The sequence below is a fragment of the Humulus lupulus genome, chromosome 6 (genome assembly GCF_963169125.1).
Source record: "Humulus lupulus chromosome 6, drHumLupu1.1, whole genome shotgun sequence".
NCBI classification, from domain to species: Eukaryota; Viridiplantae; Streptophyta; class Magnoliopsida; order Rosales; family Cannabaceae; genus Humulus; species Humulus lupulus.
In genome coordinates this window covers 166,870,077-166,942,165 of record NC_084798.1, presented here as the reverse complement: position 1 = coordinate 166,942,165, position 72,089 = coordinate 166,870,077, and the positions used below count along the sequence as shown (strand labels likewise).

The 72,089-nt window shown below is 43.4% G+C and overlaps 1 protein-coding gene across 1 annotated transcript; it reads right to left on the bottom strand.

The window, feature by feature from the left end:
• Window positions 1–32,681: 32,681 nt before the first annotated feature.
• On the bottom strand, window positions 32,682–33,537 carry LOC133785652 (uncharacterized). The gene is made up of 2 exons (XM_062224873.1): window positions 33,086–33,537; window positions 32,682–32,802 (listed from the first exon to the last, which is right to left on the bottom strand). Exons 1-2 carry the CDS (start codon window positions 33,535–33,537, stop codon window positions 32,682–32,684), a joined length of 573 nt encoding a protein of 190 aa, XP_062080857.1.
• Between the last annotated feature and the right edge of the window lie 38,552 nt (window positions 33,538–72,089).

Sequence of the window (72,089 nt, the reverse complement as noted above, 5' to 3'; positions counted from 1 at the left end):
TCATCTGTCTTTTTGTCCGGCTTTAGCTCATTCTGTTGTCTTTCCTTGCAGGCCTCTATGATTGCGGAACGCTCGTTCCGGGAGGTTGGTGCAGTTCTGGTTCAACTGGAGGAGAGCCAGCTGGCTCGCCAGGCCTTGGAGGCGGAGAAGCAGAAACTGACCCAACAAGCCTTGGAGGCTTCGGAGAAGATTGATCAGGCCCGGCGCAATTCTGAGGAAGAGGCGGACAAGAAATATCTTGCCAAATATCAAGAGTACCGGGCCAAGGCAGAGAATGAGTTTAGACAGCGGTCGGATGGGATGAAGGCCGAAAACTCCAAGCTCCGGGAAGAGCTGTCCCAAGCTAAGGTGGAGAAGGATACCCTGGAAGCTCGCTTGCAATCAAAAAATGAGCTCCTCCTTAAGCAGCAAGAGGAATATTCCACTCTTCAGAGTAAGCTGCACGAGGAGGAGCAACTCCATCAGAGGAGCAGGGATCTCGTGTCTATGCTGCAGTTGGGGCTCGCCGAGAAGGATAAAGAGATCGGGGCCTTACAATTCACTGCCAGGGGGCATGTGACCGAGAAGCAATCCGTGCTGAGCCAAAATAGGGAACAGCGCAAGGAGATTGATTCTCTTAAGGGGGAGCGTGATGCCTCCAAGGCCGAAATGGAAAAATTGAGGGCTCAACTAACTGTCGCGGAGGCACAGCTGGCAACCTCCGAGGCGGAGCGCTTGAAGGAGAAGGAGGATGCTGAGGTGATACTGAACAGGACGATTAATATATCGCATGTGGTCCTCATGCATCAACTCTGGAAAGTGAACCCGGAGGTATTAGGCTATCTGGGAGATGATGCCGAAGCCATGAGGGAGAAGCTACTCGTGTGGGATCAAGGCCCAGAGGCGTACGTCCAAACTTACAACATTGACGAACGTGCTGGAGCTCCTGAGGTGGGAGATCCCGGAGAGGCGGGGACCTCTGAACCTTCTCATGACAAAGTTCCGCCTTCCAATGAGCCGACTCCGCCAGCCTCAGTTGAAACCGATGCCCCCGAAGCTGCGGTCGTGGAAGCTGTAGTTACCCCCAATGCTTGAAGGGGTTTTATCTTTAATTATTTTTCATTTTGAGTTTTTCATTGCGGACATATTTGCCATAATTATAGCATTCTCCTTTCTTTTCTGCCGAGTTCTTTATTTATCTTTGCGCTTAGGGTAGACATTCATACGGTAGAAACTGTTGTAGGGGCGTATGAGGTTTTGGTTCCAACGGCCAAAACCTATGCACTTCCCACTTGAAGCTTTAACGGATGATGTCTTTTCCCACGTAGTTTCTAGGTTACGAAGGTTTCCTGGTTCCAACGGCCAGGCTCCTTTCACCGTATTTTAGCTTTCCTGAGGCAAATAGCCAATCCCGGGACTTGTAGTTATACTGTTCGCTGGGATTGCTAAGGTGAGCCGTTCCATGGTTTGGAACGGGAGTTCTTTTGGTGAGCGTCGCTAGACTTAAGGTTAGATCTTTGCGAAGCAAAACTGACTGTTGTTGCGAACCTCATGGTGGCTGACTTCAGGGACCTGGCATGGAGCCCTGCGAGGCAAGGCACATTGCTGTCGGGGAAATCGCCACGCCCACCAGGTGTGATCCCGGAGCAGGGGCTTTGCGAAGCAAGGCCGGCTGTGAGTGGGGGATCGACCATGTCTGCTTCTGGAGCTGAAACTTGCAATGGCCAAGGAGCTCGCCATGCATTATTTTGTGAGATCCGGAGTTGGAGCCTGCGAAGCAAGGCTTACAACGGTCGCGGATCTTGCCATCTTTCGCCTTGCGGGACCCGGGGCTGGAGCTTGCGAAGCAGAGCTTTACAGCGATCACGGATCTTGCCATTTTTCGCCTTGCGGGACCCGGAGCTGGAGCTTGCGAAGCAGAGCTTTACAGCGATCACGGATCTTGCCATTTTTCGCCTTGCGGGACCCAGAGCTGGAGCTTGCGAAACAAAGCTCTACAGCGCTCGCGGATCTTGCCATCTTTCGCCTTGCGGGACCCGGAGCTGGATCTTGCGAAGCAAAGCTCTACAGCGCTCGCGGATCTTGCCATCTTTCGCCTTGCGAGACCCGGAGCTGGAGCTTGCGAAGCAAAGCTCTACAGCGATCACGGAGTATTCTGCAAAGGACTTGTCAGGGAGTTGGGGGTGTTTTAGCGTAGCTCTATGAACGTGCCTCAGCCCCCAGTCCCGTCCATCGCTGGGCTACACAGGAGATAATTCTCATGATACATAATGGCAGGCATTTCCATGGCAATTTTCACATAAGCACATAATGCACATATGACACGTAATGCCAGCATGTTCATGGCAACAAATAAACCTAAGCTTAACAATTTAAACATTTCAAACAATTTAAAAATTTCAAACACAATGCTAGCACATAAGTGGTGTTCTGTGTACGTTTTGTTCAAGGGGCGTATGGCTATGCCTTAGCCATGTATACCCCCCAAGTGAGCGTGGGGTCCGGACGTCTCCGGACCGCGTGGTCACTTGTTAAAACGCAGCTTTGAACACAGGGATAAAAAGTGCAGTAAAAGCGGAGTGAATCTCTCCGTGTTTCATTAAATTAGCCTGCTAGGCGTGAGTTTTACAACAGGGAGGATTATTTCCACATTTTTCACTTTTGCTAACTTCACCAAGGACTTCCGACTGGATGGTCCGGGGCCTACTGGTAGTAACGGCGGAGGTGCTCCGCGTTCCAGGCGCGCGGGACTTTAGATCCGTCGAGTCTCTTTAAGTGATACGTCCCATGGCCCACTTTTTCTTGGACTTCGTAGGGGCCTTCCCAGTTGGGTCCGAGGACTCCTACTCCCGGATCCTGCGTAGCAGGAAATACTCTCCGTAGGACAAGATCCCCAACTTCGAATGTACGGCTCTTGACTCTCGTGTTAAAGTGTCGGGCTATCTTTCCCTGGTACATTTTTAGTTGGACCTGCGACTGCTCCCGGAGCTCTTCGATCATGTCCAAGGACTCCTGGAGGAGGGCATGGTTCCGGGTAGGATCATAGGTGTCTTGCCTGTGAGAGGGGATCATAGTTTCTACTGGGATGACGGCCTCGCAACCGAAGGTCATGGAATAAGGCGTGTGCCCCGTCGAAGTTCTCTCTGTTGTGCGATAGGCCCAAAGTACTCGCGGAAGTTCTTCCGGCCAGTGAGCCTTGCAGGCTTGGAGTTTTTTCTTCAACGTGGTCTTTAATATTTTGTTTACAGCTTCCACTTGCCCATTAGCCTGGGGTCTGGCGACTGCGGAAAAGCTTTTGATAATTCCATGCGAAGCACAGAAGTTCGTGAAGTGTTCACTGTGAAATTGTTTTCCGTTGTCGGACACAATTTTTCGTGGAAGCCCAAAACGACACACTATATTCCTGATGACAAAGTCCAGTGCTTTTTTAGATGTGACCGTGTTCATAGGTTCAGCTTCAGCCCATTTGGTGAAGTAGTCTACCGCGACTATGGCGTACTTCACTCCACCCTTTCCAGTTGGGAGGGAACCTACTAGGTCAATGCCCCAAACGGCGAACGGCCAGGGGCTGGTCATTAGGGTAATTTCTGTAGGCGGCGCTCGCGGAACCTTGGCGTACCTCTGGCACTGCTCACATTTCCTGACATAATCCACACAATCCTTCTTCATGGTGGGCCAGAAGTATCCTTGTCGAAGGATCTTTTTGGAGAGGCTCAGCCCGGAGGTATGATCGCCACAGAAGCCTCCGTGAATCTCATGGATGATGGTGCTGACTTCGGTTCCGGCAACACACCTAAGGAAGGGTATGGACAACCCCCTGCGGTAAAGCTTTCCATCCATAACCACGTATCGGGGAGCTTGATATTGGAGCTTCCTTGCGTCAGCTTTATCAGTGGGGAGCTCTCCGGTGGTGAGAAATCTGAGGATGGGTCCTATCCAGGAGTGGGAATGGTCGATGATGGCGTTTATCCTTCGTGTCTCAGTACTGGGGGCTTCTAAGTGCCCGATGGGGACTAAGCCATACTGTTCAATCTCCGGGTCCGTTGCCAGCTTGGCCAGCGTGTCCGCGAGTGAGTTCTGGTCCCGGGGGACCTGGCGGATTTGGTAGCCTTTGAAATGCTGCAGTAGGTCGCGGGAGAGAGACACGTAGGCAGCCATCCTTTCGCCTTTCGTCTGGTATTCCCCGGATATTTGGTTTACCACAAGTAGGGAGTCGCTGTATACTTCGATTTTTTGGGCTCCGACTTCTCTGGCCAGTCCTAACCCAGCTAACATGGCTTTGTGTTCTGCCTCGTTGTTGGATGCTGGGAACGCGAAACGGATGGCGCTCTGGAGCTGATGCCCTTGGGGAGATATTAGGATGACCCCCGCTCCAGCTCCTTTTTCATTTGAGGCTTCGTCTACATAGACCTTCCAGGTGGGAAGTTCCGGGACAGGATCTTCCGGGAGGTCATTCATTCCCGAGCATTCCACAATAAAGTCCGCGAGAGCTTGACCTTTTATGGAAACACGTGGTTGGTAGTGGACGTCGAACTGGCTCAGTTCCATGGCCCACTTAAGCAATCTGCCAGAAGACTCGGGCTTCTGCAGGACTTGTCGGAGAGGGTGGTTGGTGAGTACTTTGATGGTGTGCGCCTGGAAATATGGCCTCACCTTCCGTGAAGCAATCAGCAAGCAGAGGGAGAGTTTCTCGATCATTGAATATCTGGACTCGGCGTCCAATAACCTCTTGCTTACGTAATACACAGGGAGCTGGATACGGCCATCTTCCCGGACGAGAGCGGCACTCACTGCGTGCTCAGTCATAGCTAAGTATAAGAACAACGCCTCTCCTTCGATAGGTTTGGACAGAATGGGAGCTCGGGTTAAATGTTCTTTGAGGTGTTGGAAGGCTGCTTCGCATTCGGGGGTCCACTCGAACTTCTTGTTTCCTCGCAACACATTGAAGAAGGGGATACACTTGTCAGTGGCCTTGGATACGAAGCGGCTGAGAGCAGCTATCCTTCCGGTAACGCTCTGGACATCCTTATGTTTCCGGGGGGAAGGCATATCTATGAACGCCTTTATTTTCTCAGGGTTGGCTACCACTCCGCGGGAGCTGACAATGAAACCGAGGAACTTCCCAGACGAGACCCCGAAAGTACATTTCTTTGGATTTAGTTTCATCCCGTACTTTCGGATCACGGCGAAAGCTTCCTCAAGGTCGTCACTGTGGTCCCCGGAGGTCTTGGACTTTACCAACATGTCATCCACGTACACCTCCATGTTCCTCCCCAGTTGGTCCTTGAACATTCTGTTTACCAGACGCTGGTACGTCGCCCCAGCATTCTTCAAACCAAAAGGCATGACCACGTAACAGTAGACACCCTTGTCCGTGAGGAAGCTGGTGTGTTCCTGGTCCGCGACATGCATCTTGATCTGGTTGTATCCGGAGTATGCATCCATGAAGGATAAGAGTTCGTACCCGGAAGTAGCGTCTACCATCTGATCGATTCGCGGAAGAGGGAAACAATCTTTCAGGCAGGCCTTGTTTAGGTCCGTGAAGTCAATGCACATTCTCCAGGACCCATCGGGTTTCGGGACCAGAACTGGGTTGGCCAACCACACGGGATAGTGCGACTCCTGGAGAAAGCCTATGGACATCAATTTGTCCACTTCAGCTTTGACGGCTTCGGCTCTCACTGGGTCCAGCGGCCTCCTCTTTTGGCGAATTGGAGTTGCAGATGGGTCTATGTTGAGTGCGTGGCACGCAACATTGGGATTAATCCCCGTCATATCAGCGTGGCACCATGCCAGGATATCCTGATTATCCTTCACAGTGGCCACGATCTTATCTCGAATGGCCGACGGCAGGTTTTTCCCCACCTGAATGACTTTGGTGGGTTCTCCCGGGTTGAGGATCACCTCTTTGACTTCCTCCATCGGCTCTATTGCTTTCTCGATTCCCACTCTTGGGTCGAGTTCGTCAAAGTATGCCTCCTGAGCACCCCTAGTTTCTGGTAATTCTTCCGCCAAAGGAATGGCAGCAAACGTCTCTTGGACCGTGTAGACGGATCGGACGGAGACGTTATAACAGCTCCGTGCACTTCTTTGGTCTCCTCGGAGGGTGCCAATACGCCCATCGTCGCATGGAAACTTCAAACATAAGTGGCGTATCGAGGTTATGGCCCCACAATCGATCAGGACCGGTCGGCCTAAGATGGCATTATACGCCGTGGGGCAGTCGACCACCACGAATGTGCTATGCTTGAAGGCACAAGCGTCGCTTTCTCCTCTGAGGGTGACTGGAAGTTGAATTTTGCCTAATGGCATGAGTGCGTCCCCATTGAACCCTTGAAGCTGGATGGGGCATGGGGCCAGGACTGTCTCGGTCAATCCGATCGCGTGGAAGGCCGCTTTGAAGAGGATGTTTACGGAGCTTCCGTTATCGACCAAGATCCGCGAGACCTTCTTATTGGCAATCTGGGCTTCCACCACGAGGGGATCGTTGTGGGGGAAGTGCACATGTCGAGCATCGTCCTCCGTGAAGGTGATGGGAAGATCCATCATTCGGGGACGTTGAGCAGGTGATTGAACCAAGGCGCACATCTCCTCGGCGTGTTCTAACTCCCTCAAGTACCTCTTCTGGGAGTTGCGGGTGCTTCCGGCAAGGTGCGGTCCTCCGGAAATGGTGGCTACGTGTCCGTCAACGGGTGGCGGAGCAAGGCCGGGCGGATATCGGTTGCCCGGTCCTGGAGCCAACAAGGCAATGGGCGCCGGAGCGGGTGGAGCAGGAAGCGCCGGGTACTGAGACCCGGGAGCTTGGGGGTGACCGGCTCCAGGAGCGCTAGCGGTCCCCCTCTGTCCCGGGGAATATGCAGCTCCGTGAACTACCCCCTGTCCGGGATAGATAATGGGTATCCTCACCCACTGACCGAGGTGTCCCGCTCTTGCCAGGGACTCGATCTCATCCTTCAGCTGAAGGCACTCGTTCGTGGTGTGCCCCACGTCTCCGTGGAACTCACACCTTTTATTGGAGTCTCGCGGACGTCTTCCTCCGTGAGACACTTTCGGGGGCTTCCTGTAGTTGACCATATTACAGGTCGCCCGATAGACATTCTCTCGCGAGTCTATCAAACTGGTATATTCCATGAACTTGGGCTCATAGTCCTTCCGGGGCTTCTTTGAATGGTCTCCCCGGTTGGAGTTTCTTCCGCTTCGTTTGCTCCGCGATTGGCTCAAATTTCGTTCTGGGGCTTCCGCTTGCGGCTGCGGCATGCCAGGAGCGATACTACATCCGGTTTGTACGGCTTCGTACCCAGAGAAATGGGTTTGACTCGGCATCTGAGCAGACGCGGAAGGCCCGTACACACTTGGAGTGAATTGGGCTCCTGGAAGCGTGAGGGCTGGTGCGGGAGCTTGCGAAGCAAAGCTCGGCGCAGTCACGGAAGGCGTTGGAGCTGGGGGAACTCCAAATGCCTGCTGGTAGGCATCCTCAAGGTTGATGATTCCCTGAGCCTTTGACATGAATTCGGACAGCGTTCCTGCCCGTCTCCTCTGCATTTCCCCCCATAGCAGGGAGCCGACAGTAAGGCCTGATTGGAGGGCGATCAGCTTCATGTCATCGCTGACCTTGGTCTTTGCAGCAGCTTCCATCATTCTCTGAATGAAAGCTTTGAGGTTCTCTGTGGGTTGCTGCTTGATGTTGGTTAAGGAACCAACCTCCATGTCGTGGTCGCGGGCAGCAATAAACTGCCTCCTGAATGTGGACTGTAGCTCCTTCCAACTGTGGATTGATCCGGGAGCTAATCTTTTCCACCAGTCCTCCGCGGACCTGGTAAGGGTGAGTGAGAAGCACATGCATTTGGCGTCCTCACTGACATGCGCCACTTCCATCATTTTGTTGTATTTAGCTAGGTGGGTACGCGGGTCTGTCCTCCCATCATATAATTCTATGTGGGGCATTTTGAAGTTATCCGGGAGGGACGTTTCCGCGATCCTCCGAATACATGGTTCCGGGTCTTCCTCCTCAGAGTCTGACAGGGCCCCACTTTGCTTCCGGACCAGCTTGGTCAAGGCAGCAATCTGTTCCTCGAGCCTCTTCGTATCACTCTCCGGGAGGTCACGTCCCCGGAGCTTGTCATTAATATGATTTCGGAGGTCATCTCCGCGAGGCCGGGCCTTTTCTCCTTTGGCCTTTTCATACATGGCCTCCAACCTTCTTCTTAGGTCCACCGTGGTCCAGCTATCTTTGGAGTGCGAGTTCGCAGCCCGACCGTCCTGGTTGACGGAATCACTGGGGCGGTTGTTCCTTCCCCTAGGCCTGGGTGCCTTAGCACCGGGCCCTTTAGGCACGGAGTGCCCCCTTGGGGCTGAAGGACGTCTGGGCTTAGGAGCGCCAGAGACCTTCTGCGCGCGGGGGGGGGGGGCAGTCGGCCTTGTGATTCACGCCTTTAGGAGGTGTAGGGGCGTCAGCGCGCACAGGCTCTCCAACTTTTTCTTTGCCCTTGTTAGGGGCGGCTTTGGATGGTCCAGCAGCGGCTGGATCCGGCATAGCGGCATCAGCACCACCTAAAATAGAGGCGTCCTCGTCCGAGTCGCCTAGGTCTCCGAACTTGCTTTGGAGGCGCTCCATCATGCGCTGCATTTTTTCGGAGAGGCGCTCCTGCTCAGCAAGCTTGGCTTTGGTGACCTCCAGTTCTTCGGCTACTTGGACCAGTTCTGGGTCCTTCTCATAGTAGCAGCCGTCCTTGTAATAACCGTCTTGGACATACTCTTCTTCGTCTTCTAAGTATGTTGTATCTTCGGTACTGACCCGATCCTGGCGGGATGTCGGGTCTTCACCTTGGTAGTCCAAGGGTTCGCTTTGCACCACATCTTCCATCACGGTATCGGGGTTGACCGTAGCATTTTTGTCAACAGTGGATTTTCTCGTAGTCACCATCTCTTTAGCACGAAGTGAATACAAAAAACGTACACAGAAAAAGAGCTGACTAACAACTTCCTACAGCTCTCAATGAAAGCACCAAAATGTTTACCGAGTTTTTCGGAAACGAATACAAACAGAATAATAAAAAGATAAGAACTGTAGAAATGCTGAAATGTAACTAAACAAACAGTGTTTTTACGTGGTTCAGGCGTTAACAAGCCCTAGTCCACGAGTCGATGTTATTATACTTGGAAAAGGTTACAGTAAGATGGCTGGTGCACAAGAACTTCACACACTCACAGTGTTTCTCTCGGGTTCTCTTGAAGAAGATGAAGCTAGAGAGATTTTAGTAGAGTTTTTGCTATGTGATCTGTTGGTCGTCCCTCTTCTTGTAAAATGAAGGGGTCTTTATAGCTAGGGTTTCAGATTAGGGTTTTTCTCTACGTACATGGGTCTTAATTACACCAGCCATAAATAGGGATACAATTACTGTAGTAGTATGGCTACAAGACTCTATGTGGGTATATTTACGTGAAAGTATGGGGAACACACAAAGTCAGCCGTCTTTTCCAAGTTGTCAGCGGAACAGTAGGCGAAAAGGTACCCTTAGGCGTGCTGGGATGTGTGCGGCTTTGACCTGATGGGCGTGTCAGGCGGGATCCTGTGTCAGGCGGATATCATTCCAAATATGCCTCCTCCAGGACTCGACCGTTTGGCTTTGTTCCGTGCGAGGCACGGAACTGTTTCCGCGGAGACCACTCGAAGAGCTTCTCCTGGAAGGGGCTTCCCCGAAGGATACCCCTTCGGGAGTCCGGGAGAGTTGATGAGTTTCCGTGTTGTGTTTGCTTGGAAGAGTAATCCGGACACTAAACGGGAGAGGCGAAGCCTTTCTGTTCATCCGCGAGCTCTGGTCACCTACCGTGAAAGACATCGATAATTCTGCTTCCCCGAGGACATCAATCTAAACGCTATCTGGAAATCTGGATAACAGGTATGGGAGGATCGAAATTAAGATAATAAACTTAAATAGTTCACAGTAAAATAAAGTTATGGAATCTTTAGATTAATTACTGCTAGTACGATCCACTAGTATTATGAATACATGTGACCTAGATTCGGGTTACTAGTGAGTAGGACACTTTAGTGGAGGTACTTTGCATGTTGAGAGTATGTAGAACTGGACCAGATGTGATTTTTTATTACTTTTTTAAACACCATTTCATAGTATTAATCAAACACATCAAACGATGTTCATATACACGATGATCTTAATGCTGAGGTTACTATGAACTACTATATATCTCATATGATCATTTGATTCATGCGTTAAGGTTGGTCATAATGATCAGGCTAAGAACAATTATTTTGGGGACTCAATGATGTATATGGTTGGGGACGTAGTTTAACAGATATGGAATCTATACCTTCTTATAGATTGAATAATGGTTCCTTACTGGGTTGACTTTTGGAACTGAAAAGGTTATGAGCGCTCACGTCACAAACTTGTTGTGACATAACCTTCACTAGTAAAGCCAATGGTACTCTAGGAACAAGATATAGCTAAAAGGGGAAAACGATAATTTTATTCTCTTTAATTATGAGCCATTAATAGAGGATTAACGTTGTATGTAATGATTATATCAATGGACACTTTATTCTTAATAAAGTACTTAGTAAATATATGTTTATAATTATCAAGAGTAATCGTGAGATTAATAAATATGATTATTTAATCAAAGAGCTTTGATTAATAATGCAATATTTATTGGAGCTTGATATTATAGGTCCATAGGTCCTCAGAGTGGCTCTATCAACACCATATCAAGGTAAGAGTTGATACAAGGGTATAATTGTAATTTGGGAATTTGAGAATAATTTTATTCTTCGCGTCAAGTATGCAATTATATGATAATTGAGGTTGAATAATTAATTTAGAATTAATTATTAATTTCGAAAATATATTTATTAATTTAAAATTTTAAATTTCATGTATATAAATAAATAAATAAATTTTTAAAATTAATTATTTTATTTGAGTGGGAGAAAATAAAATTGGTTAGTCAAAAATAGTTTTTGATTTATTGAATTTTAAAAGATGATGATAATGATGATCATCAATTTGAATTTTGAATTTAGAATTTAGAATTTAAATTTTGAAATATGGTTATCATTTTTTCCTTAAAAAGATTAACACCTTATTTTGTAAGAGATTTATTTTTATTAAATAATTAAATGAAAGAAAAAATGCAAAATCCCTAAAAATGGAATAGCAATGCACGCCTGACACAGTCCAAGGACTATGCCATGCGTGTGCCACTATACAGATATTGTATCTGTGTAATTTTGTTTTATTTATTGAATTATTTAACAATTTGAAAATTGTTTTTTCAAATATGGTAAGTTAGACATTTACCTAAAATCTAATCCTATCATCATTATTATATTACTATTATAATTAGGAATAATAAGGTAATATAAATCTCTGTATATATGGTATAGAAGAAGAAGAGAAAAACACACAAAACAAAAATCATTCAGAGTATTTTGTCAAACAAAAAGTTTTTCTTTCTTCTTCTTTTATTCTAGTCATTCTCATACCATAATCCAATTTCTCATGTGTTGAGAAATACTTGTGATTCCTAAAATACAAACTCATGTTCTCTATGTGCCCACACACATCTTGAGGTGTAGAAAACACTCCGGAAGATCGTGGTTTGAGTACTTAAAGGTTTGGATAGGAAGATCGATAAAAATACGAAAAGACTCAAAGACTCAAAGACACTTGATAGGCTTCAAGAGGTAAAAGTTTATGTTCTTGATTTTTTGTGTTTATATGTTGTATATAAATATATTTTATATTTATATACACATTTGTTGCATGATTAATAGTATTGTATGATAATGTATCTGGATTGTTTTCTTTGTCATATAAATTGTTTATATGATTAATGAATTTCTTATTGTTGTTGTTCTGTTGTTTAATTCAACAACAATGGGCCCACCGCGCATGAGTTTCCGCTGCATGCTCTGATTGGTTTTCCAACAATTAGTATCAGAGCCAGGTTATTAATCTATACATATTATTAATTGTTGTCTGGGATTATATTCATTTTTATATCATATGTGATATATGTTTAAATGGATGGATGTTTGTTTTCATGATGATAGATTCTTAAGGGTTGTTTATTATGGCGCTTTTGGGTTTATGAACTGTTCTTGAATTTACACATGAAATGTGTAAGCCAATTTGGGGAATAGGATTTTTGTAATTTTTTCTATCAAAATTCTGGGTATAAAATTCTGTTGAAAGCCTCGAGCCCGAGGTGCTGCCCAGCCAGCCGCATGCGTGCTGCCAGCCAATACGCCCATGCACCCAGGCCACTGCGCCCCTACGCCTAGGCACCAGCACCCTTGTGAACCTAGGTAGCCGCACCCCTGCCCCGAGCCTCCTGTGCTCACCCGAGCCCCACCGCCGGACCACCTTTTCCTACTGCCACTTGGTACAACACTTAGGGTGTTGTTACCATAAATATATTTTTAATTATTCATTTAATTAAAAATCAGAAATTGAATTAAAATAGTTTTAATTTGGAAATTTCTATTGAAATAATGGTGATTATTTACATTAATTAAAAATGTTTTGATTGTTATCTTCCATAATTAAAATTGTTTTAATTAAGATATCCAAAATTAAAATTATCTTGAATTTTAATTTATTAAATTTAAATTGTTCAATTTTATTTTTTTTGACTAATTAGCACCCTCTTTGGCTGTATACTTTACCCCCCAAGTGGTTGGCGAGATTTATCTCGTCGGTCACTTTGATCATTTTGCTCATGCACTTTGATCATTCTTATTAGTGATAGGTACACGAGAGTTAGATATGCGCTCACATAAATGAGTGTGTCATGCCAATAAGAAACATATTCATTGAAAATAAGTAGAGTACATATGTATATATGGCGACCTTGTTCTTACTACATATTAGGGGGTCTAGGTTAGCCCTCTAATTCATAGCTATTACACTTAAACTTGCATGTTTAGACAACACAATAATAGTCTTACCTCAAACATGGAGGTCTTACTGATAATATTTGTGTAGGTACTCTACGTTCCACACTCTTGGTACCATGGTATCATCCAAACGTGTCAGCTTGTAGGTGTTAGGGGGCACCACCTGGGCAACTTGGTAGGTCCTTTCCCAGTTCGCTCCTAGTACACCCGCACCCAGGTTGTAGGTGTTTGGCAGAAGTTTCCTTAACACGAGGTCTCCGACCCTGAACGTCCTCTCGCGCATAGTATCTTGTGGCCCGCTGTTGGTACGTTTCAACCTCAATTATGCCTTTTCTCTTCCCGCCTCCAATAGGTTCAAATTTTTAGCCAATGATGCGTGGTTAGCCTGGTCATCGTATGATTGTATACGGAAGGAGTTGACTTTCATTTCTATTGGAAGAACAACCTTGCACCCATAGGCTTAGGCGAAAGGCGTTTCTCCAGTGGTGGAACGGGGCATGGTCCTGTAGGCCTAAAGCACATTGGGAAATTCTTCGACCCAAGCTCCTTTCAACTTCTCCAATTTTGTTTTCAGGTTCCTTTATAGGATCTTGTTGATGGCCTCCACTTTTCCGTTGGCGTCCAGGTGCACTACAATGGAGAAACTCTTCTTGATCCCCATTTCTCTACAATATTCATCGAATAACTATGACACTCAGAATCCCGTGATCCGTAAGGGGAAAGACCGGGTAAAGTTGTGCAATCCCACACTGCCTGGGGGAGGTCAAGTGTGATGATTCTAAGACTATGTAGGTATGGGACTACAGAGTTGAAGAGGGCTTAAATGGATTGATGGGTACTACCTATGTCAACAAGATGCATCTTCTTTTCGGTAGCCCATCACTTGAGAACTCCAAAGTTAAGCGTGCTTGACCTAGAGTAATCTCAAGATGAGTGACCTCATGGGAAGTTTTCCCAAGAAGCGTGCGAGTGAGGACAAAAGCATGCTAGAAAGACTCGTGTTGGTTTGTAGGGTCAGTCGTCATTCCAGGAAGCAGTCATAGTGACGTGGGGCGTTACAACTTAGTATCGAAGCGAGCCAAGGTTAATGGTTTCTAGAGATTGACCGAACATGTATGCTCGCTGTCAATGACAAGCTCGACTCAGGGTTGGTTGGTAATAATTGACTTACATGCTTGAATATGTGTTTACATGCCCTGTTTTCCTGCTTATTTCATATAGAGCATGATGAATGAGTTAACATATGCATGATGCCATGGCATGGCCCATTGAATGTTATATGCTATTTGTGTATTGTGTGAATTGTTGTTAAGGTTGGCTGATGTAAATTGGGAGGTGGTTTTGGATGTTGTTATCATGCCTGATGAGCGGCGTCGTTGATTGCAGACATATTGTTGAGATGCCTCGGCAATCATCTAAACTTCATGGCAGTCGGGCCGAGGATGACAATCAGGGTCAGGACCCTCCACCTGCCCCACAGAATTGGCAACAGATGTTTGCTGAAATGGAAGCGAGATTGCAGCGAACAGAGGAAGAACTTCGACAGTTGAGGCAGCAGGCCCCTCCTCAGGCCATTGGGTTGCCAATTCAGCAAGTTGTGGCGCCAGTGCCGGTTCAACCTGTTATGGAGAACAGGTGGGAACCTTTATATGAAAGGTTTAGGAAGCAGCATCCTCCAACCTTTGAGGGTGGACCAGACCCATTGCGGGCAGAACAATGGATGAATATGATTTTCTCTATCCTGGATTTTATGAGGATTGAGGGGAACGAGAGGATAGCTTGTGCCAGCTACATGTTCAGAGAAGATGCCCACATTTGGTGGGATGTAGCAGCCCAGAGGAGGAATGTGGCGGTTATGACTTGGGAAGAGTTTAGAAACATCTTCAATGAGAAATACTACAGTTTAGCAGTCCGAGCTGCAAAGGTTGACGAGCCCATCAACCTGACTCAGAACCGGTTGACAGTTACTGAGTATGCTTTGAGATTTGATCGGTTAGCGAAGTTTGCACTAGATTTGGTGGCGACTGATGCGGCAAGAAGAGATAGAATTGTACAGGGATTGAATGTTATGATCACCCGTGATGTTAAGATTACCTTGGACCTAGAGACTACTACTTATGCTCAGGTAGTGGACAAGGCCCTTACAGCTGAGGGGGCCGAGGATCAGATTTGGAGAGAGAGCGCTGTTAGGCGCGATGCCAGGAGGACGGTGCCAACTTTTTACTGGATCTAGTCAGGGTAGTGGCCCTAGTGAACAGAAGAGAAAGGCCCCCGATTCTTTTGTTCCTCCTAGCTCGGATAGGAGGGCACTGAGTGCTTTTGGTGGCCGTCGGGACAAAGGTGACAACTGGAGGAGTTTTCCAGGGTGTCCTCAGTGCAGACGACGACACCAGGTAAGTGCAGGGTCAAGGCCTGTTTTATCTGTGGGAGTGCCAATTATCTGAAGGAGGACTGCCCACAAGCTGAAAAAGAGGAGCCAAAGCAGGGAGACAGCCTTGCTCCTACCATAGTATTCACTTTGACTCAGACTAAGGCGGAGGCTAGCCCTTCTGTCGTGACAGGTCCGATTTCTAGTACTGGTTCATCTTTTATTGCGTTGATTGATCTGGGAGCTACCCATTCATTTGTGTCTGCTAGAGTGATAGATCAACTATGTAGACCTAGTGATTTGTATGCTAGGGGTTTTCAGACCTGTTGCCAATTGGGGAACTGGTAGTCTCTAGGAGATGGATTAGAGCATTGCCAGTAGAGATAGACGGTAGGGAATTGTTTGTGGATTTGATTGAGATAGCGATGGACGACTTCGATATGATTCTAGGAATGGATTTGTTATCAAATTATGGGGCGATGATTGATTGCAAGTGCAGGATGGTGACTTTCAAACTAGAAGGGGAGGTACCCTTTGTATTCGTGGGGACAGTCAGTGGACCGCGGGTACCTACGATTTCAGCACTGAAGGCTAGAGACCTGATGCTGGAGGATTGCATAGGATTCCTAGCGAACATTGTGGATACATCTAGGGTTGTGTCGGTTGGACCGGGTGAGACTAGATTGGAATGTGAGTTTCCAGACTTATTTGCAGTAGACCTGCCGGGGTTGCCGCTGCAGTGGGAGATTGAGTTTGTTATAGAGTTGGTGCCAGGGGTGGAGCCAGTGTTTAGGACACCTTACAGAATGGATCCAACAAAGCTGAAGGAGTTAAAGATTCAGTTGCAGGAGTTACTGGATTTGGGGTTCATCAGATCGAGTTTCTCGCCATGGGGTTCTCCAGTGTTGTTTGTCAAGAAGAAGGATGGATCTCTTAGGATGTGTATTGACTACAGGGAGCTGAACAAGTTGACCATTAAGAACAAGTATCCACTGCCTAGGATCGACGATTTATTTGACCAGCTACAAGGAAGAACAGTGTTCTCCAAGATTGATCTTCGTTCAGATTACCATCAGTTAAGGATTAAAGAAGAGGACATACCAAAGACCGATTTCCTGACAAGGTATGGACACTACGAATTCCTGGTTATGTCCTTTGGATTAACCAATGCTTCAGCGGCTTTTATGGATATGATGAATAGGGTTTTCAAGGACTATCTGGATAATTTTGTGATAGTGTTTATCGACGACATTCTAGTGTACTCTCAGTCAGAGATAGAGCATGAGCAGCACCTACGTTTGGTATTACAGCGGCTAAGGGAGCGTAGGTTATATGCTAACTTCAGCAAGTGCGAGTTCTGGTTACTGCAAGCTACATTTCTGGGCCATATCGTCAGTAACGAGGGGATTCTGGTTGACCCAAGTAAGATTGAGGCAGTGAGAGATTGGCCTAGACCGAGCAATACTCCTGAAGTGAGGAGTTTTCTGTGATTGGCAGGATATTATTGGCGGTTTGTTGAGGGGTTCTTCAGGATAGCTACGCCATTGACAGAATTGACAAAGAAGAAGACTACGTATGTTTGGACGGACAGATGTGAGAATAGTTTCAAGGAGTTGAAGCGGCGACTGATCACCACACCAGTGTTAAGTTTGCCGACAGATAATGAGAAGTTTGTGGCTTATTGTGATGCTTCCAGACAGGGTTTAGGGTGTGTGTTGATGCAAGCTAGAAAGGTGATAGCCTACGCATCAAGACAGTTAAAGGAGTATGAGCAGAGATATCCCACGCATGATTTGGAGTTGGCAGCGGTGGTGTTTGCACTTAAGATTTGGAGATATTATCTACATGGTGAGGAGTACGAGATATACACCGACCATAAGAGTTTGAAGTACTTCTTTACTCAGAAGGATCTGAATATGCGCCAGAGACGGTGGCTAGAGTTGGTAAATGATTATGATTGTGATATCCTATACTATCCTGGGAAGGCTAATGTAGTGGCTGATGCATTGAGTCGGAAGGGCTTAGGACATTTGTTCAGTTCGAAGCAGATATCTGATAAGTTAGATGAGGAAATGACTAGAGCGGGTATAGAGTTGGTGGTTGGCCGGTTAGCCAACATCACTCTTCAGTCCTCACTCCTTGAGAGGATCAAGGAGGCGCAGAGGAAGATTTCCCAGTTGAGAGGGCACAGAGATAATGTTTTAGTTGGAGCGGCTAAGGACTTTTCTATTTCAGAGATGGGGTTACTAAAGTACAAGGGTCGGATCTGTGTTCTGATGGATTCTAATATCCGGCAGGAGATCTTGGATGAATCGCATACCACTCCCTACTCTTTACATCCAGGTTCGATGAAGATGTACCAAGATTTGAGACCTAATTTTGCTAATGCGGCTTAGGGCCTTGATTAGCATGCTTGGAGGGCAATAATTGATTTATTATTATAATATGTGAATTTGTATGAGTATGTGATTAGAGATGTATGTTGAGGTGTGGACGCTCAATATTCCCTGGCCCATAAAAGGTCCAAGACGTGCGCAAAGGTCCCTTAAAGGCCTAAATGCATGTTTTAGCCATGAGACGCTCAGGCCACCGCCTTCTCCCAATGGCCACGCATGCCTAGGACCACGCCCCGCGAGATGACCTTGCGTGCCTAGGTGCGTGACGCACAGGGGAGGCCTCGTGTTCCCAAGTGCATGTCTCGTAGGAAAGCCTCGCATGCTTAGGGTCGAACCCCGCGAGATGGCCTCACGTGCCCAAGCTCATGCCCCGCATGTGCGTGTCCCATGGCCCCGCGCCCCTGTGCGCATCCGCCTCGCGCGCACCAGCATCAGGTGCATCCCAAGGCCCCGTGCCCCAGCAGGCCCTCGGCCTCGCGCAGCTACGCCCGAAGCACCAAGTGGCCTCGCGCCCTAGCAGGCCCTCGGCCTCGCGCAGCCACGTCCGAAGCACCAGGTGGCCTCGCGAATGAGGCCACGCGTCAAAGGAGCCTCGCCACCAAGGGGCCCGCGAGGAAGGCATCTCACCTCGCACCCATCTGTCAAGGCCCCATGCCTATCACTTATGCATGCAGGTGACCTCGGGGTGCTTCAGGCATCTCGTGTCAAGGACCCGAAAGCCTCGCCTCACACCACCACCTTTACGCGCGCCAAGTGTCCCGTGCCCTATACCTTGGGACCCCAATGCTTAGGGGCCCGGGTATGAGTTGGATGGAACGTACTTGTATGATCTCATACTGGGTACGGCCCTTGAGACCTTGTACGTCGAAATACGGACACCCGTACTAGTGGGGGAGTGGGAATGCTGGGATAGGAGTTATGGCCCGTACGTCTACGGCTAGGAGTCAGAGTCGACACCACTACGTCTGCCACCACTCCTCTAACATGGGTACGGACAAGTAGGGAGACATCTTCCTGACGCCTGCCCCTATGCGGGATGCACGACCACAACCTCTGGAACCCCAATCCTGACGAAGTACTTATGTACCACTTGGTCTCCTGGACCACCATGTACCAAGGGCCATTAGAGCCTACTATAAAATGAACTCTAACTCCACCTGAAAGGGGGTTGAAAAATTTACTGTAGCAAGTGCTTGAGAATGAATGAAAGATTGATTTCTCCATTGTTGTTATGTCATTGTTCTTGAGTTATCACTTAAATTTCTACAGCTTTTTCATTGACTATCTTTACTTGATAATTTTTTCCAACTTAACTTAGTTGACGAGTTCTCACCGTCAACATTAGGTAAATTAAATATGCATGTGGGCCCCATTTTGTTGCCAGGGGCATATTTGTAATTTTACCCGCTGAGGGCATAAATGTAATATTTGTATATATTGTGACTGATATCACATGTGAGTGGTGATATAATTGTGTTGCACGATCCGAGACAGTCCTAGGGAGCAGTTTAGCTAGGTAGTCACCGGTGGGAATAATTAGTGGTTAGTGGCACTTTGGTAACTCGGGTAACTAATGGTAACTCTTGAGGATAGTTGTTATAAGTAGGAGTGTGGCATTCTTGCAAGAGGTTAAGGAAAAGCATAGGCTACCCTTGAGGATTAGTTAGAATCTAAGTTAGAAGGGAGGGCAATTGGGTCATTTGGCTTGGGTGGTAGATATGCTTTGGCTAAGGAAAATCTTGGAACATTTTCTCATTTTGGCTTATGCAAGGGTTATATTTGGGGAGCTCTAGAGAGAACTAGAAACCAGGAAGAAAGGACCACTAATTTTTGTGGGATCAAGTGGGGAATCAAGATAAGAAAGATAGAGGTTGTTCTGCATATTTGAGGTAAGAATTCTAAGTAGTTATTTTGTAGAATTCAGCCAAGAATGTTATGGTTTGAGAGTTGAATTGTGTGTTGTCTTGTGGATTATTGGAGTGAAGTTCAAATTAGGATTAGTGTAATTGGGCTTGGAATTGGATTGGGAAAGTAGCTCAAGGTCGAATTTCCTCTTGAGGTAAGAGTTTCATGCATTTCTGAGGTTTATGTTCTGTTATGGTTTAAGTTTTCTGGTTAGTGGTTTAAGTTGTATAAAGTTTTAAACCATTTTGTGATTCTGAGTTTGGAGGAGTGTTTGAGTTTGTTTTTGATGTTCATAAGTTGTTATACTGTCTATATGTAGTTCTAGGTCGAATTGGGGACTTGGGAGTACTTGGGTATTGGTTTGGAAGAGTTTTGGCTCGGGAAAAATGTTGGGAAAAACCCAGATTTCTGGGTTCAAGTATGAGCGTTGCAGCCCTTTTCTTCCGTGCTGCAGTGCTAGGTTGAATCAGGAGGAGGGCACCATTCTGGGCGCCGCAGCCCTATAGGGTTGTGCCGCGGCGCTAGGCCAATTTTTGGGAAGGGGAAATTGTGTTTTTAGGGTTTTGGCTCAGGGGGCTCGGGGGACGCTTCCGCTACCTTGTGTGGGGAAACAAGAGGTCCCGGGAGCACGGGATTTGTTCCAGGAGAAGATTATGAATTGGTTAGTAATGAAAGTGCTATGTATGTGTTGTGACTAGGTTTTCAGCGAGGCTCGGGTTAGAGGACTTTGCTCAGGATTTCGATGCTCAAGAAGCTCGGGACACAGGTAAGAAAACTGTTGTACCCGTAAAGCAGGGCGAGGCCCCATAGTTGTGTTGCAGGGCATGGCCCTATGTGATTGTGTGCAAGGCGTAGCCCCATCAATTATGTTAATACGTGTTTAAGTATTTTTTTTAATTATGCTTTGTGTGCATATATGTGAATGAATGGGAAGAGCCGGGAATGGTGAAGGCCGAGAACGGCAAGGGCCGGGAACGGTGAAGGCCGAGAATGGCAAGGGCCGGGAACGGTGAAGGCCGAGAACGACAAGGGGCCAGGAGCAGCGTTTAGCACGCGGAGTGCGAGTTGCCAGGGTGAGACCCTAAAGGATACCTGGGTTATCCTCACGGTGTAGACCACGTACCCAGGGCCTGGTAAAGCATCTGGGACGGCATGGTCGTATGTGTTTAGCCTGTTGGTGGTTTGATTACGTGTTAAGTGAAAGTTATGCATATGTTATTTGTTTATGTGAGTTTTCTTGCTGAGCTTCGGCTCACGGGTCCTCTATGGTGCAAGTAAGGGCAAGGGAAAAGTCGACCAACCATGAGTACGGAGAGCATGAAGCAACGCGTACATGTTTGGCCTGCCTGTCTACCACGGCCAGGGGTATTTTTGGGAGATGTTTTATACTCAACCTTATTTTGTCGTGTAGTCGACTTTAATCATGATTTTGAGTTGTAAATATTTATAAACAGTATTTTGGGGATCCTGAATGTTAAACACTTTACAATTTTTCAATGAAAGACCACATTTTCAAATTATGTGATTTTAATACATTTTAGTTACACTTTTGAACTAAATTCTTGATTAACATGTTAAATGCACATTTAAAACTCACTTAGTAACGGCTCTAAGGTAGTAAGGTGTTACAATAACCCTCCTTCAAATTGGGTCCCATTGTCAGAGATTATCTTGTAGGGTGCTCCATACCTGCAGACGATAAATTTTTTGACAAAGGTGGTGATTTGCTTAGCCGTTATGTTGACTAGAGGCTCTGCTTCCACCCATTTAGTAAAGTAATTGACTGCTACAACTATGTACTTCGCTCCTCCCCTTCCTGTTGGTAACGCACCAACCAAGTCAATCCCCCACACGGCAATGGGCCATGGACTGGTCATGCTCACCAGCTCATTTGGTGACTGTCTGGGGTAATTCGCATGTTGTTGGCACTTGTCACATCTTCTCGCAAAATCGCTCGCATCCTTTTCCATGGTAGGCAAATAATACCCCTGTTGTATGGCCTTTTTTTTCGTGGATTTCCCCCCAGCATGATTTCCACACTCTCCTTCATGTATCTATTGCAGAACCTTCAAAGCCTCCCCCTTGTCTATACACCGTAGGAGTGAGATGGAGAAGCCTCTTTTATACAAAACTCCATCTACTAGAGTGTATTGGGAGGCTTTGTAAATTAGCTTTCGAGCATCTTTTTTGTCCAAAGGCAATGTTCCGCCACTTAAGTACCTCGAGATGGATGTGAACCATGATTCCATGGGAGTATTGAGCATGTGAACCTCCTCTTTTGATATGCTTGGCCTGGAGAGGTATTCGATAGGCGTGTCTTCATCTCTTGTAGAGGCAAGTTTTGCGAAAGCATTGGCATTCATGTTTTGCTCTTTTGGGATCTATTCTATGGTGTATTTTTCGAACTGATCCAAATACCCTTTTACTTTTGCCAGGTATGCAGCCATTTTTTGACCTCTAGCTTGATATTCGCCCTTCACCTAAAATTCTACTAACTATGAATCACTAAAGACATGCAAATGTGTTACCATCAGCTCCCTGACTAATCGCAAGCTAGGCAGGAGTGCTTCATATTATGCTTCGTTGTTGGAAGCTTCAAATCCGAATCTTAATGCACAATACATCTTATGTCCCTCAGGTCCCGTCATTACTGTGCCATCGCTGGCTCCTCCTTCGTTGGACGCCCCATCAACATGGAGGCTCCATTCCTCAGGCTGCTTTTCCCCTGCACGTTAGTTCATTCTCTTCTATTTCTCCCTCCTCTTGGGCTCGGTAGACAAACTCGGTCTATAAGTACATGCCCGTTGACCGAGGTCCTTGGGGTATAAATGATGTCAAACTGACTTAACTCAATTGACCATTTTAGCAACTTTTCTAAAGTCTCTGGTTTGTGCAAGACTTGACACAAAGGGGTGTTAGTGAGCACTTCCATAGCATGAGCGTGAAAATAGGGCCTCAGCTTTCCTGAAGCCACTGTCAAGGGATATGCTAACTTTTCAATTTATGGGTACCGGGTTTCTGCTCTACCAACCGCTTGCTGACATAGTATACGGGCTGCTGATGCTCCTTTTATCCTTTGACCAGGGCGGCACTTATAGCATGCTCTGACACTGCTAAGCACATGTACAGTCTTTCCCCTTTTTCTGGCTTAGCCAAAAGGGGTGGTTTTCCAAGGTGTTCCTTTAGCTTAGCGAAGGCTTCCTGACAATCTTCATCCCAAGCGAACTTTTTTTTCCCTTTTAGGTTGTTGATGAAATGGAGGCACTTGTCAGTGGATATGGAGATGAACCTATTGAGAGTTGCTACTCTCCCTATTAAGCATTGCACATCCTTCTTGTTTCGTGGTGGGCTCATTTCCAATAATGCCTTGATTTTTTCAAGATTGCACCATAAAACCAAGGAACTTCCCTGACGAAACTCCAAAGGTGCACTTGAGCGGGTTTAGCTTCATTATAAATTTTTGGAGGGTGTCAAACATCTCACCAAGGTTGCTTGTGAGCTCTGCTGCCCTCCTTGTCTTTACCAACATGTCATCTACATATACTTCCATATTCTTCCTATCTGATTTGCAAACATTCTATTTACCAACCTTTGATAAGTAGCACCGTTTCTTTAACCCAAAAGGCATCACTTTGTAGTAATAAAGCCCCTTGTCTATTATAAATGAAGTGTGTTCCTCATCGGTTGGGTTCATGGGTATTTGATTGTACCCAGAATATGCATCCATGAAGCAGAGTAGCTCGTTCCCAGCCGTGGCGTTTACTAACTGATCTATCCTAGGAAGCGAGAAGCTGTCCTTAGGGCAGGCTTTATTGAGGTTAGTAAAATCCACGCAAGTCCTCCACTTTCCACTGGGCTTCAAGACTAAAGCTGGGTACAATGCTTCTCAGATAAACCCATTTGCCTTCAACTTGTCAACTTCTTCTTTCGGGGCCGCATATCTTTCTGGATCTAGTGCCCTCCTTTTTTGCCTCATAGATCTTGCTTTCTGGTCGATGTTCAAGTGATGGCACATGATTGATGGGTCTATCCCCACCATGTCCTCGTGACTCTAGCCAGATACATCGAGGTTAACTTTTAGAAATTCTACCATCTTTACCTGCACGATATCCGGAAGGTTTCTCCCTACCTTCAAATTCCTCAACGGCTCATTCATAACTTTGACCTCTTCCAACTCCTCTACTAGCTTGGCCCTATGTTCCTCCACGACCCGCAAGTCCAATTCATGTGGGTTTGTGCTTCCATGTATTACCATTGCCATAAGAACTGACGGTTTTATGGTTGTGCGGAGGGATGTGTTGTAACATTCCCTCGCTTCCTTCTGCTCCCCTTTCATGCTCGTTATCCCCCCAAGAGTCAGGAATTTTATGGCCAAGTGATATACTGAGGTTATCGCCTTTAATTCTCATAGGGAGGGTCTTCCTAATGCCGCATTGAAAGCTGAGGCACAGTCTACCACGACAAATATTTCCATTATGGTGGTTTGTCTGGGTTGTTCTCCCATGATGAGGGCTAACTCAATTGCACCTATGGGCTGTATCGAATCTCCTATAAATCCATACAGGGAGGTATTGCAGGGTTTTAGGTGCCTCATGTTTAGTCCCATCCTCTCTAAAGATGGGCGATACAGGATGTCTGCGGAGCTTCCATTATCCACCAGGACCCGATGCACCATCATGTTAACAAGTTGTACAGTCAACACTAAGGGATCATTGTGAGGGAAATGCACACCCCATGCGTCTTTTCCGTGAAGGTTATCGAGTCATTCTCCCCTTTAAAACTCTTTGGGGGTGTTGCTCCAAACTTAAGATGCATGGAGGTGGACTTTGCTTGGCTTCCCTATCATACTTGTCTCGCCCCTTCCTTGATTCGTCTCCAAACCCTGGCCCTCCGAAGATGGTCCTAACTTCTCCTTGTACCTCTGGGGCTACATCTCATGCCCGTGGTAAGGGTACTCCTTCTTTAGGTCTTTGGTTTTCTTTGCAAACGTATCTACCCAAGTGTCCCCTGCATATAAGCTCTTTGATTTCTATCTTCAAATGAGTGCATTCTACAGTGGTGTGGCCAATGTCTTTATGATACTGACAATATTTACTGGGGTCTCTTTTTGATCGGTCTTTTTTCATTGGCTGGGGCCTCCTGAAAAGGACCTAATTTTTATTTGTGACGAAGATATGCTCCCTAGTGTGTGTTAGGTCAGTGTAAAAGGTGTATGGGGCCTGTTTACGTTCATCAATGTGTTGGGGCTTCCGAGGTCGATCATCTCTTGACCCTTCGTAGACCCACTTTTTCTTTGCACTACTTAGGCCTTCCCAGATTGAGGATTTTGGAGGGGACCTGCTTTTTCCGGTCTTAAGGCTCTCGTGACCATCTTCGATACGAATATATTTTTGTGCCCATTCGTAGAAATCGTCTAAGTCAGTGACCTCTATCTTAAGCAAGTTATCCCACAGCTTACTACCCGGGCGTACTTCGGCCGTAATGGCCATTTTTAATTCTCCATGGGTCAAGCTTCCTACTTTGGCTACCTCCATATTGAACCTGTGGATATAGATCTTTAGACTCTCGTTTTCTCCTTGTTTCACACTAGCAAGGCTAGTGCCTGGCATAGTGTAATCAAGCACGGCGTGATGTTGTTGGAGAAATTCATCAGAAAATTGTTGCCAAGACCTGATGGACCCTTGCCAAAGTCTTTTGAACCATTTGTACGCAGGTCCCTTTAACGTGATAGCAAAGCAATGGCATTTAGCCCTGCTAGTAATTCCCCTTAATTTCATTAGTTTGTTGAACGCATCCAAATGGTATTTGGGATCCGTATTTCCTTCATAAGGGGTCATGTGAGGCTCTTTGAAGTTTGTTGGGAGCCGAACAACTTGGATTTCCCTAATGAAGGGTGATTCGTAATCGAACTCTTCGTCGATAGCTTGCCCTCCAGACGCGGTGATTATCTTGCTCCAGAGGCTCCGCATTTCGGTGTCTAGGTCTTGTCTCCTTTTATTCAAGGAGTCTCTCAAGTTGGATGGGTTAGCCTTTCCTTTCCTATTGTCTTCCTGGGGAGCCATAGGAGGTGTAGTCCTCTCGTTCATCCTTTTCTTATTGAGTTCTTCCCTTAAGTATGAGGGTGTTTCCCTTGAAATGACTTCAACTTCATTATAAGGGTTAGCGTTGTTCTTCTGCCCTGGCCTCTTGGGCTGCTTCGCATGTCCGTGACGTTCATATTGCTTTGTCTGAGGGGTATTACTAGTGGAGAGTCGAGTCCTCCCATCATCATCCACAGGGACTGTGGTTTCTCCACCCTCTTGGCCTTTCTCCTTTCATCTAGGAAGAGGCACGCTTGATTTTCCTTGTAGCAAGTCGTCCAACACCTCTTGCATATTTTCTGTAACGCCCTACTTCCTTAGAGCCGTTACTAAGTGAGTTTTAAGACAAAACAGTGTGCAATGAACTCGCTAACCGAGGTTTTTAAAGCAAAAGTGTGACTAATAAAAAGTTAGGGCTGTAATCTTTGAAAATGCGTTGTTTCAATAAAACTTCTAGTATTAAACATTTGGGATCCCAAAATAAGGTTTGAAAACTATTTACATCTAAAAATAAGTTTACAATTGATCAGTTATAAAAATCATAGATTATTACAGCCATTTTCGAATAAACCCCCCACCAAAGCAGTCGGGCAGGCCAAACATGTACGCGTCGCTTCACGCTCTCCGTACTCATGGTTGGTTGACTCAGTCTTTGCCCTTACCTGCAACACGGAGCACCCGTGAGCCGAAGCCCAGCAAGAAAACTCATGCAGTTCATAACATATGCAAAATATACAGTTAATCATATCAGATAGTCCACAGATAAACAAGTCAATCATTATTAGACTAAGCAAACACGGCCATGCCGCCCCAGAACCCTTACCACAGCCTGGGGTCTCGGTCCTCACCGTAAGGATCTCACATATATCCTCTGGGTCCTACCCTGACTATAAGCATCCCATGTGCTAAGTGTTACTTCCGGCCCCGCTGCCGTTCTCGGCCTTGCCGCCCTCGGCCATAGCCGTTCATTTCACTATAATCATATATAGCATAAATCAAACAACATTCAAACAAATATCAATTCATTTAAATCTGCACCCTAACATGTAATGCAATATAGGGCCGTGCCCGGCAATCATCTCATCATGCAATATAGGGTCGTGCCCCGCAATCACACTATGGGCCCACGCTCTATCCTACGGGTGTTATAGTTTTCTCACCTGCCGATTCAATAGCTGTCCGATGCACCAAGGCCACATGCACGGTCCTCTAGCACGAGCCTCCTCGAAATCCTAGTCACAACACACATATAACACTTTTAATACTAACCAACCCAAAACCACTTCCTGGGACCAATCCCGCACTCTCGGGACCTCTATTTCCCTAAAACAATACATTGGAGCCATCCCCCGAGTCCCCGGGCAAAAGCCCTAAAAACCAGAATTTTTGCCTGCCAAAATGGCCTAGGGCCGCAGCAATCCCCACAAGGGCCGCGGCGCCCAGCAGCTTGCCCTCCTCCTGATGCAACCTCGCGCCGCGGCACCCAAGAACAGGGCCGCGGCGCTCATACGCGAACCCAGATTTTCTGGGTTTTCTCTTGCGTTTTCCCCGAGCTAAAACCTCTTCAAATCATACCAAACCAATACCCAAACCCCAAGATCAATTCAAAACCCCACATAGACCATCTAACAACTCATAAACATCATTAAAGAAACCCAAACACACAATCAAATCCCCAAAATCCACATCTTTGATTTTCAACTTCAGAAAATATAAAACCCAAAACTCAAACTTAAACCATGATTAAATTCCTCAAACCATAACAGAAACAAGCCTTAAATTACATAGAATCCTTACCTTGAATGAAGAATCCAACCCTAAGCTTCCTTGATTCATCTCCTAAGTCTCCAATTTCAGCTCCTTCACTCCTCTTCTTCTTCTTCTCATTGCCCTAACTTTCCTCCTTCTAGTTTCTTTTCCTTCTCTTCAAATTTCATCAAAACCAAAAATGAACAAGCCCAAACCGTGTACCCCTACAACACAGCTCAAATTTTTCTAAACACCTTGCCAAATGACCATTTTACCCTTCCCTACCTATCCTTTCATAACTAAGCCCCAAGGGCTCACTTGTCATTTCCTATCCATTACAATTCTACCATTTCTCCATCTAAACTTGTTACTCACAACAGTAACTAACGGTTACCCAGGTTACTCAATCACCAATAACCATTACCCGCTAAACCTCAACTTAACCATAAAATTCCCAAGGTACCCCTAGGCTCCTCGCGAGCCGGGTATAAAATCTCGTTGTGACTTTTAAGTTAATTTGCTCTCTTGGACCGTCTCGGCACGTGCATCACAATAATAACACCACACTCACGTGGTACAATTCACATAATACAATTATCACATATATGCCCTCAGCGGGCTAAAATTACAATTATGCCCTTCTAACACGATCCGGGCCTACATGCATACTAATATACATAGTCATGCATCTCAGATAAACAAATAGTCATATAACATGCTTTAAATCATAATCATGCATTTAACTCATCAAAGTCACACATAAATCCCATCATGTCCTCCTGGCACGCTAATCAAGGCCCTTAAGCCTTATTAGCTATTTTGGGTCGTTACATTTTCTAAGGTGGCTTCTAACCTTTGGTTCTTTCGGTGTAACTCGCGTATCTCCTCTTCGTAAAATCGAGACCTAGAGCTCAAGCTTATGGAATGTACTCAGGGACTCTTGCCTGGTCGATGCGTCGATGGACCCAAATCTTGCTAGTTGGAATTCGACACTTGCAGTGGCCTTGGGGGCGGAAACTCTCTGGCCTCTTTTGTAGATTTAGCCGATGGTCTTGGATGGTTTTCATCAGGCTGGAAAGCTAGGGACGAAGCCTCCCTTTCATCTCCAGGAACCATGGGCTCCTTTGGTGTATCCACATTTTCGGGTGGCGAAGGATTCTTCATGGAGGCCTTCAGCTGATCTCTGTCGAGGTGGACCTCCACCTCTCGTGGTTCTCTTAGTCGCTTAGAGCGTCTTGGCATCTTTCTCTGCCGGAATCAACGGAAGAACAGTGGCTTGGCACTTATTCTTCCCACAAACAGCGCCAAACTGTTGACGTTAATTACTCATCAACTAAGTTAGATCAAGAACTTTGTGAGTTGTAAAAGAAGTAGATTTAAATCAAATGAACTTCAAGCAAACTTTCTTATGATTTCAAGAACACGAAATATAATTGCTAAAATTTTAGAATGAAAAATAGAGAGAATGTAGAGTGTCTATTTCCATTAATAATGAGTGGTTACAAAATTCTTCCAAACAACTCCCCCATTTCTCAGATGAAGGGAGGTCATATTTATAGTAGAGCACTAATGACTCTTAGTACATTGTGGTCCCTGGGGACACGACCCTGCATATGTAGTTTACAGGTGGTAGTGGTGCCAAGAGCGTGGTGGTCTCTTCTAGTACACGCCGAGAGTCTGTTGGAGCACCTCAACTTCAGTACCTGGATGTACCTCCACCACTGGTTTAGTACGAGTGTCAGATATTGGTTGATGAGGACCACATTAGGTACCTTACTCGTACGACCACTACTATTCTGACATGGGTACCTAGTTCGTACCATGTGTTCTCCAAGCTTGCACGTACCTAACCAAACGTATTATGTACTTATGCCTTGTCCTTCTTTGTCTTCCTTGGGTCATTTTGGCCTTGTTTCCCACACCTCCTAACAATTGACAAGGCTGAGGTATGGCTCCCTTTGTGGGAGTTTGTTGTGAAAAAATTACTGTGCTCAAGCATGATTGGTCAAACGAAGGATGCCCCACCAATGGCATGAGGCTCAAGTAATGAGTCGCAACCTCATCAACACAGTCGGTATCACTAAATGAGGAAATACAAGTGCAAGGAATTTCGGCATGAGACGCTTGGACGTAAGGCGTATGGGCGCAAGGACGTCCAATGAAGCGGTGGTCTCGCAAGGCCCATGGACGAAGGGCACTCGATCATGAGGCGTTTGCATCTTCAACTAAGTTGGAGCTTCATGGGGCGCAAGGGTGCGTGGCACCTGGGCGCGAGGTGCTTCTGGTATTCAACGAGGCAGTGGCTTCGCAAGGCGCAAGGGTGCGCGGCACCTGGGCGCAAGACCTTCTGGTGTTCAGCAAGGCGGTGGCTTCGCGAGGCGCAAGGGTGCACGGCACCTAGGCGCGAGAATTTCTGGTGTTCAACGAGGCGGTGGCTTTGTGAGGCGCAAGGGTGCGTGACACCTAGGCGCGAGACCTTCTGGTGTTCAGCGAGGCAGTGGCTTCACGATGCGCGACACCTGGGCGAGGCGCAAGGGTGCACGACACCTGGGTGTGAGACCTTCGGGTGTTCAGCGAGGCAGAGGCCTCGTGACGCACGTGGACGCCCGACACATGGGTGCAAGGCGGGGTCCTCGCAAGGCTCAGGGGCACGAGATACACAAGGGTGTCGTGAGCCTTCGAATCTTCAGCAAGGCAGAGACTTGCGGGGCACTTGGGAGTGTTGGCAAGAATGTGGTCTCGTGAAGCCTATAGGCCTGAGCCCTATAGAATGACTAAGAGACCCTTAGCCATGTATTTCAACCTGGGATCAGAGAATTTTTTTTCTTGGTGGATTTTTGGCATCCACATTTATCATTTTTCAATTTTTTTTTTTAAATTACATTAATGTAGTTCAATTCTATATATTATGTTGTGATGGGGTAACTAGTTCCCAAGTCATTTTTTGTGTTGCCATGATATGTGTAGCTGGTTATCCAAATGTATATTGTAGTAGTTTAGCTAGGGTAACTAGTTACCACAATCATTTTTTTGTGTTGCAATGCTCTGTGTAACTGGTTATCCAAATGTATAATTTTGATGTTTAGCTGATGGTAACTTGTTACGAAAACTTTATAATTTGTTGTGTAGCTAATGGTAACTGGTTACCCTTTGTTTTTCAAATATGTTATTTTGTAAGCGGTAACAGGTTACTTCATAGTTTGTCTTATAAGCATTTTTTTTTAATGCAGCATATTGATGTCATGATGTATTATTTGAGGAGAAAGGTAAAGTTATGCAAAGGTTTGGAGAGGAGAGTCTCTACTGCTGATAGTTGTTTTGGCCAACATATTCTGTTCATGTTTGAGGAGTTTATAAAATCAGGTAGTGGTACATTTAACATTGATGAAAGTTGTGTTCCTTTGAAGATTATGAGGGGTGAGTCATTGTTTTGCAGCACTCACTGGAATCTACTTGATCATGTTTTTATTCTTGTTAATGTGAAGAATCTTGCTCACTGGCTTTTGCTGCATTTTGACATAAAGATGAGGTTGCTCATTATTTATGATTCTATGTCGGGGGCGAGGCATGAAAATTTGAGTTTACCTATAATTGAAGCATTTTCTGTAATGATTCCTCTTCTATTGGAAATGATTGGTTTTTATGATCGTCCTGATATAAATATTGATCTTAGTCCTTATGATGTCTCTGAGAATAATGCTTTGCAATTGACTATTGCTAGAGGCATTCCTCAACAAGTTGATTTGTGAGCTTTTTTTTAAAGTTTGTTTATCTTGTTTGTTTCTGGTTTTCTTTTTATGCTCTTAGTTTTTTTTTGTGTTTGCAATATTGCAGCGATTGTGGGGTTTTTACAACTTATTTTGCTGAGCAATTAATTCTTGGAAGGAAAACGAGATGCGAAAAGAACTTGATGCTCAGTTGCTTCACCAAGACATTGCTATTAGCTTGTATTTTCCTGGGAGAAAAGACAAGAAGATGGATATTTGACTAACGATGAGTTTAGTGAAAAACTTTTGGATAGGAGGCGGAAGAGGAGGAAGACTGCTGTATAGGTTTACTTAAGAGTGCTGCATAGCTTATTTAGGAAGCTTTGGGAAAGGATATTAGACTTTTTTTATTTTCTCTATACTCTAAATTAGATAAGCTTTTGGAAAGGATATTTGACTTTTGGAAATTATGACCAATAGTTAGTTGGATACTTGTATATGTTAAATTGCTACTATTGTAAGACCTTGGTTACTTAAGACTATTTTATATATCTTTTTTGTGTTCTTTATCTGTATACATTTACTTAGTTTTCAGGGATATTTTAATGGTAACCAGGTACTTTGTATGGTCTTCATCTTATATACAAAAGGGTATCTGGTTACCTTTGGTGCTTGATGTTTTTGCTATTTTATTGTGGCAATTGTTAGAGCAAAGTACCTAGTTTCTTGTTTTTTTTTTTGTATTTCACGTTTAATAATTATATATTATAATATTCCACTTTTTAAAGCAACTGAGATATTTTAATGGTAACCAGGTACTTAGTTTGGTCTTCATCTTATATACAAGGGGTAACTGGTTATCTTTGGTACTTGATGTTTTTGCTATTCTTTTTTTTTTTTTGTGGCAATTGTTAGAGCAAAGTACCTATACTCTTGTTTATTTTTTTATGTATTTCACACTTAATAATTATATATATTATATATTCCACTTTTTAAAGCAACTGGGATATATTAACTGTGACCAGGTACCCAGCTAGGTCCTCATGTTATATACAAAGTGGTAAGTGGTTACCTTTGGTAACCAATTACCCAGAATGTTGTGTTTAATTTTTAAAAAGCATGTTTTTCGGGTGTTGGTGGCATAAATATATAACAAGCAACAAAAAAACCAACAATTTATTCTAAAAGGAATTTTATATGTTTGTGTAATCATTCAATGTATTTGAATTTGTAATAGACTTAATATAGTACTCAATAACAAGTTATGAATATGAAAGTCATTCCTTTAATGAATAAAGCTACGATAGGGTTGTTTTGCTGTAAAATATCAAGCTATGTCTTTTGCTTTTTCTGCTTGTTTGCCTTGTCAATTGGAGAATTCTTGCAAGTCTTCCTATTATGTCCTGTTTCGCCACATTTCTCACAGGTGATTACTACTTTTGGTTCCCCTCTTAATCTTATTCTTTTCTTTCTTGGTTTTCGTGCATGGATTGTTGCCTTTGGAGGGAGCACCACTATGTCCAAGTGTTGTGGGAGATTCCGTTCATCTTTATGGGGCAAAGGATGAACATTTTCTTAATACAATGTTTTCAGCGTTTCTGTTTTGTAAAACTTTGCACAGTAATCATACACTCCCAAGTTCCTCTTTGCAATTACAGCTACTGCATGCCCACAAGACATTTCATCTTTTTGAAACCTATTACATGTACATGTTCTATTGTGTATATTTACTGTGATATTAGTCATCTTTTCATCACGAACTTAATATTCTATTGGGTTGAAAGGCAAGACTTGAAATTATTTTTGTCATGAATTAGAATAAAATAATAAACATTTTATGTACAATTAACATTGAAAGTAACATGTTCTCTCTCTATGTAGCTTATTGTTTTTTTTTTGGCTGTTACGTAAGGTAACTGGTTACCATCCACGGACAAATTAAAGAATAGTAAGAACATGTTTAGTTGCATACCTCATACTTCATTTTCGAAACAATGTCATGTCTCAACTCATTTTCTGTTGCTGTAGAGACTTTTGTGAATGTTCCATTTGCATTATTTGAGTTGTTCCAAACCCACTTTTGAACCAAACTTCTAAGGCATTCAACCAATATATCAATAGGGAGATTTCTTGCAAGTTTTAGTACAGCGTTGAGCGATTCTGCGATGTTAGATGTCATCATGATGTATCTTTTTGTTGGTGAGTATGATCTTTCCCAGGTTTCATACTTGGTTTTCTCTAAATAGGGTCTAATGCATCTGTCAAGTCTATCACGGCCTCTCATGTAGTTTTCACATTCTATTTTTGTGTATGCTTTTGTTACTACAATGAAATTCATTTGTAGCTCTTCTCCATGGCTGCCATACTTGCTTTTCAAATTATTGAGTAAGTGAAACATGCAAGCTCCATGGAAAGCATGTGGGTACACCATATGTATTGCATTTTCTATGCTCTTGTGTTTGTCAGAAACAATAGCCAATCCTATGAAGGTAACCAGTTACTTTAATAAGATACTAAAAGAAATGGCATGTATGTGTGTATTGGGTTTGGGTAACCAATTCCTTTTTCTATGTAAACAAGAATATATAATTGAAGCTATCAGACCTTCGGGTTCTCCATATGTGTCTCACAGTTTGGAGAAGAACCAAAGCCACAAGTTATCATTTTTAGAGTTGTCTATTCCAAAAGCCAAGACAAAAATGTTGTTGTTTGAATCTAACATTGATGTTGAAAATAGGGTACCACCATGTGCATTTTTCAAGAAAGTTCCATCAACAACAATTATAGGCCTCAAGTATCTCCAGCCCTTGAATGGGTTAGAGAAAGCTATGTATAGGTATTTGAATCTATCTTCCTTGTCTATGAGTAGGTGTGTTATCGTTCCTGGATTTGCTTGCTTCAACATGTAAATGTTGGGGTTTTATGCCCTAATTAAAACCCAAATTCTTTGTAATCTCATTTTATTATCAATAAAAGAATAGAAATCATTTTTTGACTTGGTCAATCACTTTGCTCACATGTTTTATTTTCATGATTATTTGTTTAATATAAACTTCTATTAAATCCCGAGCATATAGCTAATCTTATTTATAGTGACGTAATCACAGTGGAATATAAATATGATTATATGTTCAAAATAAGTTAGTCCTAAGATTAGTCAGTGCACTGGATTTACACTGACTTGCCAATCTACGATTTGATCTACTTACACATTATAGTATTATGTTCTTTCCAGAACATTAGCAAAGTAGATAAGATCGGATGTATTTTTTACATCGGGCAGGACCGATATTGACAATTGATAAGATAAGTAAACATACCGTTATTATCAATTCTAGTCATATCATATAGTTGACCATAGGTCAATTCAATCTCAATTCTGAGTGGTTAGTATTCTAAGTGATTGTATTATTTGAGTTCTTTGACTTTTTCGTTACTAGCTTACCCTACGGACTAGCCCATACTTACATCTTGGGAACTCGGTAGTATAATTGAGTGGGAGTGTTAATCATAGATATGAACATCTATACCTTCTGATGAAGAAGTGAAACGATGGTTTCCTTTTAGTTTGGTTCAAGGTGTTAAATGATAGAGATCTCATTTCAGTAATTAAATTAGTTTACTGAAATATCAATTACAAGGAACTATGTGTTTTAAGGATAAAATACAATGAGGGGTAAAACGGTATTTTAGTCCTATCTCATTGTAGACCGTCTATAGAGGATTGAGTGAAAATTATGGTTGAAACAATGGATAATTAATAGCGTATCTATATTTGTAATAGAGCGTTCTATGAATTCAAGAGTGCAATTCCAAGTCTATAGTGGAGTCACCAGGAATTAATAAGTTAGTAAATTTATTTGTTAGATTTATGATAACTTATTGGAGCTTGATTTCATAGGCCCATGGTCCCCATTGTACCTTGGATAAAATCATCTAGATAGTCTCATTTAATTGATTTAATCATCAATTAGAATTATCAAAGTTGACCAGGTCAATTTTGGATAGTTTCACAGAGTTGTGTAATTTTGAGAAGAAAAGAGAAATTATGGCAGATTTATTAATTAAGATAAATTGGTTTCTAAATTAATGAATAAGTTTAAATCAAGGTTCAAATTATAAATAATTAATTTGATAAAGGATTTAATTAATTAAATCAATATAAAATAATACCGGCCTTGATTTTAATTCCAATGGGCTTTTAATCAAATGAGAAATTTCACGGGCCTATAGCCCATGATAATTTCGACCTAGGGCTTCAAAATGGCTATTATTTTATTTATTTTTTAATTAAATTAAATGACCTAATTGAGTCTATAAAAGGAGTGCTTAGAGAGAAGTAAAAAAAAAAAAAGTTTGATAAGTCTCAAGTCAGATTTTCTGATAGTTTTAGATTCTCTCTAAACACAAGTCCTTTTCTAAGCCTCTTTGTTATTTTCTCTTCTTCTCTCTATATCTATCTCATGTGTTGAGAATTGCCCACACTAGTCTAGGTGGTTCTAAGGATACATTGGAAGATTGTGAAGAAAATAGAAGATCGGTTCAGTTTCTTGATAATACTCTGCGACAGAGAGGATACAAGAGTTAGAGAAACTGAAGGAAGGACTCTTAATTCGGTTGCGTATACTGTAAGTATTATACTATTTGTTTCTCTTTGAATTCAATTTTAGAAACATGTTTTAGGCTATCTTGTATTAATTTGTTTAATATTAGATATACATGAAAATAAATAAAGATCATGTATAAGCTTTTTCCAACAGTAAAGATACATTGACAACTTTTGATATGAATCATCGGGGTTCCCTCTTACTAGACGCAAATCTTTCTCTCTTGATCTCCATGCTTTTATGTATCCCATGGTTACTCCAAAGTCATCATTCATGATGTCATTTGGAGTATAATTTCTTTTGATTGACTTGTACCTATTATTTATTAATTCACCTATTACGATGCTTTTTGCTTGTCTATGGTCCTCCATAATAATTTCAACAGAGCAAGTGTGATTTGGAATGCATTTTCGTACCATGAATAAATCTTGATTTATGTACTTAGATGCTCTCACAAACCAGTTGCATGTGTCATCTGCACAGGTAACCAGGAACTCTCTTGGTTCTGATCATTTTGTTTTGAACTGGAAGTTATGTAGCATGGCATAGTAGCTAAGAGCTGATTTGATTGTGTTCTTGTCCTTGTAAATTTGTCCTTGCTCTATTGTGTTGACTTTGTAATCAGATATTAATATTTGGATTTCCTCCAACTTCTTTCTTCTTTTTGTATTGTCTTCAATTATGAAATCAGCAACTTCTTCAGCAAGGTGAGGTATGTATGCCACATTGGTGCCCTTAATTGTTGTGCTTGACATTCCTTCTTCAAATAATATTTGTTCATTGATGGAAGCTTTGTTTGCTTGCATTAATAATGTCCCCACCTCCATTTCTTTTGTTGTAGCTTTATGATTTGATAGGAGAAGAAGGTTATTTTCATTGCTTGATTCTTGAACTATACTGACACACAATGGTAAGTCTATTATTTTTTAAGCAACTTTTTTCTTTATTTCCATGTAGAACAACACTGAATTGTGTGTTTCAACCTTCATTGGTGGTGTTCCTTTGGATACTTGATAGTAAACCTCAGTAGTTGCTCTTGTTTCCTTTATCTCCGCTTTTATCAAATTCACCAAGTTGTCAAGAGAACAATTTGGTGGAATCAATATCCCAGTCATTGTGTACCCTTCATACTCATTTTTTTCGTTCCACTTGCCTCCAAATTGAACCAAAGAAGTAGTATTGTCCATACCTACTAAATTTGGCAAATTTTTAAGGGGTTGGTTGGTTGTAACTGGGGAAGGTAACTGGTTACCTTAGTCTGTAATCACATACCCTACTAAAACACTTAATTGAAAATATTAATTGTTTTTCAAGGTAACTGATTAGCTTGTTGTACTGAATGTTTTGGTAGTTAAAATTCACACCAATATCAAATGATTTTTTTATTGAAAAGTGTAACGACCCAAAATTACTAATAAGGCTTAAGGGCCTTGATTAGTGTGCCGGGAGGGCATAATTGGAGGTTAAGAGAATTAATGGTAAGGAAGCGTGAATATGGGTATTGAATAAGTGTGCGGGCCCTGTTTGGCTGGTAAGGGCATAATGATAATCTTGGCCCGTTAGGGCATAAATGTGAATGTGTGTGATAAATTGTTGAGACCACATTATAATGTGGATAGATGGGTAAATACATATGCGTGTATAGGTGTGTGCATTTGTAATTAGCGGCACGAGGCAATACTAGGGAGCAGGTAGCGGGGAGAGTCACAACGAGGGCTTAATAGTTAACTTCGGATAAGTCAGGGATATTATAGGTATCGGGTAGTTATTTAGACTGTCGGGTTACGGAAATAAATATATGGAGATATATTTGAGGTTAGGAAGTTTAGGCGGGAATATTGGGGAATTTTACCGTTTTGCCCTCGGGGATGGTTCCGGCACCCCGATCCTCGGGCTTGACCTAAATGATAAGGTTAGACTTACTAAAAATAGAAAACAGTAGAACAACAAATGAACCGACCTTTCTTTCTCAGCTCTCTTCTCTCTCTCAAGGGAAACACAAGGGAAATAAACAGAGAAAATCAAGTGCGATTTTGAGGGGATTGAGCTAAGGATTTCTGGGAATTGAAGAGGGGATTTTGAGGTTTAACTCAAGGATTATCCAAGTAATTGAATCAGCACTAAGGTAAGTAGAAAATTCCTTTCTTTTGGTTAGAAAATTCTGAGTTCTGGCTGGGTGTTGAGACAATTGTAACTTTAATGTTTAAGGTTGAATTTGAGCTGAAAGCTTGGGAACTAGCTGGGGTTTGGCTTAGAGAAGCTGTTCAACGGAAGAGGTAAACTCTAACTCATGATGTAAAAGTTTAAATTTAGGTTTTGACTGGTTGGCTTTGGGTGTTTGTGTTCTTGGGTCTCAGAGATTGAAGATGGGATTTTTATGAGTTTTAGGGTGAGTTTTCTTTTGAATTATGTTGCTAAAGTTGTTCTGAAAGTGTTGGGAGTGATTGTTTTTGAATTAGGAAGCTTTGGGATGGTTTTGGGTAAGGTTTTAAGCTTAGAAATGGAGGAATTTCTGGGTTCAAAGGGAAGGGCCGCGACTCTGTTCTAGAGCGCTGCGGCCCTAGGATGAAGATGAGCCAAGGAGGCTCGACCAGGGGTCAGCGCCGCGGCGCCCAATGCAAGGGCCACGTCGCGTGTCTTTTTCCAGGGAGGCCCTTGGTTCTGTTTTGAGGGCTGGGCCGTGGCTAGGCTTCAAGGGTCGCTGCCCTTGGATGCATATGTGAACATTTGGGATTTTAAAGCATGGGAATCATACCTAAAGTGCTCGGGATCGATTTCACCACCGTGCTTGGTGGGATTTGTTTTCCCGGAAGCTAGTTTTGTACCCGAAAATCTAAATTTGAATATTAATGGAATCCATTACCATGGTTGTGACTAGGTGTTAAGCTAGGGCTCGGTAATGGATCGTGCTCGAGGTCGTCCTTTCTAATTAAAGCATTTGGCATTAAGGTAAGAAAATTGCACCTGTGTATGTGGATAGGATGGGACTAAGTGTTCCCTATATTTGAATATATTGTTATGTGATTGCGATACACCATGTGAATATGTTGGGACTAAGAGTTCCCTATAATGGTATGAATGTCATAAGGTGGTATTATGCCACGGGGACATGTGGTAACGGCCTAAGGGTGTCGAAATCCACACTTGCGCACATGGCGCGGCTCGGACACTGGTATCCGAGGACAGCTTATTATGCACTGAGCTCGATTTAAGCGGGCCGGAGTCAGTGGGTTAAACAGAGGGTGCAGCCTAAGTCGTTGGCCCTGATTATTATGTGATAAGAGTGTATTATGTGATTGATTGTATCTCGAATCTGAATGTACGTGCTGAATATATGTTGTAGATTATTGTCTATGACTTAATGAGCTGGATTATTGGTTATTGACCAGTGTGTTGTCTTGAATGGATTTTATGGCTTGAAGGAACCGAGTATTGCTTTGTGGTTATTTGATTATGCTCTATGGACTGTTTAGCTGTTAATACTATTATGCTATGATATAATGTTTTTATGCTGGGCTTCGGCTCACGGGTGCTACATGGTGCAGGTAAGGCAAGTTGGCCATGGGTTGGAGAGCTCTCGGGGTGAGATGTACATTGTCAGCTGCTCGGCCACCATGGTCGAGGATTTGTACAAGAACGGGAACCTAAAACGTATATTTTGCCATTAGAGTGTCTTGGTCATTTGTCTGTAATTAAGAGTTTTTTATTTACGTTATTTAAACCCTGATTTGGGATCCCATGTAACAAACATCCGTTTTAAGAAAGTTTAACCGTTTATAAATGAAAATTCTGTTTAACCTAATCTTTTGTGTCATTAGATACATAGTTCAAGCTAAATGACTTGATTAGCAAGTCTTGCTCTATTTCAAACACACGGTGTAACGGTCTTGGTTATCCAGGGCGTTACAACTTGATATCAGAGCGTCCTAGGTTTAAGGGTTCCTGGAGATAGGCTGGATATGTACACTTTCCGCCGAAGACAAGCTCGACTCAGGGTTCTTTGATTGAATATTTGAGACTATATGCTTAAGCTTTTGATTAAAAGATGAATGTATTATGCTGTATGACTATAGGGAGTATGAGAACTGATAGGGCCTGGCCCTTGACTATTGCATGTTGTGATGGAGGCGTGCTGATTAGCTTTGCTGTTGCATGTGAACGAATATTTGAATGATGGTTTGCATATTGACTGCTTATGGGTGACTGCCCAAGCTGAATTTATATGTTATGCTTGTCTATTGATTTGTAGGAAGCATGAGAAAGTGTGAATGAACATGGTAGCAATAAATTGGATAGCTAAATGCATAGAATTGTGAATTAATGCTTATTATGTTCTATGTGCATATGAAAATTGTGGTTATTTGGACCTGGATATGGTCTGGTTCAGAGTGTGAACATTAGGATTGAGGAGTTTAGTCAGCAGTGGCGGATGAACTCAGATTGTTTGCATCCAGGATGGTTAAGTAGACCTGGCATTGTAAGCAGGGAGGATTGCAGATGATAACTGGGGTTGGTAACCTTCATTTATCCTGAAAGTTGCAGAGTTGTTTGTTAGCATATGGGTAAATGGTGTTGGTTCGGTATAAGGATATAGACAGATAAAAGATATTAAATGGAAAGCCTAAAAGGCATTATCTTCTGGTTTGAAAAAGGAAAGTTTGGGTTGGCTTAAGAATTGTTTAGTGGAAAGGCAAAGCTGATTCCATTTTTGGTGATATAATGATGAGGGGTCATAACTAAGAAATTGTGCTAAGTACTTGTGGCAGAAGGATGCTGGAAAAAAAAAAGATATCTAGATCGAGGTATTGGCGTGATGGATGGGAAAGAATTTTAGTGGGAATTTGACAAAAGAGGTTATAAGGACATAGTCTGAGCTGCGGAGATTAATAGATCTATGAGCTTGACTTGAGATGTTAAGCCAATGATAACATGTGTTAATGAGTATTAGGAGTTGGATACTTCATTTTGGAAAAAAATTATACAAGTGGTGGTAGTTGGGAATGATGACCCATGTAAAGGTTAAATTTTGGAATGGTCTGGGGTGAAAAGGCCGCTCCAATGTATTGGATCTTCGATTGTATTTGAGCAGTAGAGAGAGTCATGTGACTTGAGATCTATGGAATGAGGTATCGAGCGTGAATGCTGTAAGGCAAAGGATGCAAAAGATAGTACTTCTATTGGTAGAATTCAGTAAGGAAAGATTCTCTATTATCGAGGTAGAGGGACCCCAGACAGTGCTATGGCACCCAGTTTGTGATAGGAAAGGGGTTCTGATTGCAAAGGTAGTTGTCTGAATGGTGGCCGAGAACCAGTGAGGTTATCTGGTATGCACCTAAGGTAGAGGATGTTACCTGAAAGGATGTCAGGGGAAGGCACGATTTTTACATGAGATAGTTCGATATGTTAGGATGGCTTTCCTCATGGTGAGGGAAAGGAAGACTGGGATGCCTTGTTACATCTGAAGCCCGAAGCTAGTTTCTTGAAATTGACTAGTGGGTTAGATAGTTCATGTTTTTGGTTACATAACGAGCTGGAAGAGTTCGGTGTTGAGTATTTTTCAAGAAAGGTTCAGATATAGGAAATATGCTGTAAGGGTACAACGTGAAAGGCTGAAGATGGTAGCATTTATTGGGAAGGAATTAGAAACTTCTGGCAGAGGATTTGGGATACAAGTAATCAAGAGATTTGTAGTGAGAACAATAGGGCTCGTTGTATGGAAGCTTCAACAAGAGTCAGAGTGGGAGAGTTAATCTGCTAAGAGATACCCATGGATTGTAGGGAATATCATTCGGAAACTATTAATTTGACTGAATGGAAATTAAGTTGATTAGTAGGGATTCAGATGGGTACAGAGAAGGAATGGGCACACTTCATGACTGGACTACGAATAGGTTTGATATTGGAAACATTATGGAAGATGGTAATACAGGAAGAATTACTGAAGCAACCGAAGAAGTTTGACCTTGAATCAGATAGAGCATTGTATAGCGGGAATGGTTGGCATCGTCGGTCAAGAATAAAAATTTAATGTTGGGTACAAGACGGGATGATGTCTCCTGGAATTGATCTATGATCTGGTTTTCACCAGTTGGGGATCAAGGAAAGAGACATTTTAGGAATTTTTACTTGTACCGAGTAGGATGTGAGGAGTTGGTAACAAAGGTTCCAAATTGGTTCAAGCTTCAACAACACAGGTAAGTTCTTCAAGTAGAGAATATAAGAACGGTGTTGACAAGTTCCTTTCAGGTTCATGAGCGGTATATGTTGGACTGCTCTTACACAGAAGTGTAAAGTGAACGACTATTATGCTGAAGACATTAGCGCCAAGGAAGCTGGGTCACAGGTAAGGTTCTATGAAGTGTCAGTTTGGGTTTTACTAGGGGTACTCAGAGTAGAGCTACAAGAAGAAGGGATAGGTATGAGCAGACTTGATTTGAAGCCACAAAGAAGCTAATGAAGAATGTCTGAAGAACAGGAAGCATAACAAAACTGGCAAGCGCGTCACATAAGTGTCTCCGTGGACAACTACACCTGAGATGGGAGGAACAACAAAACTTGAAGTTAGACTGAACGGATAGTGTCGAATCAGAGTTCAGAAGACAGGGTAAGAATTGATTAGTGCAGGAATACATATAATATGGTTATGTATAGAGGGATAGTGCAAAGGACCTAACCTATGATAAAGATATGAAACTGTGAGGGTGCATCACAGATTGGGCACACCCAGGCACAGACTGACGCAGGGATGGATTGAACCTCGCGAGAGGTAAAAGAATGGGAACGTGGTGGATATACATGGGACGTTAAGTTGACAATTTATGCATAGCGTAAGGTACCTGAGTGTCTGGTCATTAGTAAGAAAGATAATCTTGAGACTAAAATCTAATGGAATGCAATAGATGGATATAGTTGATGTTAGAAGTCATCGACTGTACGAAGAGGAGATTAAATTAGAGGCGGATCTCTTACCTGAAAGGTATGTGTCAGTTAAAAAGGAATGCCACAAATTACAATGGAATGGATAAGGTAATGATTGAGATTGATATGGTATCAGTGTGTGGTGATGAACACATATGTTTTCTTTGGATAATGGGTTCTAGAAGTGATGGATTTGTGGAAGCAGGGAAGAACCCTACGAGTATTATATAAGTTAAGGTACAAGGACCGAATGAATGGTCCAAGGAAAGTTTGGTGTGGAAATGGGAATTATAAGTGAGTATCGTTTCATCTCCTAGGATTTGTTGTACCGGGAGGTTATAGCTGATGGAAGAATCTGGGATACTTGGATATTGAAGGGTAAGATGATATGACAGTGGGTCATAGGAATGGACCACATTAGATAGTAAATAAGGTGATTGAACAGGAAAGAAGTTGTAACTCAGCTGAATAATTTAAGTAAATGTGGTTTGTGTGAACTGATTATGAAGTAGAGCATTGCTAATGTTAAATTGAGACTCTATAATTTTCTGAGTTTTGGAAAGGAACCAGAAAGCGAAGAAAATAGAGCGGGGATTTGGAAGTACTGGTTGACTGCAGATAAGATATCAATCTGAGGGCTTAACAGTTATGTTAAGGGGTTAGACATTGAATGTGCAACATTTGGGATATCAAGAAAAGTGTATTCTTTGATGAGACAGTCATGGTATTGGATGTTGGAATACAACTAAGGTGACATGGCATAGGATCTGGTAAGATAAAAGCAAGGAATACCATGCGAAGTAAAGAATTGAGAGTTAGTGGATACTGCGATTCAGTATTGCTTCAGAGAAAACCAAAGAGGATGTTGGAATTCTTAAGGCAGGGAAGTCTGCCTATTTGAGAACATATAGGAACCTGTAATTGTTAACTTTTGAGCACGAGGTTCCAGGATTGAACAAGGGTTTGACTGAGGGCTTATAAGCTGATCTCACTCTGGTAAGGGTGATGATTCATAAGTATTATTGGCATTGAGAATAGATTAATGAAGAGATCGTTGAGAATTAACAGACTCTGGAAGTACAGCGAGTCTGGTATGCGAGTAAAGGTTGAAGGAAGTATAGTTATTAGTTGAGATCATATGGAGTGATATGGTTACTCATGTTTGAGTATTACCGAAGCTTAAGAATAGAGACGCTGGTTCTTGGGAATTTTGGTCAGAGGTATGAGGTTTACTGTCTGACATGTTCAAGTAAATTTTGAGGATGAAATTATTATAAGGAGGGGATAGTTGTAACGACCCAAAATTACTAATAAGGCTTAAGGGCCTTGATTAGTGTGCCAGGAGGGCATAATTGGAGGTTAAGAGAATTAATGGTAAGGAAGCGTGAATATGGGTATTGAATAAGTGTGCGGGCCCTGTTTGGCTAGTAAGGGCATAATGATAATCTTGGCCCGTTAGGGCATAAATGTGAATGTGTGTGATAAATTGTTGAGACCACATTATTATGTGGATAGATGGGTAAATACATATGCGTGTACAGGTGTGTGCATTTGTAATTAGCGGCACGAGGCGATACTAGGGAGCAGGTAGCGGGGAGAGTCACAACGAGGGCTTAATAGTTAACTTCGGATAAGTCAGGGATATTATAGGTATCGGGTAGTTATTTAGACTGTCGGGTTACGGATATAAATATATGGAGATATATTTGAGGTTAGGAAGTTTAGGCGGGAATATTGGGGAATTTTACCGTTTTGCCCTCGGGGATGGTTCCGGCACCCCGATCCTCGGGCTTGACCTAAATGATAAGGTTAGACTTACTAAAAATAGAAAACAGTAGAACAACAAATGAACCGACCTTTCTTTCTCAGCTCTCTTCTCTCTCTCAAGGGAAACACAAGGGAAATAAACAGAGAAAATCAAGTGCGATTTTGAGGGGATTGAGCTAAGGATTTCTGGGAATTGAAGAGGGGATTTTGAGGTTTAACTCAAGGGTTATCCAAGTAATTGAATCAGCACTAAGGTAAGTAGTAAATTCCTTTCTTTTGGTTAGAAAATTCTGAGTTCTGGCTGGGTGTTGAGACAATTGTAACTTTAATGTTTAAGGTTGAATTTGAGCTGAAAGCTTGGGAACTAGCTGGGGTTTGGCTTAGAGAAGCTGTTCAACGGAAGAGGTAAACTCTAACTCATGATGTAAAAGTTTAAATTTAGGTTTTGACTGGTTGGCTTTGGGTGTTTGTGTTCTTGGGTCTCAGAGATTGAAGATGGGATTTTTATGAGTTTTAGGGTGAGTTTTCTTTTGAATTATGTTGCTAAAGTTGTTCTGAAAGTGTTGGGAGTGATTGCTTTTGAATTAGGAAGCTTTGGGATGGTTTTGGGTAAGGTTTTAAGCTTAGAAATGGAGGAATTTCTGGGTTCGAAGGGAAGGGCCGCGACTCTGTTCTAGAGCGCTGCGGCCCTAGGATGAAGATGAGCCAAGGAGGCTCGACCAGGGGTCAGCGCCGCGGCGCCCAATGCAAGGGCCGCGGCTAGGCTTCAAGGGCCATAGCCCTTGGATGCATATGTGAACATTTGGGGTTTTACAGCATGGGAATCATACCTAGGGCTCGGGAATGGATCGTGCTCGGGGGTCGTCCTTTCTAATTAAAGCATTAAGGTAAGAAAACAGCACCTGTGTATGTGGATAGGATGGGACTAAGTGTTCCCTATATTTGAATGTATTGTTATGTGATTGCGATACACCATGTGAATATGTCCCCCCCTAAGAGTTCCCTATAATGGTATGAATGTCATAAGGTGGTATTATGCCACGGGGACATGTGGTAACGACCTAAGGGTATCGAAATCCACACTTGCGCACATGGCGCGGCTCAGACACTGGTATCCGAGGACAGCTTATTATGCACTGAGCTCGGTTTAAGCGGGCCGGGGTCAGTGGGTTAAACAGAGGGTGCGGCCTAAGTCGTCGGCCCTGATTATTATGTGATAAGAGTGTATTATGTGATTGATTGTATCTCAAATTTGAATGTACGTGCTGAATATCTGTTGTAGATTATTGTCTATGACTTAATGAGTATCTGGAGCTGGATTATTGGTTATTGACCATTGTGTTGTCTTGAATGGATTTTATGGCTTGAAGGAACCAAGTATTGCTTTGTGGTTATTGGATTATGCTCTGTGGACTGTTTAGCTGTTAATACTGTTATGCTATGATATTATGTCTTCTTGCTGGGCTTCGACTCACGGGTGCTACATGGTGCAGGTAAGGCAAGTTGGCCATGGGTTGGAGAGCTCTGGGGGCGAGATGTACATTGTCAGCTGCTCGGCCACCACGGTCGAGAATTTGTACAGGAACGGGAACCTAAAAGGTATATTTTGCCATTAGAGTGGCTTGGTCATTTATCTGTAATTAAGAGTTTTGTATTTACGTTATTTAAACCCTGATTTGGGATCCCATGTAACAAACATCCGTTTTAAGAACGTTTAACCGTTTATAAATCAAAATTCTGTTTAACCTAATCTTTTGTCTCATTAGATACACAGTTCAAGCTAAATGACTTGATTAGCAAGTCTTGCACTATTTCAAACACACGGTGTAACGGTCTTGGTTATCCAGGCGTTACAAAAAGACAAGTTAGAATCTAAAATTTTCATAGTTCTTGTTTTTTTTTGTCTATTTTTTATCAACCAATGTACATATATCAGTAGGTTTAAATAATTTTTTTTTTAATTTTTTAGTTTATAAATTATTTGTGTTTTTTATATGGCACATCATGATCATCACTATTATCATTATATTCAAGATAATAGTTAAAAAGTAATTTTGAATTTTTATGTAAACAAAATAGATTTATGTAGAACATTTAGGAAATTAATAGTTTTGAAATAGAAGAAGATGACAATAGAATAGAATTGAATATATTAAGGTAGTTGGTTACCTTAATCTATAATCACGTACCATACCGAAACACTTAATTGAACATATTGATTGATTTTCAAGCTAACTGGTTACCTTGTTGTTACTGAATGTTTTGGCAGTTAAAATTCACACAAATATCAAATGATTTTTTTTATTGAAAAGACAAATTAGAATCTAAAAATTTTAGAGTTTTTGTTTTTTTTTCGTGTATTTTTGGTCAATCAATGTACATTTATCAGTAAGTTTAAGAAATTAATATTTTGAAATAGAAGAAAATGACAATAGAATAGAATTGAGAGAGGAGATGATTTTTGCATACCTTATTTCTTGATTGTATACCAGAGATGCAGGTTGCCAGAAATGCCAAAGATTGCAGCAGAACTGATAGGAAGATTTCTTGAATTTGAGTTGATTTCTACAGAAGACGATCGCCAATTTTCTTGCAAAAGTGATCAGATTTTCTTGAAGTGTTTTTGCTTGAGATGAGTTCGAAAATAACTATTGTTAATCAAATGATGAGGAGATCGCCGAAGATAGAAGTTTTCACCGGAGAAGGAAGGTATCGCTGGAGAAGGAAGCCGGAGATGTAAGAAGAAATTTGGAGAGAGTCACGGCAGAGCAAAGGCAATGTCATGGTAATGAGTTTGATTGATTTTGAGGAATGTTGTGTTGTTTATTACAATTCTACCTCTGCTTGAGCTGATCTGTCCTTGTTTAAATTTTAATTACCCTATGTTGTTAGTTTTCCCATAAATTAAGTTTTTGTTGATTAATTTTTTCCATACAGATTAGGAAAAGTTTAATTCTCATGTTTTTGCACAATAATAGCTAAAATGTCATTGTTTACCGAGTTTTTCGGAAACGAATAACTAACAGAATAATAAAAAGGTAAGAACTGTAGAAATACTGAAATGTAACTAAACAAACAGTGTTTTTACGTGGTTCAGGCGTTAACGAGCCCTAGTCCACAAGTCGATGTTATTATACTTGGAAAAGGTTACAATAAGATGGCTGGTGCATAAGAACTTCACTCACTCCCAATGTTTCTCTCGGGTTCTCTTGAAGAAGATGAAGCTAGAGAGATTTTTGTAGAGTTTTTGCTATGTGATTTCTCGGTCCCCCCCTCTTCTTGTAAAATGAAGAGGCTTTTATAGCTAGGGTTTTGGATTAGGGTTTTCCTTCACGTACATAAGTCTTAATTACACCAGCCATAGATAGGGGATACAATTACTGTAGTCGCATGGCTACAAGACTCTATGTGGGTATATTTACGTGAAAGTATGGGGAACACACAAAGTCAGCCGTCTTTTCCAAGTTGTCAGCGGAACAGTAGGCGAAAAGGTACCTTTAGGCGTGCTAGGATGTGTGCGGCTTTGTCCTGACGGGCGTGTCAGGCAGGAGCCTGTGTCAGACGGATATCATTCCAAATATGCCTTCTCCCGGACTCGACAGTTCGGTTTTGTTCTGTGCGAGGCACGGAACTGTTTCCGCGGAGACCACTTGAAGGGCCTCTCCTGGAAGGGGCCTCCCCGAGGGGTATCCTTCGGGAGTCCGGGAGAGTCAACGAGTTTCCGTGTTGCGCTTGCTTGGAAGAGTAATCCGGATATCAAACAGGGGAGGCGAAGCCTTTCTGTCCATCCGCGAGCTCTGGTCACCTACCGTAAAAGACATCGATAATTATGCTTCCCCGAAGTCATCAATCTAAACGCTATCCGGAAATCTGGATAACATTTACCCCCCAAGGTCGCGGAGCTTTGAGAGATCCGGGAGCTTGTACAATCAGTTTCTCAGACTAGGCGAGGGGGCACCTTCTGTGTTCCCGAAAAGGTTCCTTTTTCCCGCCTGAGTATTAGTATGAAAGAGAAAAGGAATTTCTTCTGTTTGAGACCAAGTACTCAAGTGCGGCAAGGATCACGTGTCATTCTGGGAATGGTTCTGCAACCAAGACGTGTGCGTGAGGCGACTGGTTGAGGATGCGTGCGTCAGTCGTCTGACCAATGATTTGACGGTTTTTAATGGTACTCAGGGCCTGAGGTGGTGTAATGATGGGAAATAAATACTTTATTCCCATCCGAGGAGTCATAAATAGGACCGTCGCTTCCTCTCCAGCCGTCGGATCTGATGCACACGGAATGGGAAGAACGGGACCGTCCATTTGAGGAATTCGAAACGGCCTCTTCCCTACTATAAAAACGAGGGAAAGGACCTTTCTTCCTCTTTACGCTTTCAGATTCTCCATCTTTAGGATTTTCAGATTTCCAAACTTCCGAACTCTCAGGCTTCCCAGCTTACGTTCCTCCGAACTTGCCATTTCTTTTGGTAAGTATCTGGAAACTTTTCTTTTTCATTTGGCAGTGGGTTTATTTCCCGAAGTTCCTGGTTTGAATCGCCGTTCGTCTTTGCAGCTTTTACTTCTCGCGATCGTGCTGTGCAGTGATCCAGTCACTCCTTCAACCTCCACCTACTCGAATATCAGTAAGTATTTCTACTTTGCTCTTTCCTCCCAAACCTTAGGTTGCTGGTAGTTGTTAGAGTAGAGGTTTCTGCCATTATTGCTTATGTGCATGTGTGAATAGGGCTTTGGTAGGCATGTGATTGATTGTGAGTCGATAAGTAACCTTTTCTGCGTGTTTTGGCGATTTGCGTTTGGAAAGTCGTCACTTGTTTTGCTGTTTTAGGGCCTAAGCATGAACGCCTTTAGGGTGTCTTTCTCTAGAAAAACACTTCTTTTGGTGGGCTTAGGCTCGGGGTCTGAGTCTGGTTCCTTGCTGTCCTTCGGGTGGCATGGTGCCAATCCCTCGGCAAGCTCGGTGGGAGCCTCTCCAAGCAGTTTTCGGGGAGGGTCTCCCCGACGCCTTTGATACCACTAGGGTATGACAAGGGTGCTGACTGCTTAGAGTGTTTTCTTCTTTCTTTTCTTTTGTCCAGTGACGAACATCTCGAAGGAACAACTCCTTGCTGCGGGGGAGGCTGAATCTGCCCAAGAGAAGGGCTCTCCTGTCGCTGGTGGAAAGGGGAAAGGAAAGGCGAAAGCGGTCGCGGCTAGCCCACCAACCTCCAATAGTTCCATCTGGGAGATGGACCAAAAACCGAACCTTTTCAGGAATTATGGCATGCTGGAGCTGTATTCCTCTGAGGCAGGCCTGAAGAACATCCCAGGTCTGATGTGGCACCGTCTGTCGGTGCTGGGCGAGTCAGCTAGCCAGAGCCACGAGGGCTTTGGTGCCTGGAGCTGGGCACACATAGTGTGCGGAGCGCACTTGCCCCTAAGGAGTTACTTCGCCAATTTCTGTGTGAAGGCGGGGATTGCCCCCTTCCAGTTAATTCCTCCCAGCTACAATCTCTTAGCGGGGTGGTTCATCTTTTGCAAGTCCCGGAGACTGGAAGCTCCTACCCCGGAGGAGGTGCTGTACTTTTATGGGTTGAAGTCTCAGCCTATGAGGGGTCACTCAGACAAGGTGGGGTTTTACAGGCTAGAAAGGCACCCGGATGTGATGTGCCCCACTTGTCATACCGCGAGGGTTCCAGACCTCCGGGAATACTGGTTCCTGACGACTGGCTTCCCGCTGAAGAGGGTGCCAGCCCTATCTTTGGACTTCAAAATCCCTGGTAAGTGCTCCTTCTTTTCCTTTTCAACTTTGTTTCTTTGCGTTAGATTTGCCTTTTGGGAGGATCTCTAACGCTTGTATTTGATTTTTGCAGAAGTCGTTCCGCGGACACCTCGCTGCGCGGAGATGATAAGGAGGTCCAAGTTCTACGAAGGGCTCTCTGAGGAAGAGTTGAGAGTGGAGGGACTTGTGACCTCCGAATCGTTGAGGGAGTATGGGTTACTCGCCTCCTTCCAAAATATCGAGCCAGTAAGTGGTAGGGGGCAGACTCAGGTGTCGGCTGACATCCGGGAGCAGATTGCCCTGGAGCTGTCTAAGGTGATCACCCAAGCCGCTCGGGACGAAAATACTCTATCTCCTAGTTGGGCGGAGAGGTTCCCCGACCCCCAGCCGGAGGGAGAGGAGATCGAGGCTCGCCACGCCGCGGCTTACCCTAACGAAGGGGCTCCGGGGGCCAGTTCCTCCGGGAGAGGTAAGACTAGTTTTCGATTGATCCACACCCCCAGCCTGTCTGAGGTTTCCCAGACCTCTCAGATGGGGTTTGATCCCCGTTTCCTTAGGCTAGATCCGCGTAGGATACCTTTCGACAGGTACTGTGATAGGGTAGATGAGCTCCTCTGGTGTCTGAGTGATGGTAGTCTGCCAGAAGGTGTCATCATGGTTGACCCTTCTTCTCTCAGCATGTTCTTCCCGGACTTCAAGGAGTACGGGAGCTTCCTGGAGCAGGAAGCGATGTTTTGTTTTGCTCGGGGAAGGCCATCCACGTTTCTCGTGCATGGTCGTCCCTTTCAAACTTTTCTTTTTCTTGTTTCTTGTTCCCTGCTGGCGGGCTTGCTTGTACTTTTATGTTGCTGATTGTCTTGTCTTCCGCTTATCTTCTTTTTCATTTCTTGTTGGTTCGTTAACCTTGCTTTGTACGTTTCTTGCAGAGAATCCCGAAGCCAAGATGTTGGGGAGGGTTACTTTGCTTATTAAGAAGGCTGCCACCAGTCAAGACCCGCCCACGGGGAAAGGACGGAAGACCAAGGCTGGTAGGGGAGGTAAGGCTGCCTCCCCCAAGAAGACAAGTGGCGAGGCGCAAGCGTCTCCGAGGGTAGAGAAGTCCCCTGCTGATGGGCCTTCCGAGACTATGATGGTCTCGAGTAGTAGTAGCGACGGGGAAGGGCTTGTGTTCCCTGTGAGGACAACTGGGGTGAGCAAGCGTCCCGGAGAAGATGCTGAGGGTGCTAAGAACAAGCGCCTTAGACACTCTTCTCCCGGTCGAAGGCAACAACAACAGCAACGACAGCAATCACAACTACAACAACAGCAGCAACAGGAACAAGAGAGACAATCACCAACGCCGCAGCAGCAACAACAACAACATCCAAACCAGCAGCAGCAACAAGGGCAATTACCTCTGCTACCTCAGCAGCAAAAGCAACAGACCGGGGCCTTAATACCCCGGCTGCCTCCTCCTCCAGCCCAAAGGGGGTCCACCCTTCCGGGGTCTCCGTCTTCTCAGACAACCAATCTTCCCCTGCCTGGCCTAAAGTTCCACTTTCCGCGGAAGCCAACCAGTTTTCCCGCTGCCCTCCTGGAGGGTGTAAGACGGGCCGATAGTTTTTTGAAGAGGCGGCTAGAGGCGGAGAAGGCCGTTACTCAGGGAAGGGCAGATAACTTGTCTGCCGTGAAGAGAGCTGAGCTGGCCGAAGGGGTGAGATCTCCTCACCCGGCCGGAGCGGTTCTGGATGGTCCAGCCTTGGAGAAGAGGCTGGTGCCTAGGCTCGGACGTGCATTGGCGCCGTTCGGAGCTGAGATGATGGAGGACATGGCCCTGAGCTTATGCGAGCTCAATTCTGAGAAATGGGCCATCAGCAGCAGCAAGGACCCGCTGTTGCTGACACACGCTGTGAAGCAGCAACTGTCCGGGGTAAGCCGTCAGTTGTTATTTTTTGGGATCACCTGTCTTTTGGTCCTGCTTTAGCTCATTCTGTTGTCTTTCCTTGCAGGCCTCTATGATCGCGGAACGCTCGTTCCGGGAGGTTGGTGCAGCTCTGGTTCAGCTGGAGGAGAGCCAACTGGCTCGCCAGGCCTTGGAGGCGGAGAAACAGAAACTGACCCAACAGGCCTTGGGGGCTTCGGAGAAGATTGATCAGGCCCGGCGCACGGCTGAAGAAGAGGCGGAGAAGAAATATCTTGCCAAATATCAAGAGTACCGGGCCAAGGCAGAGAATGAGTTTAGACAGCGGTCGGATGGGATTAGGACCGAAAACTCCAAGCTCCGGGAAGAGCTGTCCCAAGCCAAGGTGGAGAAAGATACCCTGGAAGCCCGCTTGCAATCAAAGAACGATCTCCTCCTTAAGCGGCAAGAGGAATATTCCACTCTTCAGAGTAAGCTGCACGACGAGGAGCAACTCCATAAGAGGAGCAGGGATCTCGTGTCTATGCTTCAGTTGGGGCTCGCCGAGAAGGATAAAGAGATCGGGGCTTTGCAATTCACTGCCAGGGGGCATGTGACCGAGAAGCAATCCGTGCTGAACCAAAATAGGGAGCAGCGCAAGGCGATTGATTCTCTTAAGGGGGAGCGGGATGCCTCCAAGGCCGAAATGGAAAAATTGAGGGCCCAACTAACTGCCGCGAAAGCACAGCTGGCAACCTCCGAGGCGGAGCGGTTGAAGGAGAAGGAGGATGCTGAGGTGATACTGAACAGAACTATTAATATATCGCATGTGGTCCTCATGCATCAACTCTGGAAAGTGAACCCGGAGGTGTTAGGCTATCTGGGAGATGATGCCGAAGCCATGAGGGAGAAGCTACTCGTGTGGGATCAGGGCCCAGAGGCGTACGTCCAAACTTATAACATTGACGAACGTGCTGAAGCTCCTGAGGCGGGAGATCCCGGAGAGGCGGGGACCTCTGAACCTTCTCATGAAAAAATCCCTCCTTCCAATGAGCCGACTCCGCCAGCCTCAGCTGAAACAGATGCCCCCGAAGCTGCGGTCGTGGACGCTGTAGTTACCCCCAATGCTTGAAGGGGTTTTATCTTTAATTGTTTTTCATTTTGAGTTTTTCATTGCGGACATTTTTGCCATAATCATAGCATTCTCCTTTCTTTTCTGCCGAGTTCTTTATTTATCTTTGTGCTTAGGGTAGACATTTATACGGTAGAAACTGTTGTAGGGGCGTATGGGGTTTTGGTTCCAACGGCCAAAACTTATGCACTTCCCACTTGAAGCTTTAACGGATGATGTCTTTCCCCACGTAGTTTCTAGGTTACGAAGGTTTCCTGGTTCCAACGGCCAGGCTCCTTTCACCGTACTTTATCTTTCCTGAGGCAAATAGCCAATCCCGGGACTTGTAGTTATACTGTTCGCTGGGATTGCTAAGGTGAGTCGTTCCATTGTTTGGAACGGGAGTTCTTTTGGTGAGCGTCGCTAGACTTAAGGTTAGATCTTTGCGAAGCAAAACTAACTGTTGTTGCGAATCTCATGGTGGCTGGCTTCAGGGACCTGGCATGGAGCCCTGCGAGGCTAGATCCGCGCGAAGCAAAGCTTTAGAGCGCTCGCGGATCTTGCCATCTTTTGCCTTGCGGGATCCGGAGCTGGAACATGCGAAGCAAAGCTTTACAGCGCTCGCGGATCTTGCCATCTTTCGTCTTGCGGGATCCGGAGCTGGAGCTTGCGAAGCAAAGCTCTACAGCGCTCGCGGATCTTGCCATCTTTTGCCTTGCGGGACCCGGAGCTGGAGCTTGCGAAGCAAAGCTCTACAGAGCTCGCGGCGAATTCTGCAAAGGACTTGTCAAGGAGTTGGGGGTATTTTGGCGTAGCTCTATGAACGTGCCTCAACCCCCAGTTCCGTCCATCGCTGGGCCACACAAGAGATAATTCTTATGATACATAATGGCAGGCATTTTCGTGGCAATTTTCACTTAAGCACATAATGCACATATGACACGTAATGCAAGCATGTTCATGGCAACAAATAAACCTAAGCTTAACAATTAGAGCAAAACAATTTAAAAACTTCAAACACAATGCTAGCACATAAGTGGTGTTCTGTGTACGTTTTGTTCAAGGGGCGTATGGCTAAGCCTTAGCCATGTATACCCCCCAAGTGAGCGTGGGGTCCGGACGTCTCCGGACCGCGTGGTCACTTGTTAAAACGCAGCTTTGAACATAGGGATAAAAAGTGCAGTAAAAGCGGAGTGAATCCCTCCGCGTTTCATTAAAATAGCCTGCTAGGCGTTAGTATTACAACAGGGAGGATTATTTCCACATTTTTCACTTTTGTTATTTTCACCAAGGACTTCCGACTGGATGGTCCGGGGCCTACTGGTAGTAACGGCGGAGGTGCTCCGCGTTCCAGGCGCGCGGGACTTTAGATCCGTCGAGTCTCTTTAAGTGATACGTCCCATGGCCCACTTTTTCTTGGACTTCGTAGGGGCCTTCCCAGTTGGGTCCGAGGACTCCTACTCCCGGATCCTGCGTAGCAGGAAATACTCTCCGTAGGACAAGGTCCCCAACTTCGAATGCACGGCTCTGGACTCTCGTGTTAAAGTGTCGGGCTATCTTGCCTTGGTACATTTTTAGTTGGACCTGCGACTGCTCCCGGAGCTCTTCGATCATGTCTAAGGACTCCTGGAGGAGGGCATGGTTCCGGGTAGGATCGTAGGTGTCTTGCCTGTGAGAGGGGATCATAGCTTCTACTGGGATGACGGCCTCGCAACCGAAGGTCATGGAATAAGGCGTGTGCCCCGTCGAAGTTCTCTCTGTTGTGCGATAGGCCCAAAGTACTCGCGGAAGTTCTTCCGACCAGTGAGCCTTGCAGGCTTGGAGTTTTTTCTTCAACGTGGTCTTTAATATTTTGTTTACAGCTTCCACTTGTCCATTAGCCTGGGGTCTGGCGACTGCGGAAAAGCTTTTGATAATTCCATGCGAAGCACAGAAGTTCGTGAAGTGTTCACTGTCAAACTGCTTTCCGTTGTCGGACACAATTTTCCGTGGAAGCCCAAAACGACACACTATATTCCTGATGACAAAATCCAGTGCTTTTTTAGATGTGACCGTGTTCATAGGTTCAGCTTCAGCCCATTTGGTGAAGTAGTCTACCGCGACTATGGCGTACTTCACTCCACCCTTTCCAGTGGGGAGGGAACCTACTAGGTCAATGCCCCAAACGGCGAACGGCCAGGGGCTGGTCATTAGGGTAATTTCCGTAGGCGGCGCTCGCAGAACCTTGGCGTACCTCTGGCACTGCTCACACTTCCTGACATAATCCACACAATCTTTCTTCATGGTGGGCCAGAAGTATCCTTGTCGAAGGATTTTTTTGGAGAGGCTCAGCCCGGAGGTATGATCGCCACAGAAGCCTCCGTGAATCTCATGGATGATGGTGCTGACTTCGGTTCCGGCAACACACCTAAGGAAGGGTATGGACAACCCCCTGCGGTAAAGCTTTCCATCCATAACCACGTATCGGGGGGCTTGATACTGGAGCTTCCTTGCGTCAGCTTTATCAGTGGGGAGTTCTCCGGTGGTGAGAAATCTGAGGATGGGTCCTATCCAGGAGTGGGAATGGTCGATGATGGCGTTTATTCTTCGCGTCTCAGTACTGGGGGCTTCTAAGTGCCCGATGGGGACTAAGCCATACTGTTCAATCTCCGGGTCCGTTGCAAGCTTGGCCAGCGTGTCCGCGAGTGAGTTCTGGTCCCGGGGGACTTGGCGGATTTGGTAGCCTTTGAAATGCTGCAGTAGGTCGCGGGAGAGAGACACGTAGGCAGCCATCCTTTCGCCTTTCGTCTGGTATTCCCCGGATATTTGGTTTACCACAAGTAGGGAGTCGCTGTACACTTCGATTTTTTGGGCTCCGACTTCTCTGGCCAGTCGTAACCCAGTTAACATGGCTTCGTGTTCTGCCTCGTTGTTGGATGCTGGGAATGCGAAACGGATGGCGCTCTGGAGCTGATGCCCTTGGGGAGATATCAGGATGACCCCCGCTCCAGCTCCTTTTTCATTTGAGGCTCCGTCTACGTAGACCTTCCAGGTGGGAAGTTCCGGGACAGGATCTTCTGGGAGGTCGTTCATTCCCGAGCACTCCACAATAAAGTCCGCGAGAGCTTGACCTTTTATGGAAACACGCGGTTGGTAGTGGACGTCGAACTGGCTTAGTTCCATGGCCCACTTAAGCAATCTGCCAGAAGACTCGGGCTTCTGCAGGACTTGTCGAAGAGGGTGGTTGGTGAGTACTTTGATGGTGTGCGCCTGGAAATATGGCCTCAGCTTCCGTGAAGCGATCAGCAAGCAGAGGGAGAGTTTCTCGATCATCGAATATCTGGACTCGGCGTCCAATAACCTCTTGCTTACGTAATACACAGGGAGCTGGATACGGCCATCTTCCCGGACGAGAGCGGCACTTACTGCGTGCTCAGTCACAGCTAGGTATAAGAACAACGCCTCTCCTTCGCCGGTTTGGACAGAATGGGGGCTCGGGTTAAATGTTCTTTGAGGTGTTGGAAGGCCGCTTCGCATTCGGGGGTCCACTCGAACTTCTTGTTCCCTCGCAGAACATTGAAGAAGGGGATACACTTGTCGGTGGCCTTGGATACGAAGCGGCTGAGAGCAGCTATCCTTCCGGTAACGCTCTGGACATCCTTATGCTTCCGGGGGGAAGGCATATCTATGAACGCCTTTATTTTCTCAGGGTTGGCTTCCACTCCGCGGGAGCTGACAATAAAACCGAGGAACTTCCCAGACGAGACCCCGAAAGTACATTTCTTTGGATTTAGTTTCATCCCGTACTTTCGGATCACGGCGAAAGCTTCCTCAAGGTCGTTACTGTGGTCCCCGGAGGTCTTGGACTTTACCAACATGTCGTCCACGTACACCTCCATGTTCCTCCCCAGTTGGTCCTTGAACATTCTGTTTACCAGACGCTGGTAAGTCGCCCCAGCATTCTTCAAACCGAAAGGCATGACCACGTAACAGTAGACACCCTTATCCGTGAGGAAGCTGGTGTGTTCCTGGTCCGCGACATGCATCTTGATCTGGTTGTATCCGGAGTACGCATCCATGAAGGATAAGAGTTCGTACCCGGAAGTAGCGTCCACCATCTGATCGATTCGCGGGAGAGGGAAACAATCTTTCGGGCAGGCCCTGTTTAGGTCCGTGAAGTCAATGCACATTCTCCAGGACCCATCGGGTTTTGGAACCAGAACTGGGTTGGCCAACCACACAGGATAGTGCGACTCCTGGAGAAAGCCTATGGACATCAATTTGTCCACTTCAGCTTTGACGGCTTCGGCTCTCACTGGGTCCAGCGGCCTCCTCTTTTGGCGAATTGGAGTTGCAGCTGGGTCTATGTTGAGTGTGTGGCACGCAACATTGGGATTAATCCCCGTCATATCAGCGTGGCACCATGCCAGGATATCCTGATTATCCTTCACAGTGGCCACGATCTTATCTCGAACGGCCGACGGCAGGTTTTTCCCCACCTGAATGACCTTGGTGGGTTCTCCCGGATTGAGGATCACCTCTTCGACTTCCTCCATCGGCTCTATTGCTTTCTCGATTCCCACTCTTGGGTCGAGTTCGTCAAAGTATGCCTCCTGAGCGCCCCTAGTTTCTGGCAATACTTCCCCCAAAGGAATGGCAGCAAACGTCTCTCGGACCGTGTAGACGGCTCGGACGGAGACGTTATAACAGCTCCGTGCACTTCTTTGGTCTCCTCGGAGGGTGCCAATACGCCCATCGTCGCAGGGAAACTTCAAGCATAAGTGACGTATCGAGGTTATGGCCCCACAATCGATCAGGACCGGTCGGCCTAAGATGGCATTATACGTCGTGGGGCAGTCGACCACCACGAATGTGCTATGCTTGAAGGCACAAGCGTCGCTTTCTCCTCTGAGGGTGACTGGAAGTTGAATTTTGCCTAATGGCATGAGTGCGTCCCCATTGAAACCTTGAAGCTGGATGGGGCATGGGGCCAGGTCCGTCTCGGTCAATCCGATCGCGTGGAAGGCCGCTTTGAAGAGGATGTTCACGGAGCTTCCGTTATCGATCAAGATCCGTGAGACCTTCTTATTGGCAATCTGGGCTTCCACCACAAGGGGATCGTTGTGGGGGAAGTGCACATGTCGAGCATCGTCCTCTGTGAAGGTGATGGGAAGATCCATCATTCGAGGACGTTGAGCAGGTGATTGGACCAAGGCGCACATCTCCTCGGCGTGCTCTAACTCCCTCAAGTACCTCTTCTGGGAGTTGCGGGTGCTTCCGGCAAGGTGTGGTCCTCCGAAAATGGTGGCGACGTGTCCGTCAACGGGTGGCGGAGCAAGGCCGGGCGGATATGGGCTGCCTGGTCCTGGAGCCAACAAGGCAATGGGCGCCGGAGCAGGTGGAGGAGGAAGTGCTGGGAACTGAGACCCGGGAGCTTGGGGGTGACCGGCTCCAGGAGCGCTAGCGGCCCCCCTTTGTCCCGGGGAATATGCAGCTCCGTGAACTACCCCCTGTCCGGGATAGATTATGGGTATTCTCACCCACTGACCGAGGTGTCCCTCTCTTGCCAGGGACTCAATCTCATCCTTCAGCTGAAGGCACTCATTCGTGGTGTGCCCCACGTCTCCGTGGAACTCACACCTCTTACTGGAGTCTCGCGGATGCCTTCCTCCGTGAGACACTTTCGGGGGCTTCCTGTAGTTGACCATATTACAGGTCGCGCGATAGACATTCTCTCGCGAGTCTATCAAACTGGTATATTCCGTGAACTTGGGCTCATAGTCCTTTCGGGGTTTCTTTGAATGGTCTCCCCGGTTGGAGTTTCTTCCGCTTCGTTTGCTCCGCGATTGGCTCAAACTTCGTTCCGGGGCATCCGCTTGCGGCTGCGGCATGCTAGGAGCGATACTACATCCGGTTTGTACTGCTCCATACCCAGAGAAATGGGTTTGACCCGGCGTCTGAGCAGACGCGGAAGGCCCATACACACTCGGAGTGAATCGGGCTCCTGGAAGCGTGAGGGCTGGTGCGGGAGCTTGCGAAGCAAAGCTCGGCGCAGTCACGGAAGGGGTTGGAGCCGGGGGAACTCCAAAGGCTTGCTGGTAGGCATCCTCAAGGTTGATGATTCCCTGAGCTTTTGACATGAATTCGGACAGGGTTTCTGCCCGTCTCCTTTGCATTTCCCCCCATAGCAGGGAGCCGACAGTAAGGCCCGATTGAAGGGCGATCAGCTTCATGTCATCGCTGACCTTGGTTTTTGCAGCAGCTTCCATCATTCTCTGAATGAAAGCTTTGAGGTTCTCAGTGGGTTGCTGCTTGATGTTGGTTAAGGAACCAACCTCCATGTCGTGGTCGCGGGCGGCAATAAACTGCCTCCTAAACGCAGACTGTAGCTCCTTCCAACTGTGGATTGATCCGGGAGCTAATCTTTTCCACCAGTCCTCCGCGGACTTGGTAAGGGTGAGTGAGAAGCACATGCATTTGGCGTCCTCACTGACGCGCGCCACTTGCATCATTTTATTGTATTTAGCTAGGTGGGTACGCGGGTCTGTCCTCCCATCATATAATTCTATCTGAGGCATTTTGAAGTTATCCGGGAGGGACGTTTCCGTGATCCTCCTAATACATGGTTCCGGGTCTTCCTCCTCAGAATCTGACAGGGCCCCACTTTGCTTCCGGACCAGCTTGGTCAAGGCAGCAATCTGTTCCTCGAGCCTCTTCGTATCACTTTCCGGGAGGTCACGTCCCCGGAGCTTGTCATTAATATGATTTCGAAGGTCATCTCCGCGAGGTCGGGCTTTTTCCCCTTTGGCCTTCTCATACTTGGCCTCCAACCTTCTTCTTAGATCCACCGTGGACCAGCTATCTTCGGAGTGCGAGTTCGCAGCCCGATCGTCCTGATTGATGGAGTCACTGGGGCGGTTGTTCCTTCCCCTAGGCCTGGGTGCCTTAGCACTGGGCCCTTTAGGCACAGAGTGCCCCCTTGGGGCTGAAGGGCATCTGGGCTTAGGAGCGCCAGAGACCTTCTGCGCGCGGGGGGGGCAGTCGGCCTGGTGATTCACGCCTGTAGGAGGTGCAGGGGCGTCAGCGCGCACAGGCTCTCCAACTTTTTCTTTGCCCTTGTTAGGGGCGGCTTTGGATGGTCCAGCAGCGGCTGGATCCGGCATGGGGGCATCAGCACCACCTCGAACAGAAGTATCCTCGTCCGAGTCGCCTAGATCTCCGAACTTACTTTGGAGGCGTTCCATCATGCGTTGCATTCTTTCGGAGACGCGCTCCTGCTCAGCAAGCTTGGCCTTAGTGGCCACCAGTTCTTCGGCTACTTGGACCAGTTCTGGGTCCTTCTCATAGTAGCAGCCGTCCTTGTAATAACCGTCTTGGACATACTCTTCTTCGTCTTCTAAGTATGTTGTATCTTCGGTACTGACCTGATCCTGGCGGGATGTCGGGTCTTCACCTCGGTAGTCTAAGGGTTCGCTCTGCACCACATCTTCCATCACGGTATCGGGGTTGACTGTAGCATTTTTGTCAACAGCGGATTTTCGCGTAGTCACCATCTCTTTAGTACGAAGTGAATACAAAAAAAACGTACACAGAAAAAGAGCTGACTAACAACTTCCTACAGCTCTCAATGAAAGCACCAAAATGTTTACCGAGTTTTTCGGAAACGAATAACTAACAGAATAATAAAAAGGTAAGAACTGTAGAAATACTGAAATGTAACTAAACAAATAGTGTTTTTACGTGGTTCAGGCGTTAACGAGCCCTAGTCCACGAGTCGATGTTATTATACTTGGAAAAGGTTACAATAAGATGGCTGGTGCATAAGAACTTCACTCACTCCCAATGTTTCTCTCGGGTTCTCTTGAAGAAGATGAAGCTAGAGAGATTTTTGTAGAGTTTTTGCTATGTGATTTCTCGGTCCCCCCTCTTCTTGTAAAATGAAGAGTCTTTTATAGCTAGGGTTTTGGATTAGGGTTTTCCTTCACGTACATAAGTCTTAATTACACCAGCCATAGATAGGGGATACAATTACTGTAGTCGCATGGCTACAAGACTCTATGTGGGTATATTTACGTGAAAGTATGGGGAACACACAAAGTCAGCCGTCTTTTCCAAGTTGTCAGCGGAACAGTAGGCGAAAAGGTACCTTTAGGCGTGCTGGGATGTGTGCGGCTTTGTCCTGACGGGCGTGTCAGGCGGGATCCTGTGTCAGACGGATATCATTCCAAATATGCCTTCTCCCGGACTCGACAGTTCGGTTTTGTTCTGTGCGAGGCACGGAACTGTTTCCGCGGAGACCACTTGAAGGGCCTCTCCTGGAAGGGGCCTCCCCGAGGGGTATCCTTCGGGAGTCCGGGAGAGTCAACGAGTTTCCGTGTTGCGCTTGCTTGGAAGAGTAATCCGGATATCAAACAGGGGAGGCGAAGCCTTTCTGTCCATCCGCGAGCTCTGGTCACCTACCGTAAAAGACATCGATAATTCTGCTTCCCCGAAGTCATCAATCTAAACGCTATCCGGAAATCTGGATAACAGCCATATTTATGAAAAAAAAATCCCTTATTTTAAATATCAAGCCAATAGGATGGGATGCAGACATGATCGACCTTGATTACAGCCAAGCTAGGCCAGGCCTAAGGCCTCAACTTAAAAAGGCTTTATGTATTTTTTTTTTTAAATACCATACTTTATATACAATTTAGAAAAAGATCGTATTTTATTTACAAATTAGGAGCTTATAATTTTATATTTTCATTGGCCCCTGATATCACAGGATTGACCTTATGTTGAACAAGAAATTTAAAATCAGAAATTACTATTTGAATAAGGCTATTTATGAATTTTGTTTGTCGAACTATGATCTATACATTATTTTGCCTCCTCATTTTTTTGAGTCGTTAAAATTTAGTTAAATATTTGTAAATATTGTTTTACAAAAATCTATAAATGATTTTTTTTGTAAAAGTGCCTCAATTGGTAGAAAAAAAACTCTCAATGCCACTATATACAAATCTGTAACAGATGTTTACGAATCTATAATAGCTTTTTACAAAAAAACATTGTATTTTACTGCCACTCTATATTTATACTTTTATATCTCTGTGTTTTTCATAAAAATTCAATATTTTTGTAATCTACTGTATTTTTCATTTTTTTTTAAATGTTGATGTATTTTTGTGAATTTCTATTTCATTTTCTCATGTTTGGATTAAATCAATAAATATAGAGTTATTTTTCTAGAAACATTAAAACTTAAGTGTAGTATAATGTTATGAAAATTTAGAGCACTTTTAAATATATACAATATATATAAGATATTTTTTAGGTTATTTTCTTTACATGTTGATTAGTTGAATGTTGAGAGTGCATCGACTTAGGGTAGGTTGTGAAGCATATTATTATTTGTTTTATTGTTATTCTATTTAGCTTTTTCCAGAAATATATAGACATAGAAAATTAAATATTAGTATTTAGAAGTTATAAACTAATGATCTACCGTTCAAATAAAGAACAGTGTACTTCATCAATGTTCTTTTGTTTTAGTTTGGACTAGTACGGAATGCATGGAGGAATTGACATTTAGAAAATATTTATATATTGTTTGGATTTTATTTTTTTTAACTATATCTAAAAAAAATATTAAATATTAATTAAACATATACAAAATTAAATTTTGAAACAGAATTTTTTATTTAAAATAATTTAGACTTTGAATATCCAATCTAAAATGTAAAATTTAAAATATCTTTAACTCCATATCGTTGAATTTGTGGCAATTGTTTTTTAATAATCTTGCCTTTTAAATTCACTGCATATTTGTAATATAGTTCTTCATCTTACCATCAATTAGCACATAATCCCTCAAAAAAAAAAAATTATATTATAATTGAATTTTATAAGTTACAAAAAAAAGGGACTACTTTGCCAATTTGTGAAAATTTCGTGGGGCAATTATGCCTATAACTCTAATATTTTATTTCAAAAAATGAAATAATTTATTTATTTATTTTTTTTTATAAAATATTAGAAAATATTTAAAAAATAAAGTAAATAAATAAAAACTATTATTGACTTATTAAAATTAATTGTCTAAAAATAAGTGTTTCTTAAAGTATATGCATATTATAATTTAAGCGAAAACACTAAAGGATAAAAATGAAACAATACTATTTCCGTCCCTCTATATTTTGGCTTCCAAACTTTAATTTTATATTATTGAAAAGGGGTTATATGTACACAATTTTAAGCTTAGTAAAATGCATATATATATATATATATATATTACAAAAGAAGTGCAGTTTATTTTTAATTCATCTTGTCACAAGATGAAATCCAAACCATATATATAGAGAGATGTTTATACATACATATAGATTTTGATGATCATTTGTTAAGCCAAGTTAAATCAATTTGGTATTTGTATACTAAAGCTTCCGGAAAAAAGTTTCCTAAATCTGAAGATATTCTTAGCAGTAGATAGAGTATTATATAAGAAGACTCAAGAAGTAGGTTGAGTTAGCCAAAATCATTTTATCATTACTTATGTTGGATTAAATTCAAACCACATTTACACACCGTCCAATCCCATAGTAATAAATATACAAAACATCAAGCCTAAAATCGCCATGAATGGGTGAAAAACCCACCAAGCCAACAAGTAATGTGTTGAGTTTATCAACAACAAGAATCGCCTAAAAAAACTATATCCCAAATGGCAAACAAATAATCAAAGAATCAAGTGCATTAATAAATTAACAGTGAAAGAGGAAACAGAGAAACAACACAAGAACTTATTCTGGTTCAGATCAAGAATTATGATCCTACATCCAGCTGAACAACTTTACAAGTTTCACTATGAAATCAAGAACAGAATTACACCATTACAGTCAATGGTTTGAGCTCCTCTCACAGTACACTTCTCACATCACAGTTGGTACTCTCTTACAAAGCACATAGATTTCTTAAGAACAGTCTCTATGGCTCTCTCTCTCTCAACTCAAACTCACTCTTACAAAATCTGGTGTCAAAAGCTCTTCTTGCCAAAGTCGAAAGAAAAAAAAAACCACCGCCTGAAGCTCTCTTAAAAGAATATATACATATACACGTATATATGTATTTATTTATATATATGTAAAGGGCATATATTCTCCTTAATAACTAAAAGTCTAAATTGTATGTTATGGACTGGGCCTTTATACGATGAGTTGGGATTTGTAGAATTAATTCCACATATTCCACCTTAATTCTTAAAGCTCAACTAATAACCCTCCTTTGAAACTTGTGAAGCGATACTCTAATGCATCAAGCTGCTGCAATATTCAGTAAGCCACGACAGTGTGCCAAATTACTGAATGAAAGAACTTTTGTACCTAAGTCTGCAGGATTTTCTTCTGTAGGTACTTTATCAAGTTTCAAAATCTTATCCTTAATCTTTTCTCTAATCCAATACAACCGTGTGTCAATGTGTTTACTTTTGTCATGGTATACAGGGTTCTTACTCAGATGGATTGAGGATTGGTTGTCTGAAAAAATTGTTCCATTTTCTCTGAGCATCTTAAGTTCCTGCAATATCCCTTGTAACCAAATTGCTTCTTTGAAAGCCTCTGTAGTAGCCATGAACTTTGATTTAGTGGTAGAAAGTGCCACAACTTGCTGCAATTGGGATTTCCAACATATACTTATTCAGCAAAAACATATAGCTTGTTGTAGATCTTCTATTGTGTTTGTTTGAAGCAAAGTCTGCATCGACATAGCCATTTAGAGTCAATGCTCCATTAGATCTCTGATATACCAAACCAAACTTAGCAGTCCCTTTTAAATATCTCAACATCCACTTGAGGGCATTCCAATACTCGATGCAAGGATTGGACATGAAACGACTAAAAATACTCAATGAATGAGTTATATCAAGTCTAGTGCTCACCATGATATACACGAGACACCCAACAGCCATTGCATATGGATTTTTATCCATTTCACTCCTTGTATCTTCATCTTTCGGACATTGCTCAAAAGATAATTTGAAATGACTTGCAAGTGGTATATTTGTAGCCTTTGCATCATACGTGTTGAATCTTTTATAACTCTAGCAATGTAATTAGCTTGACTTAACACAATATTTCCATCTTGTTCCTGCCTTAAAATTTCAATACCAAGAATCTTTCTAGCTGACCCCAAATCTTTCATTTCGAACTCTGCCTTCAGCTTGTCTTTAACCCCTCGGATCACAGATTTGTCTTTACCCAATATAAACATGTCATCAACATACAGCAGTAAGAAAACTGTAGTTGATGACTCCAAATCCCTATAGTAAAGGCATGAATCATAACATGATCTCTTGAAGCCTATATCACGCACAAAAGTATTAAACCTTTTATTCCACTACCTTGGCGATTGTTTCAGACCATAAAGTGACTATTTTAGTAAGCACACAAGTTCTCTTCCCTTTTCTTCCACCTGAAATGAAATCCAGGTGGTTGTGACATATAGATCACCTCATCAAGAAAACCATTTAAGAATGTTGTTTTAACATCTAATTGTTCCACCTCGAACTTGAATTGAACCACAACAACAAGCATCATTCTAATAGTCTTTTACTTGACCACAGGAGAGTATATATTAGTGTAATCTATTCCTTCCACCTGAGTGAATCCCTTTGCTACCAATCTTGCTTTAAATTTGACTGGTTCCTTCTATTATTTTTTATAACCATCTGCAATCAACCACCATTTTCTCTTTAGGCTTAGTCACTAATTCCCATGTCTTGTTCTTTATTAGAGAGTCCATCTCTCTTCTCTCACATCCTGCTGCCATTGCATCCCATGTTTACTTCAAATTGCTTCTTCAAATGATGATGGTTCTGGTATGTCATCGGGTTGTACAGCAGCCAATGCACACGCAATTAAATTTGCCTCTCCAAATCGAGCCCGGGGTTTTATGACCCTTCAAGTTCTATCTCGGACAAGATGATAGTCTTGTATATCAATATTCTGCTCATTTTCAGCTTGTTTTTCTTCAGTTAAAACTCTAGTCTCTTCGATTTTTACAGCTGGTTCACTTTCAGGATTTCTCAAATTAATTTCAAGTTCAGCAAGGTCTTCATTCAAAGCACTACCCTTCTCTTGTTTCAAATAAGGAAATTCATGCTCATTAAAAATAACATCTCTAGATATAATAATCTTTGGTTTTCCATTTTCCATGGTACATAGTCTATACCCCTTTGTGCCTAATGGGTATTCTAAGAAAATGCACTTAATTGCTCTAGCATCCAATTTATCCTTCCTTTGATGTGCAAAAGCTGTGAAACCAAACACTCTAATATGCTTTAAATTGCGTACTTTTGTTAGCAGTTTTCTATAGGGTGTTTTGAGGTCAATGACTCTACTTGGGTGACGATTTATTAGATAACATGCAGTGATGAGTGCATAAACAAATTAATAGTGAAAGAGGAAATAGAGAAACAACACAAGAACTTATCCTGGTTCAGATCAAGAATTATGATCCTATATCCAGCTGACGTTTTGCCACAAGTGTCCTCAAGTGTGGCAAATGCCAACGTTTTGCCACCATTGCCCGAGCTGCACCCATGGAGCGAGCTATGATTTCTTCACCCTGGCCATTCGTTATATGGGGAATTAACCTAATCGTCTCATTGCTTATTGGAAAAGGAGGAGTACGTTATGCAGTTGTCGCAATCGATAATTTTACTAAGTTGGTTGAGGTCGAGCCCTTGGCGACTATAACCTCAAAGAGAGTACTAAATTTTGTTGTGAAAAGTATAATATGTTGTTGGGACCCCCAAAGAAGAACATGACTGATAATGGAACTCAATTTGACATCGACCTATTCAGGACTTTTTGTGAAAATACAGCATAATAAAAAGTTTCTCTTCAGTGGCATACCCTCAAGAAAATGGTCAAGTCGAGCAGCAAACAAAACCCTAAAGGCGAGCTTAAAGAAGCGACTAGAAGATGCTAAAGGGCTCTGGCTTTAACAACTCCCGCAAGCGCTCTGGGCATACAAGACCTCACATCTCACCTCCACTAAGCATACTCCCTTCTTTATGAGTTTTGGAGGTGAGGCTATGCTCCTAATTGAGGCTCTAGTTGTAGAGTCCAAGAACTTTACTTAGCTAATTATTTAGTAGTATTATAGTATGTATAGTATTATCTTTGTAATTGTGGATTTTTGGTTCAGACCGGGAATTATTTGGACACTCATAGTAGTACTTATAGATTTTCTAAGTTTAACCTATAGTTTAAGAATATTAATGTTAACCTAAGGTTTGATTATATTACTGATATTAAGGATAATATCTATTATACTATAAGGTTTAGATAAGGACCAATAGGATTTTAAGCACATGTTATGAATGGGCGATTAAGGATTAAGTATTTTGAGGATTTAATTTAATAAGGGTAAAAGTTTGAATGCTATAAGGTCAGTCAATAGCTTTGAATACGTTGAAGGCTTAGTCAAGGCTCTAAGTTCAGAGGCTGCAAGTGCTAAGTTAGTGTGAGAGTGTAAACTCCTGGTTTGGGGAAATCATAAGCTTGATCCTCATAAGCTTATCAAACACTTTGGGAAGTAAGGTTCTATAGTATTTCGGTTTGTGGTGTAGATTGGTCTTACAAGTCTTTAAGGTAACCCAAAACTCTAGTTCATTGGTTTTATTTTATTTTCTTTCTCATAGCCTTCTACTCAGTCTTCTAACCCATTCTTATTTTGGTTAGGAAATCTAAGTTCTTGAGCACATAAGTTTCGGTAAGTATGTTTCTCAATGGTTTAGTCTTCCCATTCCTTTTCATCTCTTTTTCTTCATTAGACTCACTCTTTTTCATAATGGTTATTAGGAGTGTTCCAAAGTCCCAACGCTGTCCACATATCCCGGTAACTTTGGTAAGGAAAATAGGATAGAAATGCATATGTTATATGTTCTATATGTTATCTTATGTTTCTTATGTTATGATAAGTGTTATGATAAATATGTTTGTAGGCTTGGGCATATGACCCATATGACTAACAAGACCCCAAATAGATTATGGGCATATGACCTACTTAGCTAGTAGGACCCCACTAATCTCATGGGCATATGACTTGTTTAGTCTATGGGACCCCAAGTAATAATGGCCATTATAGTATGTGTATGTAATAAGTGTTATGATATGTCTTTATGTTTATTATGAAATTTATGTTTATGAACTATATGTTAGATTTTCCTTGCTGGGCATTAGGCTCATTCCTTTTGTTTATATGTGCAGGAAAATAGATGTAGTGGCGGTAAGATTCGTGGATGCTTGGAGATTGTGTATCGATGATGAATGGAGTCAAGGAGTCGAGAGTTCGATTTCGAGGATGTAGTCATTTGTTTATGGTCTTTATATGTATTTTCCGCACTTACTATGTAATCCCTTTATTTTATAAATCATGTTATGTTTTTTTTTTCAAACAATGGGATCCCATATCCTTCTTGGTATTTATGTAAGTAACTCTTATTTCTATAAGTTTTCTAATAAAATTATGGTATTTTCGCAAATGTCAGTTTTAGTAAGAATTTGTATGTATAGTTTCGTTAATGGTCCAAGAGTCTAGAATAGTTGGGTCATTACACTAGTGATGTCACATAGGCGAATGACCTTCAACCAAGATCATCCCTGGACCTAATTGAAGAGCGATGAGAAGAATCTCAGTTGCAACTTGCCTATTATCAGCAAAGAGTAACTCGTTATTTCAATTCCAAGGTCAAAGGACGAAGAGTAGAGCTAGGACATTTGGTGCTCCGAAGGGTGTTTCTAGCTAACAAAGATCCAAAAGACAATGTACTGGAACCAAACTGGGAAGGACCCTATCAGATCATGGAGATCTTACGGGAAGGAACCTTGTAACTAGTTCGGCTAAGTGGAGAATTGGTTCCACGAACTTGGAATGCTCTACATCTCAAGAAGTATTATTAGTAAAAGGAAGTTTTTGTTAGATTTAATGTGCTTTGTTCTTTGTAAGGCTTATGTATAAAAGTCGTTTCATTTTGTTCGAATTTGAATAATAAAGGGTTGGTACATATGATAGGATAGATTTTTAATACTTTTTAGTTTTAGTTTTATTATTATTATTATTATTATTTTATAATTTTAGTTCTTTTTATGTGTGGTTGTTGTATTTTTTAGGTTGTTATTTGTTACATGGATATTTGAGATATATTTCAAAATTTATTTGAAATATTATCTTCAATCAAGAGAAAAACAATAGAAGATATTTATTTGAATTGATTGGAGAACATAAAGGAGAATTCAAATTTAAATTGTTGGAAAAATATGATATATTTTTAATTTGAGATAGTTTCAGTATTTTGACCATATCTTCCGACTCAAATATTCGATTTATGTGTTCTTGGTGGCATTGAAAATCATATTCAAAGACCAACGAAAGCTTATTTAATAAGAAAAGTCAAATTTGGATGTTTACTTGGTGATATTTGAGCTATAAGATTACGCTAGCTAGAGTTATGGGATTTGAAATTCAAATAAAGATATTTTGGAGCATTATGAAGTAACGAGTGGAAACATCTAAAAAATTCTTTTCACAACCTTATCACTATAAAAATAATGTTTTAGATTATTTTAGATCTCTCTCTCTTCTCTCATCTCTTACTCCTCTCTTTCTCTCTCTTTCTTCTCTTTCTATTCTTTTCCATGAAGTAATTTTCTTTTTAGGGTGTTAATGGATTCTTCTTGAAACCTTATGATTATCTAATGCAGTTTTTATGAATTTCCTATCAATATTGTGAATTGCTTGACTTGTGTTTAATTCTTGTCAATGTTTGATCACCATTTGCATGATTTATATGATTTTAACCTGAGATTTGAGAAGTGAAGGATATATGACATAGTAATCATAGATTTATATTAGACGAGAGTACCTGTATGATTTGTGTAGCTTAGGGATTACGTGTTTAATGCCTGCAATATGTTAGTTTACCACAGAGATGTAGGAGATTGCTTGTAGAGAATTATAAGTCCTAGTAAGAATATAATTTACAATTGTAATCCACTATCACAATAGAGATATGAATTTTTAAATTCACATTAGAAAGACATAGGTGGATAGCTGATGAAATTAATAACCCTAATCCTTAATTCATTAAATTAATATTTAGCATTGAGTTCTCCATTGTTCTATTTTATTGTTTTAGTGTTTTAGTTTTATAAATTTGGAATTTATTATTGGTCAATCAATTAGAAATAAAGATTAAGTTTTAGTAATTAGTATCAGTCCTCGTGGGAACCATACTCAACTTACTTTTTTATTACTTGTTACGATTGTGTATACTTGCGTACATAAATTTCTACAACCACGTACTTTAAACGTGGTAGAAAATGTTTTAATTTATTCTTGTAATTTAGCATGAGTTTATTATGTAAAAGGGATCTAGAATATATATAAATTCTGATCGCTTGGGGGAAATATAACCCTCGAACAGTGACATTCGATAAATTTAGGCTAAAGTTTTGGCAACTTGGAATTTGAAAAATTGATTACTCTACGACTTTTTAAAGCTCGAGTTTTCAAAGAAATTCCGAATACGAACTAAGTTAAGAAAATTCAAAGCATAACAAACAAAATCCTAGAATTTAACTAGGTACAAAAATCCTAGAATTAAACTAGGTCCAAGGCTTGATCCCTAACAGGTATACGCAACTAGGCGATCAAACTCTGGGAAATAACTAGGTCATCGACTTGAAAATAACTGGGCAAGACATCAGGCAAAATATCTTGATCTAAAATTACCCATATAACTATTTGGATGTATACAAACTTTGAAGGTTCATAAACATAAACACTTGATAGAAAAGAGGAGTGAACAAAAAAGATTAGATATAACAAGTTGAAACATATATCAAAATATGTAAATTATATTGAAGATAAAAACAACCTTGTGGAAAAGCCCAAAGGAAATTATCTCGGCCTAAAATATCAAAATACAAAAAGCTCAAAGTGCCCAAAAAATAAAAATAAAAGAGAAACATAAAAGAAGGCTCCCATCATCCTTCAGGTCTAGTAACTTACTCTCAAGATGGAACCTTTTCCTCCCCGCCTTCTGCTGCAGCTCTTGAAGTCTCCACTGTCTCCATAGGCTCTTTTGATATCGGTCTTGGAACTTGGCGAGGTAGCGCCCCCAAAGTTCCTCATCCAGGAGAGAGAAATACCCTTCTTGGTTATACGCCCAACACCGACAAAACATTTCTTAGCTCTCCACTTTAGCAGCGTCCTCCTTGGCCTTGGCCTCGACCTCCGCAAGCTTCTGCTTAAGTTCGTCGACCTCGAGATGAAGGTGGTCTCGCCGCTGGATTACCTCTGAAACTTGCGCTTTAAGAATTCGCTCAATCTCCTAGGAGGTATTCAAGGCATTGTTGGCCTCGTTCGAGGTGGCCTCCGTGGCATTGGCCTCCTCCAAGGAGACCTTCTCCTCCCCCAAGGTGGTACTGGCCTCGTCCACCTTAGCTCGGATCCGAGCAATACCCCGAATCTAAGCCATGCAAGAACGCAACCAATGATTAAAGAGAGTCAATTTGTGAAAACATGGAACTGAAGAATGAGGATAAGGAAAAGACTTATGGTCAGAGTCATCCCCAATGCAGAGTTGAGGATGGTCGCCGAGGGTCTCGCCTCAATGTCTTGTAGCTCTTTGGTGCTGACCAAGTTTGCATGCTTCATCAGATGGTTCATGATCTCGTAAAAAGAACAACTTAGAGATTCTGGATGTTTCCCCACCTCGATGGGAGGACCTGGGATCGTGGTAGTTGGAGCTACATCTTGGAAGAATTGCGGGACATGCAAAGGATCACTAGGAACTGGGGGAGGAACATTATGGGTTATAATTGTGAAGGGATGGAGTTGTTTCTGGGTGGAACTGTTCCCCTTGGTTTTGGCTGGAGAACAAGCAGCAGCTCCAAGTCCAGATGTAATT

Bases quoted from the DNA above. Each gene is read 5' to 3' on its own strand.
- LOC133785652 (XM_062224873.1), bottom strand. From the start codon at position 33,537: ATGGTGTACCCACATGCTTTCCATGGAGCTTGCATGTTTCACTTACTC. The intron at 32,803-33,085 runs GTATGAGGTATG...TACATGTAATAG, and splicing joins GACATTGTTTCGAAAATGAA to GTTTCAAAAAGATGAAATGT.